At 47.7% G+C, this 70,322-nt stretch overlaps 5 protein-coding genes and 1 pseudogene across 8 annotated transcripts in view; 1 reads left to right on the plus strand and 5 right to left on the minus strand.

The window, feature by feature from the left end:
- Positions 1–30, minus strand: part of LOC103642056 (probable LRR receptor-like serine/threonine-protein kinase At1g56140) — an 8,308-nt gene extending 8,278 nt beyond the window's left edge. The window contains exon 1 of one of the 3 annotated variants that reach the window (XM_008665376.4): positions 1–30. This exon is cut by the window's left edge and continues 492 nt beyond it. The gene's annotated coding sequence lies outside the window, so the exon portion shown is untranslated. The other 2 variants (XM_008665372.4, XM_020545572.3) reach the window with 2 other exon arrangements.
- Positions 31–24,237: 24,207 nt separating this feature from the next.
- LOC109942946 (translation initiation factor IF-2) lies at positions 24,238–25,516 on the minus strand. The gene is made up of 3 exons (XM_020545528.3): positions 25,442–25,516; positions 24,852–25,369; positions 24,238–24,754 (listed from the first exon to the last, which is right to left on the minus strand). The coding sequence occupies exons 1-3, from the start codon at positions 25,514–25,516 to the stop codon at positions 24,466–24,468; spliced, it is 882 nt and encodes a 293-aa protein (XP_020401117.1). The 3' UTR covers positions 24,238–24,465.
- LOC100383789 (nuclear transcription factor Y subunit A-3 - tRNA synthase pseudogene) lies at positions 24,567–30,391 on the plus strand (annotated as a pseudogene). The gene is made up of 12 exons (NR_152535.1): positions 24,567–24,770; positions 24,859–25,313; positions 25,990–26,128; positions 26,229–26,376; positions 26,873–26,985; positions 27,068–27,142; positions 27,836–28,000; positions 28,335–28,615; positions 28,776–28,901; positions 29,074–29,115; positions 29,308–29,397; positions 29,987–30,391. The product of NR_152535.1 is annotated as a nuclear transcription factor Y subunit A-3 - tRNA synthase pseudogene (transcript).
- Positions 30,392–31,771: 1,380 nt separating this feature from the next.
- On the minus strand, positions 31,772–43,846 carry LOC103642057 (probable LRR receptor-like serine/threonine-protein kinase At1g56130). Its single transcript, XM_008665377.2, has 24 exons — positions 43,547–43,846; positions 42,722–42,911; positions 42,418–42,489; positions 38,977–39,048; positions 38,820–38,891; positions 38,532–38,603; positions 38,024–38,095; positions 37,875–37,946; positions 36,793–36,864; positions 36,634–36,705; positions 36,454–36,528; positions 36,252–36,323; positions 36,097–36,162; positions 35,947–36,012; positions 35,533–35,565; positions 35,366–35,430; positions 34,900–35,264; positions 34,608–34,806; positions 34,187–34,348; positions 33,978–34,096; positions 33,422–33,632; positions 33,100–33,331; positions 32,865–33,015; positions 31,772–32,399 (listed from the first exon to the last, which is right to left on the minus strand). The coding sequence occupies exons 1-24, from the start codon at positions 43,701–43,703 to the stop codon at positions 32,052–32,054; spliced, it is 3,087 nt and encodes a 1,028-aa protein (XP_008663599.1). The 5' UTR covers positions 43,704–43,846; the 3' UTR covers positions 31,772–32,051.
- A 20,556-nt stretch (positions 43,847–64,402) lies between these two features.
- Positions 64,403–67,867, minus strand: LOC100286015 (DAG protein). Its single transcript, NM_001398269.1, has 4 exons — positions 67,410–67,867; positions 65,208–65,305; positions 65,042–65,107; positions 64,403–64,850 (listed from the first exon to the last, which is right to left on the minus strand). Exons 1-4 carry the CDS (start codon positions 67,766–67,768, stop codon positions 64,633–64,635), a joined length of 741 nt encoding a protein of 246 aa, NP_001385198.1. The 5' UTR covers positions 67,769–67,867; the 3' UTR covers positions 64,403–64,632.
- Positions 67,868–69,644: 1,777 nt separating this feature from the next.
- Positions 69,645–70,322, minus strand: part of LOC103642058 (Auxin-responsive protein SAUR71) — a 1,312-nt gene continuing 634 nt past the window's right edge. The window contains exon 1 of the mRNA XM_008665378.4: positions 69,645–70,322. This exon is cut by the window's right edge and continues 634 nt beyond it. Coding sequence (XP_008663600.1) covers positions 69,847–70,221 — 375 coding nt within the window. The 5' untranslated portion in view covers positions 70,222–70,322 and the 3' untranslated portion in view covers positions 69,645–69,846.

The following is a 70,322-nucleotide window of genomic DNA, read 5'->3' on the forward strand; positions in this document are numbered from 1 at the left end:
CCAACGATCGACGATCAAACTATTACGATTTTTTGGGTGATGTGGATGGGCTCGTAGGAGCCATTTCCAACCGGCTTTAATAATAAGGAAATTGCATAGTTCGAACGTTTGACAAGACATATATGCAAGAATCCCGTATTTGAAACATACGGTAGTCACACATACATTTGTTTACTTATATCAGTTATGCTACCATTATTTAAGCTAACATACAGTCCCATATACATAGGGTAATGTCTAACATATCGAGGATATGTACCTCTATAGCTAGTTATTGACCTAGATCAATTATATAGTGATCTTTTGGTATATATACATTGTTGTACTAGCAAACCGCGAAGCACATGCAATGTATGGACACAATTTGAACGAGAAAATGAAATCCCAATTCTACATCTGCACATGAATTGGTAGATCAAATAACATCGATGGTGATGAATTAAAGTGTGTAGCAATTACCTGGCTGATGCAGCCACTGAGCTCCAGAGGTATTACTCCACGTGGTTCGACCCAAAAAAGCAGAAATGAGGAGAACCTAAAACACGTGGAGTACATAAACTCAGGTAACAGAATGCAAGTGTAAAAATGATCACTAATTATGTAAGGATAATGTAGAATTATAACCTATAGACAGTTTACATATTTACAAATAATAAAGATGAAAATTAGGCTAACAAAATGAAACCTCAACTATACAATTGTGTATTAATTGGTAGAACAAACAACATCGATGGATGACAGAATTAGTATAACAACCTGGAACATTAAAAGTTCATGCACATAAAAAAATGAAGTCTGTTGGTGTACCAACTGAATTGAATGGGTGGTTTAAAAAAAGGAAGGTCCATTTGCTTTCTTCTGTTATGATTGAAAAAAAGAATTACTGCTGCTACGATATTTTAACTATTAGACCATGCTCAAGTTAACAACTTAGATTTTTTGGTACCTAAACTGATCTAGCTTTAACAAACTAACCAGTATAAATTGTGGCTTGAACTTGGCTTCTCTGAATTACATCTGTTTTCAATTTGTACAAGAACGAAAAAAACAATATGCCTTTTACAAAATTTAGAATATTATCAGTTTATGAATTTGATTTTCTTGCATGTGATGTATCCATATCCTATTGCAAAAATTACTCCATTGTCTTTCTCTTTAAGGAAGTAGATATATAATCATTCATTAGTTTATTGCATGGCACAACAGCACTGCTGTCGTGCGTTCTTTTTGTTCTGAACATTTGCATGCGGCAACCCATCAGCACCCTAGCCAGATTAGACTTAGGTAATGAACATATTAATTGTTTGGGAGCAAAAACTAGGTAAAGAAAACCACAATACTACAATTTAAATACATTGTGTATCAACACGTATGGAATATAATATCTAGAACTCAGCTTTACATCGTGCTCCCAAAGTTCAGTTTGACATTGCGCGCAGGGTGTGCGACATGTACTAAATCAGGAGGAATGAGGGGACGACAAACCCTAAACCCTCTATGGGTGGTCGTATAAGTAGCTTGGTTTACATAAAGACAAATAGCAAGATACATAATTAACCATGCAATTTACCGATGGAGGTCGTACTCTGGCTATCAGGCTACCACGCAGAAGCTTTTGCATTGTGAATCAAGCACAACGTTGATGAAGCATATGAGTGAGCTGCAAAAAACACAATTAGTATCTACCTGCAACATTTAACATGTGGAGGCATATACAATAGGCAAGGTGTGTGGTGTAGTAATCGGCAATGCAATCTAATTCTGTTGATTTAACGGTTCAATGAACCAAGGCATGCAAATGTGTTAGCCAAAAAATATCTATTTGGGTATTCGATGGTGCAAGTAGCATGCAGGGTCCACATGAGTCTACCTTGATTTACAATCTAAATAGATCGGTTGCATTACATTTCCACTTAATCAATCAAGCTATGCAAATATGTTAGCCAAGAAAATTTGTTGGGATATTCGATCGAGCAACTTGTGTGTCTATTTTTTTTGCTTTTCAATGTGAATAAATGTGCCACGACATCATTTGCAGCAAGCAAGTTATGCGAATGTGATAACCAAGAAACCAAACAACACTTATCAAATCCCTAAACATAGATGAACTGCAAAAGAAGTTTCAGAGTTCAGTACACCAAGCTCCGGATACAGACTATGATGGATGATGGTTGTCCCCCTCTTCTTAAGTTTGAAAATCATCATGGACGATGATAGCTACTACTGACCTGCCCTGCATAACCTCCCTTCTAATTAGCAAACCAACAAATTCCCCTTTCATTTGCTTAAAAGCACTCTCCATGCTTTCTTCTAATTGATTGACTGACTGACTAGCTGCAAAGTTTTCTCTCTAGATCTGTCTCCCTCTGCTGCTGGTTTAGCTCTCCTTCTCACCTAGTACCTAACCTGCAAGCAACTGCAACTGCAATGCAGCAACCACTCTTATTCATCTATTTCTCCTGCCTCTCCTCTCACCCTCCTCTCTCTTTCTCTCTCTATACAAACAAAAAACATTCAGGGGAACCAATTAACCAATAGACAGAAAAGAAGAAAGGTAAAATAACACTAGCCCCTGATGAGAAAGAAGACCTAATGAACTAAAAGCGTCGGGATGCCCGACGATGGATTGGGATTGGATGGAGCAACCTGTGCGCATGAACCTTACAGGCCATCATTTCTTCCCATAACTATTAATGCAGATCCCCATGGTGAAGATCGCATGTCGCAACAATGCATCCGGCCTCACTAGAGCAGCATGAACCCTACCAATGGGAAGAGAGCTCTTCAGGAAGGGGAATGAGGAGGGGACGACGAACCCTAGCAAGGAAAACGATTGGGGGAGAAGGGGAAGAGCCGCCTCCGCTCATCTGAAGTCCGAAGCAGTGGCGGCCGTCACCGGAGTCGCGGGTGGGTGGGGGAGGGTGGGGGTGGAGAGAGCGGGGTGGAGGAAGGGGAGGGAGCGCGCTTACCTTGTCCTTTGGAGCGCTGGTGGAGGGAGCCGGAGTCCAAAGCGGCTGTCGTCGGAGCCCCGAGCGAGCGGGGGAGGGTGGGGTTTCGGGGGAGGAGGAGGGAGAGTGAGATGTGCAGGAAGGAGACACGAAGAGGAGAACCGTCAACTGGAAGCATATACACACAGGAGCACGGGAGAGGATGGGAACCAATGATCCATGATCGAATGGCCAAGAAAATTAGGCCGACGTGGACACATATGGTAGCAGATTTCCTTCCTGCTTTCATAATAAGGAAATATCACGGTTAAAAAATTATTTCGCGTTTTAGTTCAAAACTAAACTAACCGGACGAGTAGTATGTATTTAAAACCATCGTTTCACTAATTCTATGTTACTCCTTTTGGTCCAAAATATGATTCGTTTTAGGCTAGGCTAAATAGAGATATCCAAACGGGCCGCCTGGTCTGACATGGTCCGAACCCGTTGAAGCACTGTATGGTTAGGCCCGAATAATTATTTGGACTAGGCCAGGCTGTCCAACGGACTCAATTCTCTGAACGAGCCCGACATAGGATGGGCCCAACTGTACCGGGCCGACCCGAAAATAAACACCGTGCCGGCCCGAAGCCGCCAACGTATAAATTAAACTTAAAATTAGATTATCATAAAAAATTGAACATATTTATAAAGCATAATTGAAGAAGATAACTAAATACAATAATATATATTACAAATAATACACCTATCATAAAATAAATGATAGACAATAAATAAATGATAGAACAATTTTGCAATTTTTTCTTATTAAACAGGCCGAATCCGAGCCCATTTAGAAGCGGGTCGTGCCCGGGCTAGTCCAACGGGCCAAAAACGTTGAACGAGTCTGGCACGTCACCCGTGCCGAGCTAGGCCCGGGCTCGGATCAGGCCCAAATAGCGGGCTTCGTACCGGACTCGTGGTTACGGACTTGATGGCCATCTGTAAGGCTAAATGAGTGTTTAAATACACTAGAACTAAATATTTAGCTGATAAAATTAGCTAAAAATATTTAAACAATTTAGCTAATAGTTTAGTTATTAGCTTCTTTTAGTAAATTAATTAATAGTTTGCTAGCTAATTCTACTATCATTTTTAGTCAACTAACTATTTGTCGGGGACCATAATTAGGGGTACCCCTAAGACTCCTAATCTCAGCTGATAACCCCATCAGCACAAAGCTGCAAAGGCCTGATGGGCGCGATTAAGGTCAAGGCTGAGTCCACTCAAGGGACACGATCTCGCCTCGCCCGAGCCCAGCCTCGGGCAAAGGCAGTCGACCCCGGAGGATTCACTTCTCGCCCGAGGGCCCCCTCAAGGGACGGACACACCTTCGGCTCGCCCGAGGCCCAGTCTTCGCGGAGAAGCAACCTTGGCCAGATCGCCACGCCAACCGACCGCATCGCAGGAGCATTTAATGCAAGGATCGACTGACACCTTATCCTGACACGCGCTCCTCAGTCGACAGAGCCGAAGTGACCGCAGTCACTTCGCCGCTCCACTGACCGACCTGACAGGAAAACAGCGTCGCCTGCTCCGCTCCGACTGCTGTGCCACTCGACAGAGTGAGGCTGACAGCAGCTAAGTCCAGCCTCGGGCGCCATGGGAAGCTCCGCCTCGCCCGACCCAGGGCTCGGACCCAGCCTCGGCCTTGGAAGACGGCCCCCGCCTCGCCCGACCCAGGGCTCGGACCCAGCCTCGGCCTCGGAAGACGGTCTCCGCCTCGCCCGACCCAGGGCTCGAACTCAGCCTCGACCCCGGAAGATGGACCTGACCCCAGGGCTCGGACTCAGCCTCAGCCTCGGCCTCGGAAGATGGTCTCCGCCCCGCCCGACCCCGGGCTCGGACTCAGCCTCGACCCTGGAAGACGGACTCCGCCTCGCCCGACCCCAGGGCTCGGACTCAGCCTCGACATCGGAAGACGAACTCCGCCTCGCCCGACCCAGGGCCCAGACTCGACCTTAACCTCGGAGGAGCCTCCGCCTCGCCCGACCTTGGGCTCGGACCCGCCACGTCACCAGGAAGGCCATCATTACCCTACCCCTAGCTAGCTCAGGCTACGGGGAACAAGACCAGTGTCATCTGGCTCGCCCCGGTAAACAAGTAATGATGGCACCCCACGTGCTCCATGACAACAGCGGCTCTCAGCCCCTTACGGAAGCAAGGAGACGTCAGCAAGGATCCGACAGCCCCGACAGCTGTACTTCCACAAGGCTCAAGCACTCCTCCGACGGCCACGACATCACATGAACAGGGCGATAAAACCTCTCCGGCTGCCACGACGGCATATACTTAGGGCTCTAGCTCCTCTCTGCTAGACACGTTAGCACACTGCTACACCCCCATTGTACATCTGGGTCCTCTCCTTACGCCTATAAAAGGAAGGTTCAGGGCTCTCGTACGAGAAGGTTGGCCGCGCGGGAGAACGGGCTGGTGGACAGCCTCTCTCTCTCCCCCTCTCTCACTCTCCCTCGCGGACGCTTGTAACCCCCCTACTGCAAGCGCACCAGACCTAGGCGCAGGGCAACACGAAGGCTGCGGGCTTCCCCTTTTGCTGTTTCTCCCCCCTTCGTGCTCTGTCTCACGCCGACCCATCTGGGCTGGGACACGCGACGACAATTTACTCGTCGGTCCAGGGACCCCCCGGGGTCGAAACGCCGACAGTTGGCATGCCAGGTAGGGGCCTGCTGTGTGTTGACGAACAGCTTCCCGTCAAGCTCCAGATGGGTAGTCTCCAGCAACCTCTTCAACCCGGGACGATGCTCCGTTTCGGGAGTCTGGAGTTCATGTCCCTCGACGGCAGCTACGACATGATACTCCTTCCTCCGCCGCGCGACAACGACAATGGCGGTCGTCAGCCCGCCCGCCGGCGGCGGAATCGACGACGTCTTCCCCTCATGGCGGAAGAGCAACATCCGGGTCTGTCCCGTCACCTTCCCCGCCGACGGAGGAGGAGGCGGGGCAGGCATGGCCAAGCAGGAGGCGGCACTTCGTCGGCTGTCGAGCGAGTCGGCGGCGCCGGCGCCCCAGCGGGGGACACGTCGGGCGTCGACCTCGCGTCTGAGACGAAGACGAGCGCCGTTTCCCCGCAACACGCCAACTCTAAGCAGACGGACGACGCCAGCACGCTCGCGAAGACATGCTGGGCGTTAGCCTCGTACCTGAGACAACGGTGCAGTCCGCCCCTGACACGACTTCGTCACCACCCGTCGATCAAGAGGTACCGTTCGTCTCTCGTTCCATGCCTTTTAGATCCAGCTGCGACCCACCAAGCGACCCCGCTTCGGTGGACGCTTTCATAAAGGCATGCCCAAACCCTCTAAGGTATCATGTGCGGTCACCCTGGGACCGGCTAACGGTCGTCTCGACCTACGAGCCTCTAGGTTCCGAGGAAGATGGCGAGCCCGACTCTGGTTGGGATTTCTCCGGGCTCGATAACCCCAGTGCCATGAGGGACTTCATGACCGCATGTGACTACTGCCTCTCTGATTGCTCCGATAGCAGCCACAGCCTCGACGACGAGGACTGTGGCCCAAGTCGCGAATGCTTCCACGTCGATCTAGGGGGTCTTGACGAAGGCAACCATCTTGGTATGCCGGAGGACGGTGATCCCCCTAGGCCTGCGCCTCGCGTTGACATCCTTCGGGAGCTAGCTGTGGTCCCAGTCCCTGCGGGGGGGGGGGGGGGGGCAGGACGCACAGCTCGAGCAAATCCGTGAGGTACAGGCCAGGCTCGACGAGGAAGTAGGACAACTTGTGCAGCTTCGGCAAAATATCGGGCAGGAGTGGGCAGGCCGAGCACCGGCCGGAGAAGCGCGTCACCTGGCCCAGGACGTCCAGCACTGCATTGCCGACGATGCCAGGGCAAGGCTGCCTCCGGCTTCCAGTGGGGTCGGCCAGAACCTGGCTGCAGCAGCGATACTACTCCGAGCGATGTCGGAACCATCCACCACCGAGGGGCGGCGTATCCAGGGAGAGCTCAAGAATCTCTTGGAAGATGCCGCGGTCCGACGGGCCGAAAGCTCTGCCTCCCGAAGGCAGGGGTACCCCCAGAGCATCGTGCCGCGACTTCCCGATTCATGCGAGAAGCCTCGGTCCACACCGGGCGAATGCTTGGGATCTCCGAAGCTGCCGCCAGCAGCCGGGAGAATCCCTTCGGGACTACATCCGGCGATTTTCGAAGCAGCGCACCGAGCTGCCCAACATCACTGACTCGGATGTCATCGGCGCGTTCCTTGCCGGCATCACTTGCCGCGACCTGGTGAGCAAGCTGGGTCGCAAGACTCCCACCAGGGCGAGCGAGCTGATGGACATCGCCACCAAGTTCGCCTTTGGTCAGGAGGCGGTCGAGGCCATCTTCCGGAAGGACAAGCAGCCTCAGGGGCACCAGCCGGAAGACGTCCCCGAGGCATCCGCTCAGCGCAGCGCGAAGAAGAAGGACAAGAAGAAGTCGCAAGCAAAACACGACGTCGCCGACGCGGACCTTGTCGCCGCCGCCGAGCACAGGAACCCTCGGAAGCCTCCCGAAGGCGCCAACCTGCTCGACAAAATGCTCAAGGAGCCATGCCCCTATCATCAGGGTCCCGTCAAGCACACCCTTGAGGAATGCGTCATGCTTCGGCGCCACTTCCTCAGGGCCGGGCCACCGGCGGAAGGTGGCCGAGCCCACAACAACGACAAGAAGGAGGATCACAAGGCAGAGGAGTTCCCCGAGGTCCATGACTGCTTCATGATCTACGGTGGGCATGTGGCGAATGCCTCGGCTCGGCACCGCAAGCAAGAGCGCCGAGAGGTCTGCTCGGTAAAGGTGGCGGCTCCAGTCTACCTAGACTGGTCCGACAAGCCCATCACCTTCGACCAGGGCGACCACCCCGACCGCGTGCCGAGCCTAGGGAAGTACCCGCTCGTTGTCGATCCCGTCATCGGCAACATAAGGCTTACTAAGGTCCTCATGGACGGAGGCAGCAGCCTCAACATCATCTACGCTGAAACCCTCGGGCTCCTGCAGATCGGTTTGTCCTCGATCCGGGCCGGTGCGACGCCTTTTCACGGGATCATCCCCGGGAAACGCGTCTAACCCCTTGGGTAACTCAATCTGTCCGTCTGCTTCGGGACTCCCTCCAACTTCCGAAAGGAAACCCTCACGTTCGAGGTGGTCGGGTTCCGAGGAACCTACCACGCAGTGCTGGGGAGGCCATGCTACGCCAAGTTCATGGTCGTCCCCAACTACACCTACCTCAAGCTCAAGATGCCGGGCCCCAACGGGGTCATCACCGTCGGCTCCACGTACCGACACGCGTACGAATGCGACATGGAGTGCGTGGAGTACGCTGAGGCCCTCGCCGAATCCGAGGCCCTCATCGCCGACCTAGAAAGCCTCTCCAAGGAGGCGCCAGATGCGAAGCGCCACGCCGGCAACTTCGAGCCAGCTGAGACGGTCAAGTCCGTCCCTCTCGACCCCAGCAACGACGCCTCCAAGCAGATACGGATCGGCTCCGAGCTTGACCCCAAATAGGAAGCAGTGCTCGTCGACTTTCTCCGCGCGAACGTCGAAGTTTTTGCGTGGAGTCCCTCGGACATGCCTGCCATACCGAGGGATGTCGCCGAGCACTCGCTGGATATCCGAGCTGGAGCCCGACCCATGAAGCAGCCTCTGCGCCGATTCGACGAAGAAAAGCGCAGAGCCATAGGCGAGGAGATCCACAAGCTGATGGCCGCAGGGTTCATCAAAGAGGTATTCCATCCTGAATGGCTTGCCAACCCTGTGCTTATGAGAAAGAAAGGAGGGAAATGGCGGATGTGTGTAGACTACACTGGTCTAAACAAAGCATGTCTGAAGGTTCCCTACCCTCTGCCTCGCATCGATCAAATCGTGGATTCCACTGCTGGGTGCGAAACCCTGTCTTTCCTCGATGCCTACTCAGGGTATCACCAAATCAGGATGAAAGAGTCCGATCAGCTCGCAACTTCTTTCATCACACCCTTTGGCATGTACTGCTACGTTACTATGCCATTCGGTTTGAGGAATGCGGGTGCGACATACCAAAGGTGCATGAACCACGTGTTCGGAGAGCACATTGGTCGAACAGTCGAGGCTTACGTCGATGACATCGTAGTCAAGACGAGGAAAGCCTCCGACCTTCTCTCCGACCTTGAATCGACATTCCGGTGTCTCAAGGCGAAAGGCGTAAAACTCAATCCCGAGAAGTGTGTCTTCGGAGTCCCCCGAGGCATGCTCAGAGGGTTCATCGTCTCCGAGCGGGGCATCAAGGCCAACCCGGAGAAAATCGTGGCCATCACCAACATGGGCCCCATCAAGGACTTGAAAGGGGTACAGAGGGTCATGGGATGTCTTGTGGCCCTGAGCCGTTTCATCTCGCGCCTCGGCGAAAGAGGCCTACCTCTGTACCGCCTCTTGAGGAAGACCGAGCGCTTCACTTGGACCCCCGAGGCCGAGGAAGCCCTCGGGAACCTAAAAGCGCTCCTTACCAGCGCGCCCATCTTGGTGCCCCCCGCTGCCGGAGAAGCCCTCTTGATTTACGTCGCCGCTACCACTCAGGTGGTCAGCGCCGCGATCGTGGTCGAGAGACGAGAAGAGGGGCATGCATTGCCCGTCCAGAGGCCGGTCTACTTCATCAGTGAAGTACTGTCCGAGACCAAAATCTGCTACCCGCAAATCCAGAAGCTACTGTACGCGGTAATTCTGACGCGGCGAAAGTTGCGACACTACTTCGAGTCTCATCCGGTGACTGTGGTGTCATCCTTCCCCCTGGGGGAGATCATCCAGTGTCGAGAGGCCTCGGGTAGGATTGCAAAGTGGGCAGTGGAGATTATGGGCGAGACAATCTCGTTCGCCCCTCGGAAGGCCATCAAGTCCCAAGTCTTGGCGGACTTTGTGGCTGAATGGGTCGACACCCAGCTTCCAGCGGCTCCGATCCAGCCGGAACTCTGGACCATGTTTTTCGACGGGTCGCTGATGAAAACAGGAGCGGGCGCGGGCCTGCTCTTCATCTCACCCCTAGGGAAGCACCTCCGCTACGTGCTGCGCCTCCATTTCCCGGCGTCCAACAATGTGGTCGAGTACGAGGCTCTGGTTAACGGGTTGCGCATCGCCATCGAGCTAGGGGTCCGACGCATCGACGCTCGTGGCGACTTGCAGCTTGTCATCGACCAAGTCATGAAGAACTCCCATTGCCGCGACCCGAAGATGGAAGCCTACTGCGATGAGGTTCGACGCCTGGAGGACAAGTTCTACGGGCTCGAGCTCAACCACATCGCCCGACGATACAACAAGACTGTGGACGAGCTGGCTAAGATAGCTTCGGGGCGGACAACGGTTCCCCCGGACGTCTTCTCCCGAGACCTACATCAACCCTCAGTCAAGACCGTCGACACACCCGAGCCCGAGAAGGTCTCAGTCCTGCCCGAGGCGCCCTCGGCTCAGCCCGAGGCACCCTCGGCTCCCGAGGGTGAGGCATTGCGCGTCGAGGAAGAGCGGAGTGGGGTCCCGCCTAATCGAGACTGGCAGACCCCGTACCTGCAATATCTCCACCGAGGAGAGCTGCCCCTCGACCGAGCCGAAGCTCGGCGACTGGCACGGCGCGCCAAGTCGTTCGTCTTGCTGGGGGACGAGAAGGAGCTCTACCACCGCAGCCCCTCAGGCATCCTCCAGCGATGCATATCCATCGTCGAAGGTCAGGAGTTATTACAAGAAATACACTCGGGGGCTTGCGGTCACCACGCAGCACCTCGAGCCCTCGTTGGGAATGCCTTCCGATAGGTTTTTTACTGGCTGAAAGGGAATTAGGCTTACACCTATTTCCTAAATGATTTTGTTGGATGAATTGCCCAACACAAATAATTGGACTAACTAGTTTGCTCTAGTCTATAAGTTATTCAGGTGCCAAAGGTTCACACTAAGCCAATAAAAAGACCAAGAAACGGGTTCGAACAAAGAGAGCAAGGGATAACCGAAGGCACCCTGGTCTGGCGCACCGGACTGTCTGGTGTGCCACCGGACAGTGTCCGGTGCACCAGGGGACTCCAAGCTAAACTTCGCACCTTCGAGAATTCTCAGAGGCGCTTCGCTATAATTCACCGGACTGTCCGGTGTACCACCGGACAGTGTCTGGTGCCCTACGGGAGAGCGACTCTGAACTCGCCAGCTTCGGGAATCCGCTCAGCTAAAATTCACCGGACATGTCCGGTGCACACCGGACTGTCCGGTGAGCCAGCGAAGAAACGACTACTTCGCGCGCAATGGTCGACTGCAATGCATTAAATGCGCGCCTGCGCGCGCAGAAGAACAGAGCACGCGCGGGTGGCACACCGGACAGTCTACAGGACTTGTCCGGTGCGCCACCGGACAGCCAGGCGGGCCCACAAGACAGTGCTTCAACGGTCGGAACCCAACGGCCAGGTGACGTGGCTGGCGCACCGGACAGTGTCCGGTGGCGCACTGGACTGTCCGGTGCGCCCGTCGACAGCAGCCTTCACTAAACGGCTAGTTTGGTGGTTGAGGTTATAAATACCCCCAACCACCCCACATTCAAGTCATCCAAGTTTTCCACCTTCTAACTACTTACAAGAGCTAAGCATTCAATACAAGACACACCCAAGTGATCAAATCCTCTCCCAATTCCACACAAGGCTTTAGTGATTAGTGAGAGAGATTTGTTGTGTTCTTTTGAGCTCTTGCGCTTGGATTGCTTCTTTTCTTTCTCATTCTTTCTTGAAATCAAACTCACTTGTAATTGAGGCAAGAGACACCAATCGTGTGGTGGTCCTTGTGGGAACTTCGTGTTCCAATTGATTGAGAAGAGAAGCTCACTCGGTCTGAGGGACCGTTTGAGAGAGGGAAAGGGTTGAAAGAGACCCGGTCTTTGTGACCACCTCAACGGGGAGTAGGTTTGCAAAAACCGAACCTCGGTAAAACAAATCATCGTGTCTCGCTCTTTATTCGCTCACGATTTGTTTTGCACCCTCTCTCTCAGACTCATTATTATTTCTAACGCTAACCCGGCTTGTAGTTGTGATTAACTTTGTAAATTTCAGTTTCGCCCTATTCACCCCCCCTCTAGGCAACTTTCAATTGGTATCAGAGCCCGGTGCTTCATTAGAGCCTAACCGCTCGAAGTGATGTCGGGAGATCACGCCAAGAAGGAGATGGAGACCGGCGACAAGCCCACTACAAGCCACGGGAAGGCTTCATCGGAAGAGTCCCGCAACGAAGGGAAGGGGAAGGAGAAGAAATCCTCTTCCCACAAGTCGCATCGGAGTGGCGACAAGAAAAAGAAGATGAGGAAGGTGGTCTACTACGAGACCGATACTTCATCACCTTCCACCTCCGGCTCCGACGCGCCATCCATTACTTCTAAGCGCCATGAGCGCAAGAAGTTTAGTAAGATCCCCCTGCGCTATCCTCGCATTCCTAAACATACGCCTTTACTTTCCGTCCCATTAGGCAAACCACCAACGTTTGATGGTGAAGATTATGCTAGGTGGAGTGATTTGATGCGATTTCATCTAACCTCACTCCACAAAAGTATATGGGATGTTGTTGAGTTTGGTGTACAGGTACCATCCATAGGGGATGAAGATTATGATGAGGATGAAGTGGCCCAAATCCAACACTTTAACTCCCAAGCCTCAACTATACTCCTCGCCTCTCTAAGTCGAGAGGAGTTTAATAAGGTGCAAGGGTTGAAAGGTGCCAAGGACATTTGGGACACGCTAAAGACCGCGCACGAAGGAGACGAGGTGACCAAAATCACCAAGCGGGAAACAATCGAGGGGGAGCTCGGTCGCTTCCGACTTCGCCAAGGGGAGGAGCCACAAGACATGTACAACCGGCTCAAAACCTTGGTGAACCAAGTGCGCAACCTCGGGAGCAAAAAATGGGATGACCACGAAATGGTTAAGGTTATTCTAAGATCACTTGTTTTCCTTAACCCTACTCAAGTTCAATTAGTTCGTGGCAATCCTAGATATACACTAATGACTCCCGAGGAAGTAATCGGGAATTTTGTGAGCTTTGAATTGATGATCAAAGGCTCAAAGAAGATCAACGAGCTTGACGGCCCCTCCACGTCCGAAGCACAACCGGTCGCATTCAAGGCGACGGAAGAAAAGGAGGAATCTACTCCAAGTCGAACACCCATCGACGCCTCCTAGCTCGACAACGAGGAGATGGCGCTCATCATCAAGAGCTTCCGTCAAATCCTCAAGCAAAGGAGGGGGAAAGATTACAAGCCCCGCTCCAAGAAAGTTTTCTACAAGTGTGGTAAGCTCGGTCACTTTATAGCAAAATGTCCTATTTCTAGTGACAGTGACAGGGGCGACGACAAGAAGGGGAGAAGAAAGGAGAAGAAGAAGTACTACAAGAAGAAGGGCGGCGATGCCCATGTTTGCCGGGAGTGGGACTCCGACGAGAGCTCCACCGACTCCTCCTCCGACGAGGACGCCGCAAACATCACCGTCACCAAGGGTCTTCTCTTCCCAAACGTCGGCCACAAGTGCCTCATGGCAAAGGATGGCAAAAAGAAGAAGGTTAAATCCAAATCCTCCACTAAATATGAGTCCTCTAGTGATGATAATGCTAGTGATGAGGAGGATAATTTGCGTACCCTTTTTGCCAACCTAAACATGCAACAAAAAGAAAAGTTAAATGAATTAATTAGTGCCATCCATGAAAAGGATGACCTCTTGGATACCTTAGAAATGAAAATGCTAGTCTAATTGCTAAGGTTGATTCAAATGCTTGTAACATTTCAATTCCCAATCTTAAAGATGATAATGTCGATTTACTTGCTAAGATTGAAGAATTAAATGTTACTCTTGCTAGCCTTAGAAATGAAAATGAAAAATTGCTTGCTAAGGCTAAAGAACTAGATGTTTGCAATGTTACAATTTCCGATCTTAGAGATAAAAATGATATATTGTGTGCTAAGATTTGCAAACCCTCTACATCTACCACTGAGCATGTCACGATTTGCACTAGATGTAGAGATGTTGATGTTAATGCTATACATGATCACCTTTCCATGATTAAACAACAAAATGATCATATAGCTAAATTAGATGCTAAAATTGTCGAGCATGAACTAGAAAATGAAAAAAATTAAGTTTGCTCGTAGTATGCTTTATAATGGGAGATGCCCTGGCATTAAGGATGGCATTGGCTTCCAACAGGGAGGCAATGTCAAACTTAATGCACCTCCTAAGAAATTGTCCAACTTTGTTAAGGGCAAGGCTCCCATGCCTCAGGATAATGAGGGTTACATTTTATACCCTGTCGGTTATCCCGAGAGCAAAATTAGGAGAATTCATTCTAGGAAGTCTCACTCTAGCCCTAACCATGCTTTTATGTATAAGGGTGAGGCATCTAGTTCTAGGCAACCAACCCGTGCTAAGTTGCCTAAGAAGAAAACTCCTAGTGCATCAAATGAACATAACATTTCATTTAAAACTTTTGATGCATCTTATGTGTTAACTAACAAATCCGGCAAGGTAGTTGCCAAGTATGTTGGGGGCAAGCACAAGGGGTCAAAGATTTGTGTTTGGGTACCCAAAGTTCTTGTGTCTAATGCCAAAGGACCCAAAACCATTTGGGTACCTAAAGTCAAGAACTAAACTTGTTTTGTAGGTTTATGCATCCGGGGGCTCAAGTTGGATCATCGATAGCGGGTGCACAAACCACATGACAGGGGAGAAGAAGATGTTCTCCTCCTACGAGAAAAACCAAGATCCCCAAAGAGAGATCACATTCGGGGATGGAAACCAAGGTTTGGTCAAAGGATTGGGTAAAATTGCTATATCACCTGACCATTTCATTTCCAATGTTTTTCTTGTTGATTCATTAGACTACAATTTGCTTTCCGTATCTCAATTATGTCAAATGGGCTACAACTGTCTTTTTACTGATGTAGGTGTCACTATCTTTAGAAGAAGTGATGATTCAATAGCATTTAAGGGAGTGTTAGAGGGTCAGCTATACTTGGTAGATTTTGATAGAGCTGAACTCGACACTTGCTTAATTGCTAAGACTAACATGGGTTGGCTCTGGCACCGCCGACTAGCCCATGTTGGGATGAAGAATCTTCATAAGCTTCTAAAGCGAGAGCACATTTTAGGATTAACAAATGTTCATTTTGAGAAAGACAGGATTTGTAGCGCATGCCAAGCAGGAAAGCAAGTTGGTGCTCATCATCCACACAAGAATATCATGACGACTGACAGGCCGCTGGAGCTCCTACACATGGACCTATTCGACCCGATTGCTTACATAAGCATCGGCGGGAGTAAGTACTGTCTAGTTATTGTGGATGATTATTCTCGCTTCACTTGGGTATTCTTCTTGCAGGAAAAATCTCATACCCAAGAGACCCTAAAGGGATTCTTGAGACGGGCTCAAAATGAGTTTGGCTTAAGGATCAAGAAAATAAGAAGCGACAACGGAACGAAGTTCAAGAACTCTCAAATTGAAGGCTTCCTTGAGGAGGAGGGCATCAAGCATGAGTTCTCTTCTCCCTACACACCACAACAAAATGGTGTAGTGGAGAGGAAGAATATAACTCTATTGGACATGGCAAGAACCATGCTTGATGAGTACAAGACTTCGGATCGGTTTTGGGCCGAGGCGGTCAACACCGCCTGCTACGCCATCAACCGGTTGTATCTACACCGAATCCTCAAGAAGACATCATACGAACTCCTATCCGGTAAAAAGCCTAATATTTCATATTTTAGAGTCTTTGGTAGCAAATGCTTTATTCTTGTTAAAAGAGGTAGAAAATCTAAATTTGCTCCTAAGACTGTAGAAGGCTTTTTACTAGGATATGACTCAAACACAAGGGCATATAGAGTATTTAACAAGTCCTCACGACTCGTTGAAGTCTCTTGTGACGTCGTGTTTGATGAGACTAACGGCTCTCAAGTAGAGCAAGTTGATCTTGATGAGATAGGTGATGAAGAGGCTTCGTGCATCGCGTTAAGGAACATGTCCATTGGGGATGTGTGTCCTAAGGAATCCGAAGAGCCTCCAAATGCACAAGATCAACCATCCTCCTCCACGCAAGCATCTCCACCAACTCAAAATGAGGATGAGGCTCAAGTTGATGAAGGAGAAGATCAACAAGATGAGCCACCTCAAGATGACGGCAATGATCAAGGGGGAGATGCAAATGATCAAGACAAGGAGGATGAAGAACCAAGACCGCCACACCCAAGAGTCCACCAAGCAATCCAACGAGATCACCCCGTCGACACCATCCTTGGCGACATTCGTAAGGGGGTAACCACTAGATCTCGTGTTGCTCATTTTTGTGAACATTACTCTTTTGTTTCCTCTATTGAGCCACATAGGGTAGAGGAAGCACTTCAAGATTCGAATTGGGTGGTGGCGATGCAAGAGGAGCTCAACAACTTCACTAGGAACGAGGTATGGCATTTGGTTCCACGTCCTAATCAAAATGTTGTAGGAACCAAGTGGGTTTTCCGCAACAAGCAAGATGAGCATGGTGTGGTGACAAGGAACAAAGCCCGACTTGTGGCCAAAGGATACTCCCAAGTCGAAGGTTTGGATTTTGGTGAAACCTATGCACCCGTAGCTAGGCTTGAGTCAATTCGTATATTATTAGCCTATGCTACTTACCATGGCTTCAAGCTTTACCAAATGGACGTGAAGAGTGCCTTCCTCAATGGACCAATCAAGGAAGAGGTCTATGTTGAGCAACCTCCCGGCTTTGAAGATAGTGAGTATCCTAATCACGTATATAAACTCTCTAAGGCGCTTTATGGGCTCAAGCAAGCCCCAAGAGCATGGTATGAATGCCTAAGAAATTTTCTTATCACTAATGGCTTCAAAGTCGGAAAAGTCGATCCTACTCTATTCACTAAAACTCTTGACAAAGATTTGTTTATATGCCAAATTTATGTTGATGACATTATATTTGGGTCTACTAACGAATCTACTTGTGAGGAATTTAGTAGGATCATGACACAAAAATTCGAGATGTCGATGATGGGGGAGTTGAAGTACTTCTTAGGATTTCAAGTGAAGCAACTCCAAGAGGGCACCTTCATTAGCCAAACGAAGTATACTCAAGACATTCTAAACAAATTTGGGATGAAGGATGCCAAGCCCATCAAGACACCCATGGGAACCAATGGGCATCTCGACCTCGTCACGGAAGGTAAATCCGTAGATCAAAAGGTATATCGGTCGATGATATGTTCACTACTCTACTTATGTGCATCTCGACCGGATATTATGCTTTCCGTATGCATGTGTGCAAGATTCCAAGCCGACCCTAAGGAAGCTCATCTTACGACCGTAAAACGAATCTTGAGATATTTAGTTTATACTCTTAAGTTTGGGCTTTGGTACCCTAGGGGATCCACTTTTGATTTAATTGGTTATTCGGATGCCGATTGGGCGGGGTGTAAAATTAATAGAAAGAGCACATCGGGGACTTGCCAGTTCTTGGGAAGATCCTTGGTGTCTTGGGCTTCAAAGAAGCAAAATTCCATAGCTCTTTCTACCATCGAAGCCGAGTATATTGCCGCAGGCCATTGTTGCGCGCAATTACTTTGGATGAGGCAAACCCTTAGGGACTATGGTTACAAATTAACCAAAGTTCCTCTTCTATGTGACAATGAGAGTGCAATCCGCATGGCGGATAATCCCGTTGAGCATAGCCGCACTAAACACATAGCCATTCGGTATCACTTCTAAGGGATCACCAACAAAAGGGAGATATCTAGATTGCATATATCAATACTAAAGATCAATTAGCCGATATCTTTACCAAGCCATTAGATGAACAAACTTTTAACAAACTTAGGCATGAGCTAAATATTCTTGATTCTAGGAACTTCTTTTGATGTTGCACACATAGCTCATTCATATACCTTTGATCATATCTCTTTCATGTGCTATGACTAATGTGTTTTTCAAGTGAAAGTTCAAAACAAGTCATAGGTGTATTGAAAGGGAATTGGAGTCTTCGGCGAAGACAAAGGCTTCCACTCCATAACTCTTCCTTTGTCGTCGCTCCGGGCTACTCTCCGTCTTTGGTATAATCTTCACTCATGTTTTATTTGCCAAAGGGGAGAAAGTAGTTTTACAAAGGGCTTATATCTCACTCAAAGTATCCGTTTTTGGCGATTCATGCCAAAGGAGGAGAAAGTATTAGCCCAAAGCAAAAGGATCGCACCACCACCACCTAAGGAGGAGAATACAGTTCCCCGAGGATGAGGGCGTACGACGACCAAAGCAATCGAACCAACCAAGAAGACTCACTGGACCAGCTGGAAGAGGCTCGGGACATGGCCTTACTACACTCGGCGCGGTATCAGCAGTCCCTGCGACGCTACCACGCCCGAGGGGTTCGATCCCGAGACCTCCAGGTGGGCGACTTGGTGCTTCGGCTGCGACAAGACGCCCGAGGGCGCCACAAGCTCATGCCTCCCTGGGAAGGGCCATTCATCATCGCCAGGAACATACAAGCTGGCCAACAGTCAAGGCGAGGTCTACAACAACGCTTGGAACATCCGACAGCAACGTCGCTTCTACCCTTAAGATGTTTTCAAGTCGTTCATACACCTTGTTTACATACGCCAATAAAGTCTAACCATCAAGGAAGGGTCAGCCTTGCCTCAGCAAAGCCCGACCCTCCCTCGGGGGCTAGAAGGGGCGAACCCCCTCTGCGTCAAAATTTTCCTCGGAAAATTTCTTTCTGCCAGAACATCTTTCGTGCTTTTCGACTACTTCGAAAGTGGGATCCTGAAAACGACGGAGTACACGTAAGCAGGCAAGGCCGACTGAGCCGAGGGACTCCTACGCCTCCGGGATACGGATACCTCACTCATCACCTTCTACGATAAGTAACTCATGCTCGGATAAGCGATTCCGCTGACCGAACAAGTCTTAACGCTCGAAAACTTTTCTGCCGAAACGATTTTTCGTGCCTTCTCGACTATATCGATAACAGAATCCTACGGACGAGTAAGAGCACACGTAAGCGGCAAGGCCGACCGAGCCGAGGGACTCTTACGCCTCCGGGATACGGATACCTCACTCATCACCTTCCGCGAAAAGTAACTCTCGCTCGGACAAACAATTATATTACCGACAAATAAGTCCAGATACTCGAAACAAGGGGAAAAGAAACACACCTTTACAACACGACGACGATATGTTTGGGCCTCGGCGGCCGCAAAAAACATACGCACACTACAAGATAAACTGTTCCTGCAGGGTCAGACATCAGTGGGGGAGCAGCAGCACCCTCGGCGTTGACTCCACCTTCGGCGGAATCCGACCCGGCCTCGGACGGCAACACGGTCGGAGGATCTCCACCTCGAAGGAACCTGTTGGCACTACGCATGGGCCATCGCCGCTAGGGTCTCCTCCGGGAACCCGGCCCGAGCAGACGACTCGACCGGCCGCTCCGTAGCCTCAGCCAGCTGTCCCCCGAGGACATCAGCCCGGCTCGTGGCCTCGACAACCTGACTCCGGCGTCGGTCCCGCCAGTGGACGGCCCGACCAGGCTCCGGCCGACGAGGCTTGTTTTCGAGCCATCTCTGCCTCTGTCCGTGCTGGCATCGCTGCCTCCGGCTCCAGCTCATCGCAGAGCGGCCGAAGGTTCCTTTAACTAAGCAAGAGCAGCCTCGGGCGGCAAGGCCGACCGAGCCGAGGGACTCCTACGCCTCCGGGATACGGATACCTCACTCGTCACCTTCGCACGAGGCAACTCACACTTGGTTAAGCGGTTCAGCTAGCCGACAGGCGAGTCCTAGTGCTCGAAATAAGGACGAAACACGGCTTCACGCCAAAATACATACATGTTTAGGCCCCGACAGCCACAATGAACAGACACCGGCACTCAAGGTGCCATTACAAACGGAACTCCGGTTCCGCCCCCGCGGGTACGAACAACCTCCACATCGGAGAGCCTGCGGGGCGACAAACTCCTGGTGACTCGCCGGCGACCTCTGCAGCAGCAGCGATGGTCCCAGGACGGACGCTGCTGCCGGAAGGATCTCGTTCACGTCCCCACTCAAGGGACGAGAACCGGATATTAAAGCCAAAGAGCCGAAGGTCGGTCCGCAGGTGGCGCTGACGGTCTAGACGGTGGGGAAGCTTTCTCCAGCTGCCACCACGTCAGCACCGCAGGCGGCGACCACCTGCCCACCAACACCGCACCAGCGAGCGCCAGCCACCCCAAAGCGCGCCGGCAGGTCCTCACTCCCGTCCTCGCCACGAGAGCGAGGACAGAGGATGGAATGTTGCACCCTGGCTGGGCAGCAACAGTTCGCCTTCCCCGGCATGGCTGGAGGGCGCCTCCTCCGCAGAGCTGGAGGATGGTTTCCACCCCCAGGAGCTAGAAGAAGAGGTGGTCAGCCGACCCGTGCAGGAGGTAGAGCTCCGGCTCGCCTCGCTCTCCGCCCCAGCAAGGATGATGAAGATCCTTGAAGCTGAGGGCGGGGCACAGGTCGTAGCCCGGTTTGCTTCTCCCCACCATCGAACTGGTGGTCACCGTCTTGGGTGACCACCGGCAAGGGGATGCAGTCGGGCTGCCTAATGAAAATCCTTGAAGCCGAGCGATGGCTGAAAGGTACCAACTTCCGCGAAGTTGCGTTCCTCCAACGACAGCAAGACGAAAGCGACGCGAGCGCTCCCCATCCAGGGGCTCGGAAGGTGGAAGGACGCGATGCATAAAGGGAGTGCGAAGACATGGTTGCCATCCAAGGGGTCACCCTCCTTTTAAAGGCAACTCTCCCCACTTGCGTCCTCAGCCATCGCGGGCTGAGTCTTCACCAACACGCTCCAAGACCCTCCCCCTACGACACGGGGGCTGGGTCCCACACGTCATGCAAGCAGGCCCAGGACAGAAGGAGCCAAACCGCCGCGCGCGGAGCGTACAACTGCCCAGCGGTTACAAGCACTCCTCCACTTTCGCCTAGACCAGTGGGTGAAAGGGCGGACCGCCATGCAGGCGGCATGCAACCACACCAAGGGGGCGCACCCTTTCGACTCCGACGCGTCCAGCATGGGGGCCCAGGCCCACACGTCATGTAACCGGCGCACCGGTTACTACGTGCGGGAAAACTACACCGCCACTTGCGCCAATACCGCGCCTTCTCGACTGCGGAACCAGTGCCGCGACTCGAGGCGACCCTGCGCATGACCCAACAGTGCCAACCGAGCACATCGATCACGGGTCAGTCAGCCGCGGGAGAAGGCGAGACGGTCAATATGGCCAAAAGTGGGCCGGCAGTAATGGCGGCGGCAGACGGGCGGAAGCAGCGGTCAAGTCGTCTGCAGGCTCACGTCCCCTCCTGGGACAGCGAGAGAGCCCTCTCCCATGGCGTGAAGACGACGCGCCCGTGTTCCGTTCCTCGAACGGCTCGCACACGCACAACGGCAGCCCCACGAACCACTCGTCTCGTCGCATTAACTCTGCGGTAGGACAGGTGACACCTTTGGCAGGCGAAGCAGGCGACGCTTCACCTCCGCCATGATGACCGCGTCAAAAAGGTACGCCACATCGTTCAAATTCATATCCCCTTTTCTCTTCCCCTTTCTCTCTCTTGCTACAGGGACCGGGAAAGGGGATACTCCGAAAGGGATCCTTCTCTGCGAAGGAAGCGGGCCCCGAGCCCTCCTACTGATTAGAGGTTCAAAGGATGGCCCCTCGGAAGGGTTCGACAGCCGCCTCAGAGCACTCAGGCTCCGCGCCTACTACTGATCAGAGGTTCGAAGGCTGGCCCCTCGGAAGGGTTCGACAGCCACCTTAGAGCACTCGGGCTCTGTGCCCACTACTGGTCAGAGGTTCGAAGGCTGACCCCTCGGAGGGGTTCGACAGCCGCCTCAAGCCACTCGGGCTCCACGCCCAGTACTGATCAGGGGTTCATAGGCTGGCCCCCGAAGGGTTCGACAGTCGCCTCAGAGCACGCAGAGCGAGGGATGACTCTGGGTACGTTCGATACATGGCCGAGGCTCGGGCTACGCTCCCGAGGTACCCTAGGACATTTCCGAGACCAGCAGGAGCGATTCTGTAACGGAATCCCATCAGAGGGAGGCATCGAGCCCTCGAACCCTATCAAACGGGACCGGGTCCGACAAATCACCTGCAGGTACTTTTGGAGCGCGCCTCTGGGCCACTAGCCGACCCTTATCGAACGGGGCACGGGCGTCCACTCGGATCACCCGCTAGCAACTCACCGGAGACACCATGTTCGGTGCCCTCCGAGGGCAACATGGCGCTTCCCCCCCCTCCTCCTCCTTGTGGAAAGGCGACGCAGGGGCGTATGAAAAAAGCCGAGTCTGTCCTTGACCGCCCTCTCGCTCTGTGCGGAGGCTCGGGGGCTGCTCTCGCAAACCCGGCTCCGGCCAAACCGTTGACAGCGTCAACATACCAGCCCGAGAACTTGGAACCTGACTATGCACCCGGGCTACGGCCAGTTCGCATGAGGGAACAACCAGACCGGCCGAAGCATCACGAAACGCGCTAAGACCTCGAAGGAGTCAAACCACTCCTCCGAGGCCTCGGGGGCTACACCCGGCGGGTGCGCTCGCGCACACCCACCGGAACGAAACGCAACCAAGAAAGGTCGGTCCCCTTGCAAAAAAGTGCGACAAAAGCCTCCAAGCGAGTATCAACACTCCCTTCGAGGCTCAGGGGCTACTGTCGGGGACCATAATTAGGGGTACCCCCAAGACTCCTAATCTCAGCTGGTAACCCCCATCAGCACAAAGCTGCAAAGGCCTGATGGGCGCGATTAAGGTCAAGGCTCAGTCCACTCAAGGGACATGATCTCGCCTCGCCCGAGCTCAGCCTCGGGCAAAGGCAGCCGACCCCGGAGGATTCACGTCTCGCCCGAGGGCCCCTCAAGCGACGGACACACCTTCGGCTCGCCCGAGGCCCAGTCTTCGCGAAGAAGCAACCTTGGCCAGATCGCCACGCCAATCGACCGTATCGCAGGAGCATTTAATGCAAGGATCGACTGACACCTTATCCTGACACGCGCTCCTCAGTCGACAGAGCCGAAGTGACCGCAGTCACTTCGCCGCTCCACTAACCGACCTGACAGGAAAACAGCGTCGCCTGCTTCGCTCTGACTGCTGTGCCACTCGACAGAGTGAGGCTGACAGCAGCTAAGTCTAGCCTCGGGCGCCATGGGAAGCTCTGCCTCGCCCGACCCAGGGCTCGGACCCAGCCTCGGCCTCGGAAGACGGCCTCTGCCTCGCCCGACCCAGGGCTCGGACCCAGCCTCGGCCTCGGAAGACGGTCTCCGCCTCGCCCGACCCAGGGCTCGGACTCAGCCTCGACCCCGGAAGACGGACTCCGCCTCGCCCGACCCTAGGGCTCGGACTCAGCCTCGGCCTCGGAAGATGGTCTCCGCCTCGCCTGACCCCGAGCTCGGACTCAGCCTCGACCCCGGAAGACGGACTCCGCCTCGCCCGACCCTAGGGCTGGACTCAGCCTCGACATCGGAAGACGAACTCCGCCTCGCCCGACCTAGGGCCCAGACTCGACCTCGACCTCGGAGGAGCCTCCGCCTCGCCCGACCTCGGGCTCGGACCTGCCACGTCACCAGGAAGGCCATCATTACCCTACCCCTAGCTAGCTCAGGCTACGGGGAACAAGACCGGCGTCCCATCTGGCTCGCCCCGGTAAACAAGTAATGATGGCACCCCGCGTGCTCCTTGACGACGGCAGCTGTCAGCCCCTTACGGAAGCAAGGAGACGTCAGCAAGGATCCGACAGCCCCGACAGCTGTACTTCCACAAGGCTCAAGCACTCCTCCGACGGCCACGACATCACATGAACATGGCGCCAAAACCTCTCCGGCTGCCACGACGGCATGTACTTAGGGCTCTAGCTCCTCTCTGCTAGACACGTTAGCACACTGCTACACCCCCATTGTACACCTGGGCCCTCTCCTTACGCCTATAAAAGGAAGGTCCAGGGCTCTCGTACGAGGAGGTTGGCCGCGCGGGAGAACGGGCTGGCGGACAGCCTCTCTCTCTCTCCCTCTCTCACTCTCCCTCGCGGACGCTTGTAACCCCCCTACTGCAAGCGCACCCGACCTGAGCGCAGGGCAACATGAAGGCTGCGGGCTTCCCCTTTTGCTGTTTCTCCCCCCTTCGTGCTCCGTCTCGCGCCGACCCATCTGGGCTGGGACACGCGGCGACAATTTACTCGTCGATCCAGGGACCCCCCGGGGTCGAAACGCCGACACTATCAAAAATTCGACTGTAGCAGGAACGTTTATTAATACCACTAACTGATTACACGAGTTGACTGCTTTCTCTGTAGCAGGCACGTTTATAAGTTGCTACCGTACTGTTTTGTTGGCCGATATGGTACCATTTATTTGCGCCGCGGTAGAGAACATGTGTTGAATTTATTTGGCTGGCCGATATGAGGCCCATCTATCAATTCAATTGTATACCGCTAAGGCCCAATCACTCAGTCAGCTCCACTCCCGCGGCATCCCTCATCACGGCCTCCACTTCTCCGCCTTCTCCGAGTCAGTTCCCCTCCGCGCCCACAACCCCCGCCGCGCCCACCCCCACTCCCGATGCGTCCGCCCCAACGCCGATAGTCCTCGCCCCTCCCCTCCCCGTTGCGCCCACCCATGCCCCCTCCGCGCCCGCGCCTCCCCTCAACCACCGCACCGAGATCGCCGCCGATCTGAGCTCCCCTCCCCGTTGCGCCCACCCATGGTCGCTGCTTCGACTTGCTGTTGCTGCTGCTCCTGCACGACGACCAATGTCAGCTACTTGCTTCTGTTTCGTAGCTTCGTAGTTTTTGAAGTTGTGATACAGCAACAGGCAATTCCTATTATTTCCTACCTTGAAGGAAGGGAACAACGTGGTCTGCGCGGGCATGGTGGGCGCGTGGAAGGAGAAGTCGTTGAAGGCGCCGCCGACCGCAGCTCGGCTGTCGTCTTGCTGTCGTCTTGCTGAGACTGAGACGCGATCAGGTCGGCGGCCTGCTTCCAGTCGAACCTCTGCGCCGGGATGGCGCCGGTGGTGGGCGACGCGAAGAAGTTCGAGGAAGAGTGGAGCGGGACGGGCGAGTCCAGCAGCTCGGCGGGGCTGAGCCCGGGCGGGATGGAGAAGTAGGAGGAGGGCGACATCGGCGGCGGCGAGATGGGCAGGCTGGGCGGCTGCACGGACTTGAACTTGGGCACGCCTACGCCGCCGCCCCTGGTGGCGCCGCGGTGGAACAGCCCCCTCGGTGATGGTGGCCAACCCCAAGATCTATGTGGCCAAGGCCGTCGATGCCTTTGTGGAGTTGGCGGAGGCGAGCAGGTAAACAGATATGCATATATCAGGGTCCATGATTTTTTGCATGGCGTAGCTGATACCTGGGAACAAAGCCCTGGAGTCTGGAGAACGTGAACTGCGTGACATGAGGCACCGTTAATTTATCATCTTACCTTTTTTTGACTGCCTGTTTGGTGGGTGAACGTGGTCGTCGGATCGGATGCGATGTTTGCTGGGGCCGCGATCATGCGTCACCCAGTGATTATTCCAGGCAGGCACTTGGCAAGATTGCCTATTTCTTCTCTGGACCACGATTTATGGTGGCCATAATTGTTCTCAAAACGTTGCTGCCACACCAGATCCGCTTGGATTTCTGGACACCCCCAATAAATGATTACTGTTAATCCAGTGGATCAGAAAATGACGTCTCTCTTGTTTTCTTTGTTTTTCTCCTTTGTCCGTCTGCTTTTTGCTCTTGTTCTGCTGCTCTAATCAGGTGGCTTCCATCCTAATCCGAGTGTACTCAACAAGGTTGAGGGAGAGACTTTGGATACCCATTACTGTTAGGGAGTCGGTCTAGCTACATTCGTGATAGGCCAATAAGTTGGAGTTTAATACGTAATTCAGATGTCTATATCTTTAGGAATCTCTTAGTTTCTGCCTAAGATGTGGGAATCTATCAGGAATTCAGCTAATTCAATGCGGGCTACTTGCCACAAAGGTTAATTTTTAGGTACCAGATCATCTGATTTCTCAGAAGCAAAATGTTGTTTGGAGCTCAGTGACACCATCTTGTAATGCCTGTGATTTTACGGGAAATGGAGGATCATTCTGTCCATCCCATGTCTAAGTCTAACCATGTAAGTGTTGGTATTTATGCTGTCAAGACCTTAAACCCTAAACCTTTGTCTGTTTGCCATACCACAGATAGTTAGCTCATTAGCTAGCCTATATGTGTAGGGCTCCTTGTCAGGAAATGGTTATGAGATGAAACATTCAGGCCATAAAGTTTGCGATTGGGATTCATCATCGAAGTCTGATCGGTCTCACCAAGAAGCATCAGCAGCAAGTGAAAGCAGTCCAAATGAACACACATCGACTCAATCAGGTACTTCTTTATCTCCAACCACATTATCAGTTATATATATTTTTACACCGTTGGCATTGGGACACAACTTCATTTTAAGTTTACTTCACAAGAAATGTTATGAACTGATGAATTCTGAGTTGAATCTGTTCAGATACCTTTATTTATTTGCCCTGTTATGCTGTAGTGCCAGTATCCATAAGTTCTACTACGCATGCAGTTTTACATGGACATTTTCATATTCTTGTATTGCTCCTTGAGTGATAGTCAGATAATATTCATATGGACTCAAATTAGAAATGGGTATATCGAAATTTAGTCACTTTGTTGTAGATGTTCCTGCCTTTTTTGCATAAAAGAATCCTTTGCTCCTATTACCAACTTCACCAACCCCTTGTCTTTTGAGAAATCTCCAATTATCTTGGCCTTTGAAACAATGTTCCCCTGTCCAAGACTAATATCTAATAAGGTTTATTGATACATAACCACCATCATGAAAGTGTATTTTTGTCTTCAGACAATGATGAAGATCATGGGAAAGATAATCAGGACACAATGAAGCCAGTATTGTCCTTGGGGAAGGAAGGCTCTGCCTTTTTGGCCCCAAAATTACATTACAGCCCATCTTTTGTAAGTTCCATTTGATTGGGAGAAGTGTTGCTTTCTTAAATATTATGTGCTGCCTTGAGCTAACTTCCTACATTTGTTCCAGGCTTGTATTCCTTATACTGTTGATGCTTATTATAGTGGGGTTGGGGTCTTGACAGGATATGCTCCACATGCCATTGTATGTTCACTCTTAATTTTTCAGTTTCTGTCTTCCTGGCCACATTCTGTAAGTAAATATCAAACATTTAGAGTTACAAAATCATATAATGATTTCTCTATGATACATTTGCAGTTATTTTAATTTTAGAGAGAGATCATCATTGATTCCTTTATATTAGGTGTTACAAAGGCTCCTTGTGAAACTCATTCTTTCTGCTTCCTTATTTGTGAATTTATTATTTTTCAAAGCAACAGAAATGGTAAATCATGCTTTCACTTGAAGTTTGACGATGCACAAGAAATTTTGTTGCACCATTTTTGGTTTAATGCTCTTCTTTTTTATAATTTGCACAGAGCTTAATGGAAGTTATTTATGATATCTCCAGATAAAAAAAGGCAGTTGGTGCATGTGCGCATCTGGGGAAGGGTCAGACCCAACCTGGACCTGCATAAGCGGGAGCACATGCACCAGACTGCCTTTTTTGTCTGGAGATATTATAAATAGCTTGCATTAAATTCTGTGAAAATTATATAAAAATAAGAGTGTTGATAAAAAACTAAGAACGTTGATAAAAGGCTATTTATGATCTCTAGATAAAAGATCTAAGGAGTACAAAACCATAATGCATAGGCTCCTTCAAATCCAAAAACATTTTTGTTGCCAAACAAATGAGCCTGCATTAATACCGTCATTCCTGTAATGTGCATTTAGGTCCATCCCCAGCAAAATGATACAACGAACACTCCGGGTATGTTACCTGTGGAACCTGCAGAAGAACCAATATATGTTAATGCAAAACAATACCATGCAATCCTTAGGAGGAGGCAAACACGTGCTAAATTGGAGGCCCAAAACAAGATGGTGAAAAATCGGAAGGTAATACATAGTAATTTTCCAATTCCTGATGCTGATTTGGTAAGATGACTTTCATTGTTCTTCAGCATTTGCTGCATACAGAGCTTTGATTATCAATACAGTAGATTTTTCTTGGGTCTTGACCATATTCAGAGGGAGGTCACAAAAGACCCTCTGGCTACAATTTCAGTGGGTTTGTCATAGGCTTATTTTTTTTATTAGCAAATTGTTCTGGACTTGTGTCACCAAGCATTTTTGTAAGGGTAAGACTAATAATTATTTTGTAATTAGCTAACATCAAGCATTTTCTTGGCTTCTTCAACATTTTTCTTATCCTTCATTAACCATGTTTCAGGCTGCAAAGGAGGGCGAGCCTTTTTGGGATAGCCCTTGGGGCCGTGGAAGACCGGGATGGCATATTGAATGCAGCGCAATGAGTGCTCACTATTTAGGACATGTATTCGATATTCATGGTGGGGGGAAAGATTTGATTTTTCCTCATCATGAGAATGAGCTTGCACAAAGCCAAGCTGCTTATCCTGAGAGTGAGGTGAAGTGCTGGATGCATAATGGCTTTGTTAACAAGGATGATAAAAAAATGGCAAAATCAGATAATAACTTTTCACGATTAGAGATGTAAGTGGTGAATACATGGCTCCTTTTTGTTTAGTCATCATGACTGGTTTCTACCTTTAGTTTTCCCTTCAGATCTCAAACTATTGCTTTCTTTAGTTCTTTGCATGGGGTTTGAACTTTTAAGGTTTCTCTTGAGGTCATAATAGTTGTTTTTGTCCAGATCACTGCTCTTTACCATCCATTGGCTTTAAGATTTTTCTTGATGCGCACTCATTATAGATCAGATGTGAACCATTCTGATCAAGCACTTGAGATTGCATCTGATCGTGTCTATTACATTTATCAGGTACTTGACTTACTTTAGGTTCAAATTATAGTCATTTTGTGACTTATTGGATTTAAATTTGAGCTGAGCAGATAACAAGCGACTTGGGGTATTGATATTTATTTTTCTGTCTTGTTTAATCTATTTGTTCAACTAATTTCAAAACAGTTAGTGCTTCTGCATCTCATCACAGATCCTGAATACTTCCTTTGTCAAAGCTTTCACTTGTCTGAAGGTAATGATTCTTTGATTATGCACTAATCTTATATGTGTTTCTACATTGCATTCATTTACCAAATCTGTAAGATGCATTCTACCATTTCATGATGTCCCTTATTTACATGTGTAAAATGATCCACATCAATAAAAATTGTCCCTTCGTATTCTGAAGCAAAATAACAAGCTTACATGATATTACTGACTCCAGGAAGACGTCGGCCTTCTGCTTCTCCATCACCATCGTTATCATGCAACCTGCTGGAATGCCACAGCGGGACAGGAGCATGGGGATGAGCAGGTAAGCCTCCCTTACTTTTTTTGCAACTGATATATTCCTCTTATTGTGTCTAAATAATACATTTTTTGTGTCATAGTAAAACACAAATATAAATTTAGTAGCTTTAATTTAGAGAACTTCGTTCACGCGGACAAACATGTTAAGATCCTATAAAGATTCATTTTTTGGTGCAGCGCTCGATAGTTCCACTTCAGCGCAGCAGCATGGTAAGGAGAAAAATATGTGCTACTTATTAATATATGTTGTAAAAAATTATAAAACTAGAATAGATCTGCTAAGTTTTGGGACCCTCAATTTTTGGAGCTCCTATGCGAGCGCACGACTCGCGCATGCCTAGGTCCGGCCTTGAGCATGTCCTTGCTAACAGAGAAACAAGCCATGGTAGTTGGAAATGATATGATCGTCTTATATAGGAGTAGTTATCTACTGTGAATCTGAGAGACATACTAAGCTCTTAATCGTGTTCATTTTCTTTTGAAACAAGCACGTATGTGTCATACATGCACATACTGTCTTTCTTGCTTCCAAGACTGGCTTCCAAGCTTTCACCAGAGGAGTAAGCTCTGTTTCGTTTCGTTTTTTCTGACAGGCGCAAGATGATAGCAAGTGGCGCCGGATCCCGACGTTCGACGACTGGAACCTGCGGGACGACATGCCCGTCACCCAATACTTGCAAGCAGGGACTTCTTCATCATTGTGCCGCCGACAGAGAAGGACGACGACGAGGATCTGTTCAAGGTGCCCCTGTGTTCCCTGCCAAGCCCTACAACTACAAGAAGGTGAAACAAAATAGGACGCTGCATTAGTTTCTCTCGCCAATTAATTACACTCAGGGGGAAAAAGTTTTCTTTCACCAGCTCTGAAGATAGTATCAGTTAACATTGTTTCATATCTCCATTTCCATATACATTATACCCAGTCGGCACTAGCGAGCGATGAGAAAGATACTGAACAATTCTATGATCCAAGCATGGAATTATAATCATTGAAACTCTGTTGCTACTGTTACTTGGTTCATAGGCTGATATATACATCCAAGCTCGCCCGCACCGCCACCTCCACAGTTTATCATGGTGCTTTTGACCCTGCTTGACAGAACCAGCAGTGATGTATATATAGGTCATTTTGCCTAATTTGCATGAATATGACAATGTTTAGTTGTAAGGTTGTATAAATGGTCGATTGGGGCTGTTGGTTTATGATTGTGATGAAAACTAAGAACTCATGAATTTGTTTTAGTTCTAGGAGCTAACTCAGGCTTACGAGGTCCTCAGTGATCTTGAAAATCAAGAGATCTATGATGGTAGTGTTCTTAATCACTTTTATGCTTTTTCTTAGTGATGAAATGAAGTTTTTAATCTTTGCACATGTCTTTCCCAGACAGAGACAACATAATCCTACACCTGTTTCATTATTGGAGTAATGCGGTGCTACATGTATGGTTCTCTTCTTAAAGCTGTAAGACTAAGGATCACCTTTTCCTCTTCGAACAAGGTGACAAGTCATTATGAGTTTATCACAGTGATTTGCTTGTTTTCTGCACAACACATGTCCATACATATGTTATAGTTGCACTATTTTTACCCTGTTGCAACGCACGAGTATTTACCTAGTATATATATATATTAATTAACTGTTAACTGACGAATGTAATATATATATATATATATATATATATATATATATATATATATATATATATATATATATATATATGACAAAAAAGATAACTATACATAACTATATTTTACTATAGAGGAAGTATTTTTAGGGCTAGTTTGGGATTTGGGAACCACAAATTTTCAAGTGATTTTTATTTTCTATGAGAAATTATTTCATTTTCTCGTAGAAAAATAGAAATTACTTGAAAAATTGAGGTTTCCAAACTAGTCCTTAAGGTCTTAAAAACTTTGATTTAGATCAAAGCCTTTCACTGGCGCGTTGTTATATTTTCGCCCTTTCTCCTCTCCCTCCTACATTTGCAACCAAAAGAAAACGAATGATGAAACGGACTTATCGATTACCTTCGGTTGGATCTGTCCTCTTGGTTGATACTTGCTGAGCCCCGGCGGTTGCGAATGCGACTAGTACAAGAAACAACAGCAGCGGCATGGACGTCGACACAGCAGCGCCATGGACGCAGCAAGAGCACCTCGTCATCGTCATCATCTCTCTCTATCTTCCGCTTCCACCCTCCTAGTCCTACCTCAGTACCTCACTCAGCTCGACCGTTCAAATAAAGCTGATCTTCAGTCTGTCGGTCGGTCAGTTGTGTGTTGTCCATCCACACACAAAAAAAAATATGTAACGCGCATTTTAACTGTATAAATTGGGATTTTCCCGCTAACTACAGTATGAATACTATGCGTGACCGAAAATTAATATAACAACAATATCTAATTGTGACTTAGTTCTTGCAGATCACATCATATATATACACACACACCTCAAAACATCCAAAATTACAAATAGACTTAACCATCCAATATCATCATTTGCATACAAATTCCAACTGCACAAATCGAAATCAAACCGAAAATTTTCAAAAGGAAAACGAAAAAGGTCAAAACCAGATAATCCGAGAGCCTTTTGTAACGTGCGTGCGTTTAATTACAAGGAACAGTCCGTCGCTTGAGAAAACTTGCTACTCATCATCACCGGCCTTCTTCGATGACAGAGCCCAGGAACTGCGACGAGGCGTGCGAGGCCGACCTCGGCGCCACGCCCGACTGCCCACTGACGTTGCTGCTCATGAAGCTGCTGGTGTTGCCGCCCTTGATCTGCCACTCGGTGATGTAGCTGGGTTTGTTCGCCACCTGGCCCACCTCCACGTCTCCCGCCAGAATCGACACGGCCCGTGACATGGACGGGCGCTGGTGCGGCGAGCCCTGGGTGCAGAGGAGGGCCACGTGGATGGCACGGAGCACCTCGTCGCTGTTGAATTCTGCGAGCTTCGGGTCGAGCATGTCCAGAGGGTGGTTTTCTTCGTACAGTTGCCAGACCTGAAAGCGCACAAGATTAGCTAGAAATTACAACCTGACACGCTGGAGCGACTTCGTTTCTTCAGTTATGTATTACGGTACAGATTCAGATCTATATTATGTTTGTAATTCAGAACAATAATATGTTTGTTACGCTAGCCAAAATCAAAATGGAAAAGAAGAAAAATGCAATCAACCTATTATGCAGCAATGAGATCCCAATTCATGCTGCCATAGTAAAACTTGGCACCCTTTGTTCAAGAATCATAAACCTATAGGCATTACTACAGCTACCACTTTATTTACAGTTTGGCAATTACACAAAAAATATATCTGAAACTATGTGATACAAGAGGTTTCTATGAAGGCATGCGAGTTTGATATTGTAAATTCCTAGCATCAATTTTGATGAAGATCATACTAACAGTACAGAAACCAGACTGCAACACTGCCCAGCTTTGAGCATGGAGTTCAGAGTCAACATACCCATTCTAAAATGTAAACCTTGTCTTCATCAAGCGTATTGTCAAAGTTTGGCCTTCCAGCTAGAGTCTCCAATATGACCACTCCAAATGCAAACACATCAACTTTCTCGGTCATATGACCCCTCATGGCGTACTCGGGTGCAAGATAACCACTTCACAGAAGAGTAAGAAATTGACACCAGCTCACATTTGAAAATAACTTGGGTGTAGAGGAGGCAATATGGAAATGCACTTACAATGTACCCGCAACTTTGGTGCTGACATGAGTCTTCTTGTCATCGTAAAGTTTGGCGAGCCCGAAATCCGAGATCTTAGGGTTGAGATTTGCATCAAGCAAGACATTGCTAGCCTTTATGTCCCTATGCACAACACGGATGCTAGACTCTTCATGGAGATAAGCGAGGCCTCTTGCAATGCCTAAGCATATCTCAAAGCGTGTTGGCCAGTCTAGGTTCAGTTTCCCGTTTCCTGCAAATATAAATGTTTAAGTTTTACTGTTTATATAAGAAACCTGAACTCCTAGAGTTACTGTTGTATCAAACTGAAATGAGCTTGTACCAAACAATGCTTTATCAAGGCTTCCATTCTCTAGGTACTCATAAACTAACAGTGGTTTATTTCCTTCAAGACAGCAACCATACAACTTCACAAGATTACGGTGTTGCACTCGAGAAATAGTTTCTATTTCGGCTGCAAATTGCTGTTTTCCCTGATGAGATGTTTCAGATAACTGTTTTACAGCCACCACCCTTCCATCAGCTAATTTACCCTGCAAGCAGGTGTCATTTTCAACAATGTAAGTTTGAATAGAAAAAAAAGTAGCACTCACATTTTACCAAACCTGTGTAGAAACTATAATAGCAACTAGAAACAATAGGAAAGGAAAACAATAGTGAATGTAGCTAGTGCGCATACATTGATATACGTGAAAATAATTGAAACAAAGTATTTTACATCACCCAAAAATGGAAATGAGCTAAACATAAAAAACTTACAATTTCTAGCATACGATTAAAAAAACATGGGTATACCCTTTTGCTATGAACAACTTAGGAAAATTACTTTCAGAGGCTTCATACAAATTCACATCCATGAGCACAATAGATAAACTAACCTTATAAACTGACCCATATCCTCCTTCACCAAGAAGGTTATTGGAACTAAAATTTTCAGTAGCGGTCCTTAGCTCACCATAAACAAATACATTGGGTCTTCCAACAATACTGTAAAGCTCTGAAAACATCACAAAAGATAAGTTTATAAACACAATATCTAAGCTTGATTCATAATATATTGTACTTGTGATCATGGTATCTCATTTACCTTGTTGCTCCAATAATAGTTTTCTCCTTTTCTGCCTCCACATACAGATTCCAGCAAGTGCTAGTACTCCTAAAACTGCTGCACCAATCACAACCCCAACAATTACACCTGTTTTACTACTGTTCTTCTTCTGTGCAGAATTACGCACTGTAGGGGTAAAATCTGTGAGAAAGTTCACTTGTTAGAAAAATACGATGTTATAGCAGAAGCAGTATTTGGATTATTAGATGTTTCTGAATTGTCACTCATTTTTACTGAAAGTGCACATAGAACAGTTCAAAATGGATACGCACTACTACTATAAAGGCATGCATTGTTTCAACCATAAGTGCTTCTCAAAGTAGAAACCATATATGCATTAATTTACCCAAAGGAAATTATCTAAAAAATGTTAAATGATGATTGTATCTAAGGGGAGTACTTGGAGTTGCACTCAAAGCTGAGATTGCAGGCCCGTAGTAGCCTTGAGCAGGAATGCAACAAGTGCCCTTGCCAGCCCAGAAAAGATGAATCTCAAGAAAGTTTCTAGTGACAGGAACAATATACTGCTTCTCGACAGCAGTGTAAGATTTCCCCCCTGATGCCTTCCTTATGTCAAAGTTCTTCTCCTTACGCTCGCCCTGTGCCGAACACAAGAAAAAATAATACAAAATATTAACCAGCTCATAAGCTCAAACCCCAAAATGTAGGTGATCAGATCAACAAGAACCAACCTGGAGATAGATATCGAAAACCCTTCTCCCAACACTCTTCCAAGTTTGTGAATCTTCAAAGTCAAACTCTGCAAATTGAAGTGTGACTGTGTAGTTTCCATTCTCGAGTCCAATACCGTAGTATCTCAAAGATGATGGCGACATCCTTGCTGTCTGGAATAGTTCTGAATCTAGAGTGTTCTGAAATTGGTGTAAGCTGTAAATTATGTAACTTCCATTTGATGCTTCCATGAACTTGCCTACATTGCTAACACCCCACGTTTGTGCTCCTGTAACATAATAGGATGCAGCACCAAGACTGGCAGCATCAGGTTGATACCCAGATATAGATCTACTGCTCCCACAGTCCACAGCAAGAGAGGCAGCTGCAAGCAAGTCAATTTTTTACATTGGTGTTAATTTAGTACATCTGTCTAGTATTTCTCAAGTAGGGTCATGCTTTAAATTTAAATGGGGGCAGTCTCACATTGTGGAGAGCCAAGAAAACAGGGTGTGTCTCTCTGAAGACACGACAGCCCTGAAGGTAATACACTGCAGATGCAAAACATTGACATTATGAATCCAATCTATATGCTGCGAGAACATAATGAATGTACTTGAGAACTTGAGGTGATATCAGAATATGAGCTTAACCTATTCGTCTCGAAATTGTTTGCCACCAAGTTCCTATGAAGAATGAAACACAGGAAAAAATAATTAGAAGGCATCATTGTAACTTCGATAGCATATTGAGTGTTTGTCTGGTTTAAGCATAAATCAACATAAGTAGGGACAAATAATTGAATCAGTTTATTGTGCGGTGTAAGGTTAAGCACGTTCGTTTCTATAATAAAGATTCTTAGTCATATGAATGATTAGAATTGTGTGTGTGTGCGCACGCGCGTGCGTGTGTGTAATAACGATGCACAAAAAACAGCATTTCAAATGTACCATCAATGCTTGTTCAATGCATGTATATAAACTAGGTTGGGTTGAGTACTTGAGTTGACCTAATTGGGTTGGATATGGTTCAGGTGGTCATTTGAAGTTTCAGAAATCAATACTCACAGTTGCAAATTGTTCTGAGTAGTCCAAGAAGGAAAGTTGCCTGACAGCTGGTTGTAAGAAAAATCTCTACAGAAAGATAAAAGGGAAATGTTATAGATAAATGCCTCCCTGCTTTTATTGCACAAACAAAATTGGACTTCAATGACATACAAATTTTTAAGAGAAGTTCCTATAGAGCTCGGCAGGCTTCCTGAAAGACTATTATTACCGAGAAATCTGGTAGGAACAAATTTGCTTGCATTAGCAACATGAAAAATGAATATCTTCAAAACAAAGGAATAAGCTGAATACAGTAAAGACTATACAAGAAGCTGAGTGAATTCAATTTCACAAGGGCTTCTGGAACTTGGCCTGTGATATTGTTAAAACTCAAATCCCTGTAACAGGAAAACAGAGAACAAGAGGGAAGTCAGTAATTAAACAGAGCATAATCCATAGCAGTTCGTTAAAAAGCATCTTTGCACAAATCACACTTGACTGGAGTTTGGAACAAACAAAATGCCTTACAATAAGTTTAACTTTGCAAACTGTGAAAAGTTCACTGATGCCAGGCTATCAGATATCCTGCAATTCCTCAAAATTCTGCAATGAAGCATGCCAAGAGTATTTGACTTAATACCTTGATTGCACTATATAAAATATCAAGACATAGTTTGAGTCATTGATTGATGACAAAGTTATCCATACAATGTGTTCAAAGATGTCATGTTACTGATGAATATCATTGAAGAACTTCCATTTACAATGTCACCTATTCGTCTGCACCACAGAAATAGGTACTTCACACTTCCAGAAAGTAACATTACAACTAGAGAATAATACTTAGTTATTCTAGCCATTACTTACAAGCTTGTTAGTTGGACGAGATTAGAAAGAGTGGCTGGAAGTGGACCTTGAAATGAATTGCCTTGAAACCGCCTACAAAATTGTAATTCATGTTACTATCTAAAGCATCATTTCTTTACAGATGCATTTACTGACTACCTAGTCAAGGGAGGAGGAGGAAGACATTTCTTTAGTGAAAGTAAATAAATTTATGTAGCCAAAAATCTGACTTATTTTTAAACGTCACAGGAGAGTTGCGTGCTTTTGTATTAAAGAAAGAAAACCTTGATCAGTTCCAATACCTAGCATTTTGCCTCACAATCTCATATTTTCAAAAAAAAAAGTGGAAAATATAAGCACAAAAGGAAGTTACTCAAAAATTACTAATGCTAATAGGAAATTCAACAGAATAAAAATCATATATAAAAAACATTTTTATTGAAGTAAGCAAGAAGCAGCGGTGCCTCTTAATAATAATGATATGTAGCTCTCCTGCATGTTCCAGGAAAAAAAAACAGTGGTGCAGTGGACGGTCAAGTCTGGCAAGGTCTCAATTCCATAATCATCCTAGGGGCATGGTCTCTATGGGATCTTCACAATTGATGTGTTTTCGATGGAGTCTCACCAAGCCTGGTAAACACTCTCCTGTTGGCCAGCAAGGAGATTAAGCTGTGGGCCTTTGCGGGGGGCAAAGATATTATAAATCTGATTGCCTCACAGATAGGTGGTTTAGTGTCTTTCTCTGGTCATGTAGTTATATCTTGTAGCACAAGTGCAAATGTAATCTGTGAAACAAAGGATTCGGGGTGTATTGTAAGGGTTCTCTTGCCCCTTTTAATTTCTTCTTGATATAAAGATGCGCATCTCTCCCAAGTGCTAGCAGAAAAAGTGAAATATGTCTAAATTGAATGTCTGACCTACTAACTTAAGTTCTGCTAAGAGTAAGGATCAACTTGTGGATAATTGTAGCATGTTATACAAATTCTCTTTGGAGCAAACAGAATCAAAGTAATATGAAAAACATAAGAACACATCCAATTTGTCTGTACTATTTTCCTTTCAAAAGTAATTACAAACAATGAAGGTTAGTAAAAAAATCTTACAGTTCTGTTAAATTAGTCCAGCTCCCAATATAATCTGGTATTTCCCCAGTAAAATCATTATCTGATGCCCACCTAAACACCAGAAAATAAAATATAAGTTTGAATTGCATGGAACAACATTTTCAACAAAACAACTTTTATAGGCATACAGTGTCTTCATTCTTGTTAGTCTAGAAAACGATGACGGTAGGGGACCACTTAGGCCGGCACTGTCAATATACCTGCAATTAAGAGATATGGATATGAAAAAATATAAGTCATGGCGCCTACTATTCCAAGAGAAGAATGAAAGAGAAAAGTTCACTTTACAGCTAAATAGTATTTGAATTTTAAAAACTTATGCATGGCTTTAAATTTTTGAAACCATCTAAATAAGTTTTTATAAGTAAAATAAAGTGTAACAGTACAACAAAACAAATACTATTTAAAGTAAACTAACCCTTTCCACAATGTCAATCCAACAAAACTGCATTCCATATCAAACTGTTTTAGGTTCTAAACAATCTTACGTGCAACTACCTTTTCCTATTAAAAAATGTATGGAGTGCAACAATCCTAGACTAAGCCCATCGTTGACAGATGAAAATTTGATTTTTCTCAAAATGAAAATAAGAAAATGTATGGAATGCCCCAAATCAGTAAAGATTCTAGACGCACAATTGCTCAAGTTTTGCCAGGTTTCCCAACTCCGAAGGAAGGGAACCATTTAAGTAGTTCGAGCCAATGCCTCTGCAAAATTAGCAAAACAATGAAGGTTAGTCAAAAAGGAATTGACAACTGAAATATCTATTCTTGGAAGCATGATCTGTAGCTTCTTTTCCAAACAGAAGATAATTACTAGAATGAACGAAGACATGAAACATATATTTCTAGTTTTATGATTCCAAATTTAGAGGTGATTTCTAATGGAATAGTGTCATGGTATCAACAAAATATTTTCCTTACAGAGATACAAGATTCACAAGGTTCCCAAGCTCCTTTGGAACAGATCCAGACAATGCATTGATGCCCAAACTCCTTGTAATTTGAAAGAGAAAAGTTTAAGATTTGATGTTAAGTAAAAAACATGTAACAGGGTAATATTTTATGTTGTAAATCTCACATGTACTGCATAGCAGTCAAATTCCCGAGGAAAGATGGCAAAGGCCCGGTTAAGTAATTTTGTGCTAAATTCCTGAAACAACATCAGATCAGACAGTCATGAAAAGAGACCGGATCATTCCTTCATTAGGTATTATATATACATAGAATATCAGAATATGGGAGTAACATTGTGTAGAATAGTGAAAGTGGTTGTTGTATTGCATAGAGGAGTGGGGTACATATATATAGAGACTTAACCCTAACCCTAATGGGCCGGCAGACCAACAGTGGTGCCGGCACACACACACTCACACACACACAGTCTAACATCCCTCCGCAGTCGCAACGGGGGCACCACACACGATGAGAGTGGAGTAGAGGCCGAAGGTAGAAGCCGACGGGTTGAAATCCCCCCGCAGTCGCAGCGTCATGAGGGTGCGAATGTTGTGGCTGGAGAAGAGACCGGTGTGGACTCCAAGAAGACGATAGCCCCTAGATGCCAAGCTAGCCGAAGTCGAGGTGGTCGCGGTCGGGAGACACACAGCAGAAGCCTGATCTTCGGGAGGGGTCGACGTTCGAGCGTCAACGATCGGCAGGGCAACACAACAAAAGGGCACCGGCAGGCCGACCTTCCTGCTTCTTCGATCGTCCAGACGTCAAGGAGCCCTGCCAGGGAGGCCGACAGCAGCGCACGCGTCTGCGCCGGTCATAGAGTCCGCGCCCGCGGCAAAATAGAAGGGGAACGACGGATCCGGCCGGGAAGGCCACGGCAGCGACGGATCCAGCCGGGAAGACGTGATCCGGCCAAAGGGACGGCGGATCGAGCCGGGAAGGTCGCAGCAACGTGGATCCGGCCAGGAAGGCTGCGGCAGCGACGAATCCAACGAAGGCGATGAAGGGGGTGGGCGGCGGGGTGGGTCCAGCCAGGCAGGGGCCTGCGCCGGACCCGGCAAGGGGTGTTGACGACACCGGTGGCAGGAGAAGCTCGAAGGGTGACGTGCTGCTGGGCATCAGCGCGGGCAGTTAGGAGGTGGCCAGCGCGATGAGGAGAGGCGTCACGTGCAAAGGTGCCGGCGGAGGACGCAGCGGAGAGGGAGTCGGCGGTGGTGGGCAGAGGCCCAGCGCAGCGGTGGGCAGAGGCGAGCAGGGCGCGCAGGAAGACCGGGAAGGGCGCTGCCCGTGGGGGCAGCGGCGCGCAGGGCGCGCAGGAAGTCCAGGGAGGGCGCTGCGCGTGGGGGCGTAGGCGCCAGGGAGGGCGCTGCGCGCAGGGGCGGCGGTGCGCAGGAAGGTCGCGGACGTCGAGTCCGGGCGCGGGACGGCGGCAGTCGGTGAACAGGGGGTAATAGGGTGTGGACACCGAGAAGGGGGCTGCGCAGGGGAGGCGCGGACGACGATGAGGGGCCATCGGGCGCAACCGGGAGTAGACGGGAGTGACCGCCGAGGGAAGGCGGCGGGAGCGGCCGCCGCAGAGGAAGGGGCGCGACCGGCCCGAGATCCGTCGGCGTGGGCAGCTACGGGGGCGACGACCAGCCAGGGGAGAGGGTTCGCCGCAAGGGAGCCGGGAGGAGAAGGGGATGGGGATGGAGGCGGGCTGACGATGGCGCGGGAGGTGCGCCGGGCCGTTGCCCGCGCCGGGGCCGGCGTGGCCGCGCCCGCGCAAGGGGCCACGCGTAGGGACGAAAACAGTTTCGGAATTTTTCGGTCATCCGGAAACCGATTTCGAAATTTTTCGATTGGATTCACTGGTAACGGTATTTTTCGAAAACGGAATCGGTTTTCGGAATTTTCTATCGAAATCGGTATCAGAATCGGTGTGGTGTTTTACCGACCATTTCCTTCGGTTACCGGTTTTTGTCGGAAATTACTGGATTTGTGTCTCGAAATTTTTCGAAATTTTTCAGCATGTGATTTTTTTGCATCGCCTGTACGTCTCTGGATAAGGATTACTTATTTTTGTATTTTTTCGGACGCGTTAAGATTTTTTTGGGATACATGGTGTTGGAAGGCAGTTGGGATTAACGATTTGATCTCTCGAACGAATCCACCATTTTCTATGCACATGTTATATATTAGTAATATATAATGATAGAGAGCCGACAGTCTGTCTTTTCCACACTCTAGATTTTAGAGTTTTCCTGTGAGGCTGTGAAGAAACTCTTTATGTGAGGAAAAAATATTTCATGAGTAAGCATGCCATGTCAGCTAGATCGATTGGATGTTGTGAATTGTGAACTTTGAGTCTAACTTGTGGTCTTTATGAACTTGTTATACTATGAACTTATTATATTGTGAACTTGTGATCTTTGTAAACTTTTTATATTATAAATTTGTGATCCTTGTGAGTTGTGAACTTGTTATATCATGAATTGTGAACTTGTGGTCTTTGTGATCTTTTGTCAACTTTGTTGTATTGGGAAGTTTGATATGTTTACCGGTTGTATTTTAGATTTCGACCGTTACCGGTGTATTTTCCGCACCAAATTTTCGTTTCCGATGTTTCCAAAATACAGATATCGTTTCCGTTTCTGGAGTTACCATTTTCGATTTTGTTTCCGATAAAAAATATGAAAACGGTAATGGTTTTAGTGTTTACCGATCGTTTTCATCCCTAGCCACGCGCACCCGCGCCGCCATGGACGGACCGCCGCGTCCGCGCTGCCAGAGGGCCGCACCTCGCGCCGTCGGGGCCAGGGGCTGCCGCGCCGAGGCCGGGCGAACGTCTCCATGCGCGGGTTGCGGATCAGCGGGGTGAAGGACGCCGACGACAGGCCGACGGAGCCCACCCCGAAGCTGACGATGGAGGACCGGGAGCCCGGCGCGGCGCCGGAGGAGGTGCGATCGATGAGGCAGTAGGAGAAGCTCCGGATGGGGGCGCCGACGGCGGTGGGGCAGGGGCCGACGGCTGGGGGAGGGGAGAGGGCAGAGGGATGGTCGGCGGCTGGGAAGGGAGCCGCCCCGGGAGGGAGGGATGAGCCTCCCGGGGCAACGACTGTAGAGGTTGGAGGCGGCCGGCGGCTGCTGCGGGAGGAAGGAGCCGCCGGCGGCTGCAGTGGGAGGCCCTAAACCTAATCCTCTGAGTATGTATATATAGAGACTTAACCCTAACCCTAATGGGCCGGCAGACCAACAGTGGTGCCGGCCCACACACACTCACACACATAGTCTAACACATTGGACCACTGTGAATGAAGTTAAAAATGTCATCTCAAATTACTGCCAAAGCTTATGAGAAAAAGCACAATAACAGTTAATGGCAATCGCTAGATGAAGTCTGTACAATTTTCTACCACTACCATAATGCAAAACAAAAAAAAAATGGGAGGATAAAACTGAGCAATATGCATCAGGAAAATAACATAAACCCCCAGTTAATCACAAGTGAACAGTTTTAGGAATATGACGCTTGAGATTTTAGCTGCTTCCAGATAATTTCTCGTGCAAGAAAGTTGAGAGCACATACAGATTGGTCAAGCGCGTGAGGTTCTGCAGTTCCTGTGGTATGGGGCCAAATGCATTGAGTGCGTATATCTTCCTGCATCGGTAAAAAAGAAAGTACGCATCAGGTCATGCCATCTCAAGCCAGCCATGAGCGCAGCGAGACGCACGAAGCACCGTCGAACCCTCCAACAAGCATTTGGGTTTTGCAGTGATCGGTGCTGATTGGCACAGCTACGTGCATTCACGCACAGACACAGCAGGGCTCAGGCAGTCAGGCGGGCGTTTCGTCGAGCGCCTGACGCACGCCCGCGTAGAGAAGCACTTACAGCTTGGTGACGTGGCAGACGGTGCGGTTGTTCTGGACGGAGCACTCGCACTTGATGGCCGGGTTGAAAGTGGGGTCGTTGTCGATGTTCGTGCCGTCCGTGGCGGCGCCTGTGCAGGGGTCGCCACTGATGTTCCATGCCGACGTAGCCGCCTGGCCGAGCTTGGCGAACACCGCGTTCACCGCCGCCGCTGCAAACCGAAAGAGGGGGTTCACATTTGCGCTAGCAGCCGAAATGGTCCCTGCTGCCTGCCAGTGCCAGAGACCAGGGTGGCGCCGCGGTGATCGGACGGCCAGGAATCGGCACCCGCGCGCTGACACCGCGGAACCGGCCAAAGCCAAGATACGTGTTGGGCCGTGGGCGGTGGTGGTGCGTGGATTTTTTGTGTGCGCGCGGCGCGGTCAAAAGGGAAAAAATATGTGATATCCGTAAGGAAGGCTGGCGCGGTTGACCTTCCAACCGAGACATTTGGAAAACAGAGCAGAGTAGGTGGTGGTGATCGCCAGAGGTAGCAGAGGAAGAGATCATGTTTTCAACTAGTAAAAGTAGCGGGGAGATGGATGGGGTGGACGGGAATGATGACTTGCACTTGCACGGCATGGAATCAAAACGCATGCCTAAATCGATCGCCATGGAAAATCCACGAGCTTCGTTCGGATCGGAGCACGAGAAGGCGGCTGACAGAGCAGCAAACACGCAGAATGAGGAGACGGCGCAAGCAAGGAGGCGGCGGCGGCGGATGGTTGGATCAGGCCCAGGCGAGCTGCATGGTTCGGAAGCAGCCTTATTACAGGGAAGAAGAACTGGAGAGACACTACTACTCACCTTCGACTGGATCGGTCTTCATCCTTGACGTTTGCTGAGCTTGCGCGGACGATGCAGCCAGAAGAAGAAGAAGCAGCAGCAGCAGCGTTGGGAGCGCGGCGGCGGAGCCATGGATGCACCGGCGCGAAGATGGTCCGGGGGTCGATCCAGGCCTCATCGTCTCCTTGCGTTTGCGTCCCTGTCTGCTCGAGCAGCGGCTCGACTCGGTGCCTTGCGGCCTCTCCCTTTGAATACGACGTGTCTCAGCTCGGTGCGCAGCGCAGACACGAGTATCCGTACTCGCTCGCTCAACCACCGAACGTTGCAATTGCAAGTGGTACCACCACCTCTATTTTTCTATCTACAATGCTGTTCGGTCAACGAGGCATGCGCCATATTCGCTGCGAATTGTTGTGGTTTTAATCTAATTATGGCTATGACTTATACAGTATTTTGTTTCTATAGATTGTATTGCAACAATCCGCGCTGATGGTTGGTTGGAGGGCTTGGCCGACTTGGGCACTTCCCTTTCCCGTGTTGGCTTGGCTTGGCCGTTGCGCTTGCGCATGCGAAGAATGGTCGTCTATACGAAACTCTGGCATACGCTAGCTCGTGCTGCAGCCTGCTTGGTTGACGCCGCTCGCGGGTAGGTAGTAGACATGCATGGCGGTGGATTGTTAGGAAGCATATTCAAAGTCTAAAAAAGAAAAAAAAATCTACACGGAGATGCATGGCGAAGGCGAACGACTATATATTCGACGGTTACGCACATGATACAGGCAAGTGGCGCCACTGCTGTCCCCATTCAGAGGACGAAGCAACAGGAAGCCACCAACTGAGACGGCTGACCAGTCGTGGCGTGACCTGGTCGATGATGACTACCTCCTGTACCCAAAAGAAATAAAAGGTTTTGTTTTTCGCATGATATTTGTAACGTGATGTATAACTCTCTAACTAATAACAGTAAACTATGTTTGTTTAAATCTAACTGATGCAATCAGATATCAATATCATAGTATAAACTGATACTGACCTACTCAAACTTAAGGTAATCGAGAGTGAATCATTGCCGTTTTTATTTATGTTACATTTCGTGAACCAAACATCACTTAAATATACAGGTAGAAGTCCATTTTACTTCCTCCACCTATTGAGGTTGTTTGGATTTTTTTTATAATGGAAATAAGTTCCAGCCTTTTGCACTTTCATGCATACAGCCTTACAAGTAATGACTCACAACTTCGTGAACAACTAAGAAAGGATAAAACATTCAAATGTTTGGAACCATAAACAAGTTAATGTCAGCGTCAAACCCCCGGCCCAGTCCACACTCGACAGCTTCGGGTGTTCATGCGCTCGTGGGCCGGCCCAGCCAAGAGAGTCCATCACTCACATCCCAAAAGTCAGGCTGATGAGAGGAGGGGACTCTCCCTTTTAAGCTGCCCTCGGCCCCATTGGCTAGCCGATGTGGGACTAAAGCCGGGGCGCTGACTACCGGCCCCTGACATCCCACCCCCCTTGGGAAGCCCCCCAAGGCAGGCATGGGCCAATCGGGCTCCGATACAGCAGTCGAGGGTGCTGACAGTTAAGTAGCTTCAATTCTAGCATATGATCGTCATCCATGATTTGCGAAAATATCCGTAGCCACCACCTCCAAGGATTGACATACATTGAGGATTTCTTGGTGTGATTCTTCCTTCTGCACCAGTCTCCAAAACCGGAACCAATATGTTCCCCGGAAATAACATGCAAAATTGACATTATGGGTTTATGATTAAAAACCACATAATTGTGGCGCTAAATGGACCAAAATATTGTTGCCACTCTAATTAAAAGCTTTTTTTATGTGCAGTCCCTTTGTTGGATTACAAGTCCTCCATAATATGATTAACAATAGAAGGGTTGTCTATGTGTGTCGGTGCTTGTGACCGGACTGCGCACCACAGGGTTAATCACGTGATATTTTTGGGTGGGACGGCGTCGTTGACTGCGGCTCGATGGTATGTGTAGGAGCACGTCGATCTTGTATAAAGTTTTATACAGGTTTGGCCTGCTTTAAAAAAATGTCTCTAAATTCATCAGAACAAAGACCAGTTCGGATACCGCAGTTTCCTCAAGTGACACCTTTGACGGTTCATTTTAATATTTGTTATGAGCTTCATTCCTTAGGAAGCGGCATGGCAACAGATATCTTAGCACTCTGCAGTAATCTCAAACACCTTCGCATATGCTGCTCCTTTTACATGCATGGTTAGTACCTGCTCCGGCTACTTATTTCTGTCAAGGCTAGGATTAATCGCATCAAATCAAGCTGATTAATGGTATCCCCTATGAACCCATGCAGGTCGAGGATTTCGAACCACCTTTCTTTTGCGACCATCTGGACGATTGGGCACGACCCCAGGTGGTCTATCACCTAGCTCACCTCAAGGAAGTAGAATTCGTGGGGTTGGCGGCAACTGAATGTGAACTTTGGCTCATGCGCCCAAGCAACACTGCACAACTTCATAAGGTGTCTATCAGTTTTGAGCCGAGGTCCAGCCTAGAGAATAGGATGCATGCTTTCCAGCGTATTACACAACTACAGGGACACCGAGAACACTATCTATCCTTGGAGTGCAAGCCTGCTCATTCAGCGTAGAGTGTGTACTAGCTTGTGTTGTAATATTAGAGAAATAAGTGACATGCTTTCAACATATTTAAATATATTAACTATTATAATTCTGAATAAAACAGACATATAACTCAGATAAATGTCATATGTAATTATTGTTAGGATTTATGGACTTGGCCCAATTAAGATATTCAAATAAATCCCAGAAAATCTCAAAAGCCCATACAAGAGGATGGCTAGAGGATAGGTGGAACCATTAGCACATATTGCTAGCTCTAGTGGAGTAGAGCTAGCTTAAATATGGAAGCCACATTCACTCACCAAGTCATGGATGAGAGGAGAGAGTGTGGAGAGCCACACGCGCGCGCTCGCTCGCCTCGCCGGGCCGGGCCGGGGCGAAGGGCGCACGACATGCGCGTGAATGGTCCGCCGAAATCCGGCCCCTCGCCTTGCGGGGGCGCGGCTACCTTTTGCCGTTCGATTTTTTGGTTTCTTGGCTGTTACGTCTATCCTAACCGATCGCTATAAAATCTCAACTGATTGCGAGATTTTCGTGGGCGGATAAGACCAGGGGTCGCGGACTCGGCCCTATAAAAGGAGCCCGGCAGCCAGCCTCCAAATCATCCCAATTCGTTTTCACCTCTCTTCACAGCTGAGCCGCCTTCCAGTTCTCTTCATCCCGATCGTAGAGGTGCATCTGCGATTAGGAGAGCAGGTCTCTGGAACCCTTCGCCTTCTAGATCCTGCACCAGGAGAGGCCGAATAAGGTTTTTGGGAAGCGTCTTCACGCGACTGCTCGTGATCTGATTGACCTCGTCGACCCTGCTGATTTCGCTACTTCAACATCGTCGACCCTGCTGATTCCGGCGCGTGCCATCTATCAGTAAGTCTAATCAGTACGCATCATCTGATTTGGCTTGTTATTTCAGTGCTTGTGATTTTGTCATGATTTATATTCGGAATTTAAACTGGAATTTGTCTAATTATTCAACAATCCAAAAACCTTATTGTAGACAATTTCCTAGTTTTTATATGGCTGCTGTTGCCGATGCGCTCAAGCCAGAAAAGTTCAATGGTATGCACTTTAAGAGATGGCAAGTCAAGGCCACGCTCTGCCTTACTGCTATGAATGTCTTCCATGTTAGTAAAGGCAGACCTGAGGGTCCACTAACTCCTGAACAGGAGAAAGAGTACGCCCATGCCAATACTATGTTCACGGGAGCCGTTCTTAGCGCCCTTGTTGACCGTCTGGTTGATGCGAATATGCAGTACACAGACGGGAAAGAGTTGTGGGATGCACTTACTACTAAGTATGGTGCATCAGATGCTGGCAGTGACCTGTATATCATGGAGAGCTTTCATGATTATAAGATGGTTGATAATCACTCTATTGTAGAGCAAGCTCATGAAATACAGTGTATAGCCAAGGAGCTCGACCACCTTAAGATAGTCCTTCCTGACCGATTTGTGGCTGGGTGCATTATTGCAAAGTTGCCTTCTACATGGAGGAACTTCGCCACATCTCTGAAACATAAGAGACAGGAGATATCAGTTGAAAATCTGATAGCGTCTCTGGATGTTGAGGAGAAAGCTCGGGCTAAGGACACGGGATCTAAAGGAGGCGAGGGCCACTCCAGCGCCAACATGGTTCAGAAGAACCACAACAAGGGCAAAGGAAAGCCAAAATCTAACAAGCCCAACAAAACTACCAACTTCAAGAAGAAGAAGAACAAGGCTGAATTGACATGTTTCGCATGTGGCGAGGCGAGTCATTTTGCCAAGGATTGTCCTGATCGAGCGGATCGCCGTGGCAAAAAGGGCAATGTCAACACAGTGGTCGCTAGCAATGAGGAAGACAAAGGGTATGGTAATTTACCTTCTATCTTCTCAGTATTTCAATCACCTAGCTGGTGGCTTGATACTGGTGCTAATGTTCATGTGTGTTCTGACATTAACTTGTTCTCTTCTTATCAGGGCGCCCGGGATTCTTCCGTGCTAATGGGGAATGGGTCACATGCTTCTGTTCATGGCACTGACACGGTGGATCTGAAGTTTACTTCGGGAAAGATCGTGCAGCTGAAGAACGTGCATCATGTCCCTTCTATACACAAGAATCTCGTTAGCGGAACCCTTCTATGTAGAGATGGTTTCAAGGTAGTTTTGGAGTCCAATAAATTAGTTGTGTCCAAGTCTGGACAATTTATTGGTAAAGGCTATGATTGCGGAGGCTTGTTCCGCTTTTCTTTGTTAGATTTCAATAATAAGTCTGTGAACCATATTTGTGCTAATGTTGATGATCTTGCGAGTATTTGGCATTCTCGTTTGTGTCATATTAATTTTGGCTCTATGTCTCGGCTTGCAACCATGAGTTTAATTCTGAATATCACCATAGTCAAAGGTTCTAAGTGCCATAGTTGTGTGCAGTTGAAGCAACCTCGAAAGCCTCATAAGGCTGCTGAGGAGAGACACCTGGCACCGCTAGAACTCATACATTCTGATCTTTGTGAGATGAATGGTGTGTTGACAAAAGGTGGTAAGAGATACTTCATGACATTGATTGATGATGCGTCTAGATTTTGCTATGTATACTTGCTAAAAACTAAAGATGAGGCTTTAGACTACTTTAAAATCTATAAGGCTGAGGTTGAAAACCAACTAGAGAGAAAGATCAAACGTCTTAGATCAGATCGTGGTGGCGAGTTCTTTCCCAAAGTCTTTGATGATTTCTGTGCAGAACATGGCATTATTCATGAGAGGACTCCTCCCTATTCACCCGAGTCAAACGGGATTGCTGAAAGGAAAAACCGTACGTTGACTGACCTGGTGAATGCCATGTTAGACACTTGTGGTTTATCTAAGGCATGGTGGGGGGAGGCAGTCCTGACTTCATGTCATGTTCTGAATAGAATTCCTATGGGCAAAGAAGAGAAAACCCCTTATGAGAAGTGGGTTGGGAGAAAACCATCACTTTCATACTTGCGCACTTGGGGGTGCATGGCGAAAGTCAATGTACCAATTAATAAAAAGCGCAAGCTTGGTCCAAGGACAGTGGATTGTGTCTTTCTTGGATATGCTTCGTGTAGCATAGCATATAGATTTTTAGTAGTTAAATCTGAAGTTCCTGATGTATATGTTGATACTATTATGGAATCACGTGATGCTACTTTCTTTGAACATATATTTCCAATGAAAGGCATTCATAGCAATTCTAGATACTCTTCTGAGATAACTCCTGAACATAGTACACCTATTGAGAGTTTTGAACAGCCACATGAAATTGTCCTAGAGGAGGATGACAATGATGCTCCTAAAAGAAGCAAGAGACAAAGGGTTGAAAAATCCTTTGGTGATGATTTCATTGTGTACCTTGTGGACGATACTCCTACTACCATTGCAGAAGCATTTGCATCTCCAGATGCAGATGATTGGAAAGAAGCAGTTCATAATGAGATGGACTCCATTCTTTCAAATGGTACGTGGGAAGTCACTGATCGACCCTATGGATGCAAACCTGTGGGTTGTAAGTGGGTGTTTAAAAAGAAGCTCAAGCCTGATGGTACAATTGAAAAGTACAAGGCTAAGCTTGTGGCTAAAGGCTATACTCAGAAAGAAGGAGAAGACTTCTTTGATACTTACTCACCTGTTGCTAGAATGACCACTATTCGAGTACTACTTTCTTTGGCTGCCTCGTATGGTCTCCTTGTTCATCAGATGGATGTAAAGACAACTTTTCTTAATGGAGAGCTGGACGAGGAAATCTATATGGAACAGCCTGATGGATTTGTAGTAAAGGGTCAAGAAAGCAAGGTGTGCAAGTTATTGAAATCTTTGTATGGTCTGAAGCAAGCACCAAAGCAGTGGCATGAGAAGTTTGACACGACTCTAACGTCTGCAGGCTTTGCCATTAATGAGGCAGACAGGTGTGTATATTATCGCTGTGGTGGGGGCGAAGGAGTTATATTGTGCTTATATGTTGATGATATATTGATATTTGGCACAAACATTGATGTGATCAATGAAGTCAAGTCTTTTCTATCAAAGAGTTTTGATATGAAAGATCTGGGAGAAGCTGATGTGATTCTAAACATCAAGCTGATTAAGGCAGATGGTGGGATTACTCTCTCGCAATCTCACTATGTTGAAAAGGTTTTGAAGCGATTTGGCTTCTCTGAGTGCAAACCTTCTCCAACACCTTATGATCCCAGTGTGACACTGCGAAAGAACAAGAGAATTGGTTTAGACCAATTGAGATACTCTCAGATTGTCGGTTCACTCATGTATCTTGCTGGTGCAACAAGGCCCGATATCTCGTTTGCTGTGAGCAAATTGAGCAGGTTCATGTCAAACCCCGGGACTGATCATTGGCATGCACTTAAGCGGGTTATGCGCTACCTGCAAGGTACAATGAGTTATGGAATTCACTATTCTGGTCAGCATGCAGTACTTGAAGGATATAGTGATTCGAACTGGATATCTGATGCAGACGAGCTTTATGCCACCAGTGGTTATGTCTTTACTATTGGTGGAGGTGCGGTATCATGGAGGTCATGCAAGCAGACCATTTTGACGAGGTCAACCATGGAAGCCGAGCTAGCTGCACTTGACACAGCAACCGTTGAGGCAGAATGGTTGCGTGAACTCTTGATGGACTTGCCGGTGGTTGAGAAACCAATACCAGCTATCCTTATGAACTGTGACAATCAGACAGTGATTGCTAAAGTGACAAGTTCTAAGGATAATGGAAAGTCATCAAGACATGTCAAAAGACGATTGAAGTCTGTCAGAAAGTTGAGAAACTCCGGAGTTATAAGTGTGACTTATATTTCAACAGATAAAAATCTGGCAGATCCTTTTACCAAGGGACTACCACGTAATGTGATAGAAATCGCATCGAGAGAGATGGGTATGAGACCCGAATAAAGTTGCCATGGTGGAAACCCAGTCTATGTGATCGGAGATCCCGTGAATTAGGTCCTGGGAAGAACAAGCCATTGGTGAACTAAGGAGAGTAGCCTTTGACCCTCTCTAAGTAAAGATGCAATACTCTCAAATGCTGTAAGGCAGGTTGGCTTTGTGCCTTAATGTGTTCTGTTGGCTTGTATTAGCGAAGATGTTGTCCTGCAGAACATTCTTTGAAAGAACACACCTATATGAGTTAGACTGTCTAACGTCGCAGTCTATGAGATCTGGGTGATCTCTAGTAAACTCATGAAGAGACCTTGGAGTACGACTGAAAGGGAATTAGGCTTACACCTAGTTCCTATATAATTTTGGTGGTTGAATTGCCCAACACAAATCTTTGGACTAACTAGTTTGTTCTAGTGTATAAGTTATACAGGTGCAAAAGGTTCACACTTAGCCAATAAAAAGACCAAGTATTGAGTTCAACAAAAGAGCAAAGGAGCAACCGAAGGCTCCTCTGGTCTGGCGCACCGGACAGTGTCCGGTGCACCAGAGGACTCCAACTCCAACTCGTCGCCTTCGGGAAAATCTAGAGCCAGCGCGCTATAATTCACTGGACTGTCCGGTGCACACCGGACAGTGTCCGGTGCTCCAACGGGACGCGGCTCTAGAACTCGCCAGCCTCGGTATTTCGCGAAGGATGCTCCGCTATAATTCACCGGACATGTCCGGTGTGCACCGGACTGTCCGGTGCATCCTCGGAGCAACGTCTCCTTCGCGCCAACGGCTACCTGCAACGCATTAAATGCGCGCGCAGCGCGCGCAGAAGGCAGGCGCGCCCATACCGGCGCACCGGACACTGAACAGTTCATGTCCGGTGCGCCACCGGACATCGAGGCGGGCCCAGAAGTCAGAACTCCAACGGTCAGATTCCAACGGCACTGGTGACGTGGCTGGGGCACCGGACATGTCCGGTGTGCACCGGACTGTCCGGTGCGCCATCGACAGACAGCCTCCACCAACGGTCAAGTTTGGTGGTTGGGGCTATAAATACCCCAACCACCCCCACATTCATAGCATCCAAGTTTTCCAGCTTCCAACCACTATACAAGAGCTAGCATTCATTGCAAAGCACACCAAAAGAGATCAAATCCTCTCCCAACTCCACACAAAGCATTAGTGATTAGAGAGAGTGATTTGTAGTGTTCATTTGAGCTCTTGCGCTTGGATCGCTTCTTTTCTTTCGCATTCTTTCTTGTGATCAAACTCTCACTTGTAATTGAGGCAAGAGGCACCAATCGTGTGGTGGCCCTTGTGGGAAGTTTGATTCCCAAGTGATTTGAGAAGAGAAGCTCACTCGGTCCAAGGGACCGTTTGAGAGAGGGAAGGGTTGAAAGAGACCCGGCCTTTGTGGCCTCCTCAACGGGGAGTAGGTTTGAGAGAACCGAACCTCGGTAAAACAAATCCGCGTGTCTCACTTCATTATTAGCTTGCGATTTGTTTTGCGCCCTCTCTCGCGGACTCGATTATATTTCTAACGCTAACCCGGCTTGTAGTTGTGATTATTTTTGAGAATTTCAGTTTCGCCCTATTCACCCCCCCCCTCTAGGTGACTTTCAATTGGTATCAGAGCCCGGTGCTTCATTAGAGCCTAATCGCTCGAAGTGATGTCGGGAGATCACGCCAAGAAGGAGATGGAGACCGGCGAAAAGCCCACTACAAGCCACGGGAGCACTTCATTGGAAGAATCCCGCACCAAGAGGAAGGAGAAGAAGAAGAGCTCCTCCAACAAAGGGAAGGAGAAGAAATCTTCTTCTCACCACAAAGAGAAGAAGGAGAGATCTTCCTCTCACAAGCCACATCGGAGTGGGGACAAGCACAAGAGGATGAGGAAAGTGGTCTACTACGAGACCGACACTTCATCAACATCGACCTCCGGCTCCGATGCGCCCTCCGTAACTTCTAAACGCCAAGAGCGTAAGAAGTTTAGTAAGATCCCCTTACACTATCCTCGTACATCTAGACATACTCCATTACTTTCCGTTCCATTAGGCAAACCGCCAACCTTTGACGGTGAAGATTATGCTAGGTGGAGTGATTTAATGAAATTTCATCTAACCTCACTCCACAAAAGTATATGGAATGTTGTTGAGTTTGGAGCACAGGTACCATCCGTAGGGGATGAGGATTATGATGAGGACGAGGTGGCCCAAATCGAGCACTTCAACTCTCAAGCTACAACCATACTCCTTGCTTCTCTAAGTAAGGAGGAATACAACAAGGTGCAAGGGTTGAAGAATGCGAAGGAGATTTGGGACCTCCTCAAGACCGCGCACGAGGGTGATGAACTAACAAAGATCACCAAGCGGGAAACGATCGAGGGGGAGCTCGGTCGCTTTCGACTTCGCCAAGGGGAAGAGCCACAAGACATGTACAACCGGCTCAAGACCTTGGTGAACCAAGTGCGCAACCTCGGGAGCAAGAAGTGGGACGACCACGAGGTGGTTAAGGTTATTTTAAGATCGCTCATTTTTCTTAACCCCACTCAAGTTCAATTAATTCGTGGTAATCCTAGATATACTCAAATGACCCCCGAGGAAGTTATCGGGAATTTTGTGAGCTTTGAATGTATGATCAAGGGCTCCAAGAAGATCAACGAGCTTGATGAACCCTCCACGTCCGAAGCACAACCGGTGGCATTTAAGGCGACGGAGGAGAAGAAGGAGGAGTCTACACCGAGTATACAACCAATTGATGCCTCCAAGCTCGACAATGAGGAAATGGCTTTAATCATCAAAAGCTTTCGCCAAATCCTCAAGCAACGGAAGGGGAAGGATTACAAATCTCGTTCCAAGAAGGTTTGCTACAAGTGTGGTAAGCCCGGTCACTTTATCGCTAAATGTCCATTATCAAGTGACAGTGACAGGGATAACGACAAGAAGGGAAAGAGGAAAGAAAAGAAGAGGTACCACAAGAAGAGGGGCGGCGATGCCCACGTGTGCCGCGAGTGGGACTCCGACGAGAGCTCCACCGACTCCTCCTCCGACGAGGACGCCGCCAACATCGCCGTCACCAAGGGACTCCTCTTCCCAAACGTCGGCCACAAGTGCCTCATGGCAAAGGACGGCAAAAGGAAGAAGGTAAAATCAAGATCCTCCACTAAATATGAAACCTCTAGTGATGAGGATGATGCTAGCAATGAGGAGGATAACTTGCGCGTTCTTTTTGCCAACATTAACATGGAACAAAAAGAAAAACTAAATGAGCTAATTAGTGCCATCCATGAAAAGGATGACCTCTTGGACTCCCAAGAGGACTTCCTAATCAAGGAAAATAAAAAGCATGTTAAGGTTAAAAATGCTTATGCTCTAGAGGTAGAAAAATGTGAGAAATTATCTAGTGAGCTAAGTACTTGCCATGATACTATTACCAACCTTAGAAATGAAAATGCTAGTTTAAATGCTAAGGTTGACTCACATGTTTGTAATGTTTCAATTCCCAATCTTAGAAATGATAATGATGATTTGCTTGCTAAGATTGAAGAATTAAACATTTCTCTTGCTAGCCTTAGAGTAGAAAATGAAAATTTAATTGCTAAGGCTAAAGAACTAGATGTTTGCAATGTTACAATTTCCGATCTTAGAGATAATAATGATATCTTGCGTGCTAAGATCGTTGAACTTAATTCATGCAAACCCTCTACTTCTAGTGTTGAGCATGTTTCCATTTATACTAGATGTAGAGATGTTGATATTAATGCTATTCATGATCACATGACTTTGATTAAACAACAAAATGATCATATAGCAATATTAGATGCAAAAATTGCCGAGCATAACTTAGAAAATGAAAAGTTTAAATTTGCTAGAAGTATGCTCTATAATGGGAGACACCCTGGCATTAAGGATGGCATTGGCTACCAAAGGGGAGACAATGTCAAACTTAGTGCCCCTCCTAAAAGATTGTCAAATTTTGTTAAGGGCAAGGCTCCCATGCCTCAGGATAACGAGGGTTACATTTTATACCCTGCCGGTTATCCTGAGAGCAAAATTAGGAAAATTCACTCTAGGAAGTCTCACTCTGGCCCTAACCATGCTTTTATGTATAAGGGTGAGACATCTAGCTCTAGGCAACCAACCCGTGCTAAGTTGCCTAAGAAGAAAACTCCTAGTGCATCAAATGAGCATGACATTTCTTTTAAAACTTTTGATGCATCATATGTTTTAACTAACAAATTCGGCAAGGTAGTTGCCAAGTTTGTTGGGGGCAAACACAAGGGCTCCAAGACTTGTGTTTGCGTACCCAAAGTTCTTGTTTCTAATGCCAAAGGACCCAAAACCGTTTGGGTACCTAAAGTCAAGAACTAAAATTGTTTTGTAGGTTTATGCATCCGGGGGCTCAAGTTGGATACTCGACAGCGGGTGCACAAACCATATGACAGGGGAGAAAAAGATGTTCTCCTCATATGAGAAAAGCTAAGATCCCCAACGAGCTATCACATTCGGGGATGGAAATCAAGGTTTGGTCAAAGGATTGGGTAAAATTGCTATATCACCTGACCATACTATTTCCAATGTTTTTCTTGTAGATTCTTTAGATTACAATTTGCTTTCCGTTTCGCAATTATGTCAAATGGGCTACAACTGTCTATTTACTGATATAGGTGTCACTGTCTTTAGAAGAAGTGATGATTCAATAGCTTTTAAGGGAGTGTTAGAGGGTCAGCTATACTTGGTGGATTTTGATAGAGCTGAACTCGACACTTGCTTAATAGCTAAGACTAACTTGGGTTGGCTCTGGCACCGCCGACTAGCCCATGTTGGAATGAAGAATCTTCATAAGCTTCTAAAGGGAGAACACATTCTAGGACTAACAAATGTTCATTTTGAGAAAGACAGGATTTGTAGTGCATGCCAAGCCGGGAAGCAAGTTGGCACTCATCATCCACACAAGAACATCATGACAAGTGACAGGCCACTGGAGCTCCTACACATGGATTTATTCGGCCCGATCGCTTACATAAGCATCGGCGGGAGTAAGTACTGTCTAGTTATTGTGGATGATTATTCTCGCTTCACTTGGATGTTCTTTTTGCAACAAAAATCTCATACCCAAGAGACCTTAAAAAGATTCTTGAGACGGGCTCAAAATGAGTTCGGCTTAAGGATCAAGAAAATTAGAAGCGACAATGGGACGGAGTTCAAGAACTCACAAATTGAAGGCTTCCTTGAGGAGGAGGGCATCAAGCATGAGTTCTCCTCTCCCTACACGCCACAACAAAATGGTGTAGTGGAGAGGAAGAATAGAACTCTATTGGACATGGCAAGAACCATGCTTGATGAGTACAAGACTTCGGATCGGTTTTGGGCCGAGGCGGTCAACACCGCCTGCTACGCCATCAACCGGTTATATCTACACCGAATCCTCAAGAAGACATCCTATGAACTCCTAACCGGTAAAAAGCCCAACATTTCATATTTTAGAGTTTTTGGTAGCAAATGCTTTATTCTTGTTAAGAGAGGTAGAAAATCTAAATTTGCTCCTAAAACTGTAGAAGGCTTTTTACTAGGATATGATTCAAACACAAGGGCATATAGAGTCTTTAACAAGTCCTCAGGACTAGTTGAAGTTTCTTGTGACGTTGTGTTTGATGAAACTAACGGCTCTCAAGTAGAGCAAGTTGATCTTGATGAGATAGGTGAAGAACAGGCTCCATGCATCGTGCTAAGGAACATGTCCATTGGGGATGTGTGTCCTAAGGAATCCGAAGAGCCTCCACATGCACAAGATCAACCATCCTCCTCCACGCAAGCATATCCACCGACTCAAAATGAGGTTGAAGCTCAAATTGATGAAGTAAAAGATCAAGCAAATGAGCCACCTCAAGATAATGGCAATGATCAAGGGGGAGATGCAAATGATCAAGAAAAGGAGGATGAGCAAGAACCAAGGCCGCCACACCCAAGAGTCCACCAAGCAATCCAACGAGATCACCCCGTCGACACCATCCTCGGCGACATTCATAAGGGGGTAACTACTAGATCTCGTGTTGCACATTTTTGTGAACATTACTCGTTTGTTTCCTCTATTGAGCCACACAGGGTAGAGGAAGCACTACAAGATTCGGATTGGGTGGTGGCGATGCAAGAGGAGCTCAACAACTTCACTAGAAATGAGGTATGGCATTTAGTTCCACGTCCTAATCAAAATGTTGTAGGAACCAAATGGGTTTTCCGCAACAAGCAAGATGAGCATGGTGTGGTGACAAGGAACAAAACACGACTTGTGGCCAAGGGATACTCCCAAGTCGAAGGTTTGGATTTCGGTGAAACCTATGCGCCCGTAGCTAGGCTTGAGGCAATTCGCATATTATTGGCCTATGCTACTTACCATGGCTTTAAGCTTTATCAAATGGATGTGAAAAGTGCTTTCCTCAATGGACCAATCAAGGAAGAGGTCTATGTTGAGCAACCTCCCGGCTTTGAAGATAGTGAGTACCCTAACCATGTCTATAAGCTCTCTAAGGCGCTTTATGGGCTCAAGCAAGCCCCAAGAGCATGGTATGAATGCCTTAGAGATTTCCTTATTGCTAATGGCTTCAAAGTCGGAAAGGCCGATCCTACGCTATTTACCAAAACACTTGAGAATGATTTGTTTGTATGCCAAATTTATGTTGATGATATTATATTTGGGTCTACTAACGAATCTACATGTGAAGAGTTTAGTAGGATCATGACACAAAAGTTCGAGATGTCTATGATGGGGGAGTTGAAGTACTTCTTAGGATTTCAAGTGAAGCAACTCCAAGAGGGCTCCTTCATTAGCCAAACAAAGTATACTCAAGACATTCTAAACAAGTTTGGAATGAAGGATGCCAAGCCCATCAAGACACCCATGGGAACTAATGGGCATCTCGATCTCGACACGGGAGGTAAGTCCGTGGATCAAAAGGTATACCGGTCGATGATAGGTTCTTTACTCTATTTATGTGCATCTCGACCGGATATTATGCTTTCCGTTTGCATGTGTGCAAGGTTCCAATCCGACCCTAAGGAATCCCACCTTACGGCCGTAAAACGAATCTTGAGATATTTGGCTTATACTCCTAAGTTTGGGCTTTGGTACCCTCGGGGATCCACATTTGATTTGATTGGTTATTCGGATGCCGACTGGGCGGGGTGTAAGATTAATAGAAAGAGCACATCGGGGACTTGCCAGTTCTTGGGAAGATCCTTGGTGTCTTGGGCTTCAAAGAAGCAAAATTCGGTCGCTCTTTCAACCGTCGAAGCCGAGTACATTGCCGCAGGTCATTGTTGCGCGCAATTGCTTTGGATGAGGCAAACCCTGCGGGACTATGGTTACAAATTAACCAAAGTCCCTTTGCTATGTGATAATGAGAGTGCAATCAAAATGGCCGACAATCCCGTCGAGCATAGCCGCACTAAGCACATAGCCATTCGGTATCATTTTCTTAGGGATCACCAACAAAAGGGGGATATCGAGATTTCATACATTAACACTAAAGATCAATTAGCCGATATCTTTACCAAGCCTCTTGATGAACAAACTTTTACCAAACTTAGGCATGAGCTCAATATTCTTGATTCTAGGAACTTCTTTTGTTAATTTGCACACATAGCTCATAAGTATACCTTTGATCATGTCTCTTTTATATATATGCTATGACTAATGTGTTTTCAAGTGTATTTCAAACCAAGTCATAGGTATATTGAAAGGAAATTGGAGTCTTCGGCGGAGACAAAGGCTTCCACTCCACTCTACTACTCATCCTTCGCCGACGCTCCGCATCATCTCTCCATCTTTGGTATAATCTTCACTCATTTATTTATGACAAAAAAGGAGAGAGTAGTTCTAAAGGGCTCTAATGACTCCGTTTTTTGGCGATTCATGCCAAAGGGGGAGAAAGTATTAGCCCAAAGCAAAAGGACCGCACCACCACCAATTTCAAAAGCTTAGTGTTTTCCAAGAGTATTTTTCAATTGGTATCTTATTGAGTTCAAAAGGGGGAGAAAGTAGTATTTCAATTTGAATCATCCAAACCCTCTTGAACACTAAGAGGATGATTTCATTTAGGGGGAGTTTTGTTTAGTCAAAGGAAAAGCATTTGAAACAGGGGGAGAAAATTTCAAAACTTGAAAATGCTTTGCAAACTCTTATTCATTTACCCTTGACTATTTGCAAAAGAACTTTGAAAAGATTTACAAAAGATTTTTGCAAAAACAAAACATGTGGTGCAAGCGTGGTCCAAAATGTTAAAAATGAAGAAACAATCCATGCATATCTTGTAAGTATTTATATTGGCTTAATTCCAAGCAACCTTTGCACTTATATTATGCAAACTAGTTCAATTATGCACTTCTATATTTGCTTTGGTTTGTGTTGGCATCAATCACCAAAAAGGGGGAGATTGAAAGGGAATTAGGCTTACACCTAGTTCCTATATAATTTTGGTGGTTGAATTGCCCAACACAAATCTTTGGACTAACTAGTTTGTTCTAGTGTATAAGTTATACAGGTGTAAAAGGTTCACACTTAGCCAATAAAAAGACCAAGTATTGAGTTCAACAAAAGAGCAAAGGAGCAACCGAAGGCTCCTCTGGTCTGGCGCACCGAACTGTCCGGTGTGCCACCGGACAGTGTCCGGTGCACCACCGGACAGTGTCCGGTGCACCAGAGGACTCCAACTCCAACTCGTCACCTTCGGGAAAATCTAGAGCCAGCGCGCTATAATTCACCGGACTGTCCGGTGCACACCGGACAGTGTCCGGTGCTCCAACGGGACGCGGCTCTAGAACTCGCCAGCCTCGGTATTTCGCGAAGGATGCTCCGCTATAATTCACCGGACATGTCCGGTGTGCACCGGACTGTCCGGTGCATCCTCGGAGCAACGTCTCCTTCGCGCCAACGGCTACCTGCAACGCATTAAATGCGCGCGCAGCGCGCGCAGAAGGCAGGCGCGCCCATACCGGCGCACCGGACACTGAACAGTTCATGTCCGGTGCGCCACCGGACATCGAGGCGGGCCCAGAAGTCAGAACTCCAACGGTCAGATTTCAACGGCACTGGTGACGTGGCTGGGGCACCGGACATGTCCGGTGTGCACCGGACTGTCCGGTGCGCCATCGACAGACAGCCTCCACCAACGGTCAAGTTTGGTGGTTGGGGCTATAAATACCCCAACCACCCCCACATTCATAGCATCCAAGTTTTCCAGCTTCCAACCACTATACAAGAGCTAGCATTCATTGCAAAGCACACCAAAAGAGATCAAATCCTCTCCCAACTCCACACAGAGCATTAGTGATTAGAGAGAGTGATTTGTAGTGTTCATTTGAGCTCTTGCGCTTGGATCGCTTCTTTTCTTTCGCATTCTTTCTTGTGATCAAACTCTCACTTGTAATTGAGGCAAGAGGCACCAATCGTGTGGTGGCCCTTGCGGGAAGTTTGATTCCCAAGTGATTTGAGAAGAGAAGCTCACTCGGTCCAAGGGACCGTTTGAGAGAGGGAAGGGTTGAAAGAGACCCGGCCTTTGTGGCCTCCTCAACGGGGAGTAGGTTTGAGAGAACCGAACCTCGGTAAAACAAATCCGCGTGTCTCACTTCATTATTAGCTTGCGATTTGTTTTGCGCCCTCTCTCGCGGACTCGATTATATTTCTAACGCTAACCCGGCTTGTAGTTGTGATTATTTTTGAGAATTTCAGTTTCGCCCTATTCACCCCCCCCTCTAGGCGACTTTCAACGGCGTATATGCTCCACCCGAGAAGGGGACTACTGGTAGCCAAGTACTGGTCATGACTTCAAGTGAAACCCATTCACGCAAAACTTGCAATTCAAGGCATAGTCCATTGTCCAAGTTGTGGGTTGGTGTAGCTTGCAGTTCTAGGCGGAAGTTCAACTTAACAGTCTCTGCTGAAAAAACTAGTATATTAAACAGTAGTGAACAGTGGCGAAAACTGCAGATGGGCATTTGAGATCTGGTGGGGGATTGTTAGGATTTATGGGCTTGGCCCAATTAAGATATTCAAATAAATCCCAGAAAATCTCAAAAGCCCATACAAGAGGATGGCTAGAGGATAGGTGGAACCATTAGCACCATATTGCTAGCTCTAGTGGAGTAGAGCTAGCTTAAATATGGAAGCCACACTCACTCACCAAGTCATGGATGAGAGGAGAGAGTGTGGAGAGCCACACGCGCGCGCGCTCGCTCGCCTCGCCGGGCCGGGCCGGGGTGGGGCGGGGTGGGACGAAGGGCGCACGACATGCGCGTGAATGGTCCGTCGAAATCCGGCCCCTCGCCTTGCGGGGGCGCGACTACCTTTTGCCGTTCGATTTTTTGGTTTCTTGGCTGTTACGTTTATCCTAACTGATCGTTATAAAATCTCAACTGATTGCGAGATTTTCGTGGGCGGATAAGACCAGGGGTCGCGGACTCGGCCCTATAAAAGGAGCCCGGCAGCCAGCCTCCAAATCATCCCATTTCGCTTTCGCCTCTCTTCACAGCTGAGCCGCCTTCCAGTTCTCTTCATCCCGATCGTAGAGGTGCATCTGCGATTAGGAGAGCAGGTCTCCGGAACCCTTCGCCTTCTAGATCCTGCACCAGGAGAGGCCGAATAAGGTTTTTGGGAAGCGTCTTCACGCGACTGCTCGTGATCTGATTGACCTCGTCGACCCTGCTGATTTCGCTACTTCAACATCGTCGACCCTGCTGATTCCGGCGCGTGCCATCTATCAGTAAGTCTAATCAGTACGCATCATCTGATTTGGCTTGTTATTTCAGTGCTTGTGATTTTGTCATGATTTATATTCGGAATTTAAACTGGAATTTGTCTAATTATTCAACAATTATAACAGTAATGAACAGTAGCAATTCCAGTACATGAAAACATGAAACATAGCTACTCAAGTCCATTTCAGAATTAAACATGGCTAGTAGATGAAGAAGGCAGATTAAACACATAAACATGATTGTTTAACTTAAGGTATAGCTCTCAGAATAGCGGGTTGCTACACTAGACAGCCCTCCAACGCTAAAGGGTGATCAAAGATCCTCGACTAATGTGACAGTCCTATCTTACTAAATCAGGGTTTTAGATCAAATATTATGAGCCTAGAAATCAAGCATGAATACCAAGATCAAAACAGTGTGCACAGGTACTAAGGAACAATAATGAACTTAAGTAATCAGCCTGCACAATAGTAAGAAATAACTAGGCACAAATAATATCAATACTGAAAATAATAACACACTAAAACCCAGACTGTCACGTTGTCTCACTACACCGCTATCATCATCGAGCAATCAAATCCGCCCACAAATTGTGCAATCGCACCCAAGTAAATAATACTAGCAGATTGCACAAAATTATTCAATAAATAATGCGAGGCAACGGGAAACTCACATCACGTAGATTGTCTACGTGGGAAGATCAGCTCAGCGAACACAAGGTTGTCCCAGAAAACCAATTCCGTCGCCCACGTCCGGATCTGCACGACGGGAGGTTGACGGAGATACTAGAGCCGCTGCCGGAGCCGAGGGAGACGTCCACGGCACCAGCCCGAGAAGAGGAACACCGTGCAGCAGGGAGCCCAAGCACCAGGCCGCGGTGGGCAGAGACCAGAGAATCAACGAGCAGCACCAAGGCACGACATCAACAACACCACACCACCACCGAGAACAACAGACAGCCGACGAAACGGACGAGACCAAGACACCCGGAATCGAGCAGATCGAAGGATTTCTCGCCGGAACAGTGGATTGGATGAAACCGTAGAGCTCTTTGTCTCTGTGTTTCCTTGAGAGAGAGAGAGTACAGGGAAGGGGATCCACTTAAGAAGCCGGATGAGAGTCTGTTACCGAGAAGAGGGGAGCGATCTGCGGTCGTGGAACGAGGAAGCCGGAGAGAACGGAGCAGCGGTTGCCGCCGCCGCCCAGCCGTTCGCTCGGCCTCCTGCTCGCTTCCCTTTTGCCGTCTCGGGCAGAGGCACCGAAGTGCCCAGGCCACCTCTCAGCCGGCTGGGCCGCTCGGCCTCCGAGCTTTGTAGTGGTCCAGTTGGCTGGCCACATATTTCTTTTTTTAAGAAAATAAAGGGAAAACCCCTCAAATGAACAGCAGCTTGCTTGTCTAGTGTGATTGCAAATAATAGACACTAGCTAGGAGAGTTTAGTTGCATTGTCAGCATAATAATGGGACATGGTTGGGCTTATATGATATTTATGCACTTATTGATGCAAATTAATGGTCGGTTTTTAAAGGATGGTTGAGAAGGTTAAGGGTTTTTAAAGGATGGTTGAGAAGGTTAAGGATTAGTTACTTCTAAGTGTCAATAGAGTTATTGCTATTTGGACATTTAGATTAGTGATAGACCTTATTTTCCTTTTAAGTCATACATGTCTAGCTAGGTCGTTGTCGCTACCTCACCGGCCCTAAGTTGAGATTTCATCGCCCTAATGACATATTCAGCAAACCCCAAAGGTAGAATCCTTTGTGTTCTATGCATCTAGTAGCTAGGAAACTGAAGGATTAAATAGGCAACCAGAGGAGGATAAATTGAGGGCCAATAAAATTTGTTCACACTTAAGCAATCTCGGCTTAGTTGACAAAATCTCAATCCAAACCTCTAAAACACCAAGGCTCTGCAAAAGGCACAAATCAGGAACACCTCAACCAATTTACGGTTAGATGCCTTGAACAAGTTTTTGAAATGAATATCTAATTAGCAAAACAATCGGAATGCAAAATAGATACTAAAAAGTTCTAGAAGAAGAAAATAAAGAATTTTCCCTAACACTATCTGTCCTTTGGCCGATAATGCCGAGACACGGCAGCACGGCTCACCCTGGTTACTCCAATGAACGGTCACCGTTGAAAAATGAAACTGATCACAATTCATTTGGAAAAAATATACTAGTTCAGTTTCGACACCCAGAATAGATATTGCATGCACAAGGCAGCAGTCTGTCGACGATCATACAGTAGATTGGAGCTGCCAAATAAAATAGCTATCTAATTTTGTAAATTTGAGTAGCATATTTCGGATGAGCGCGTCCCTCCGTCCAAAAATTATGTACGGGAAAACCCAAGAAAGCAAAAGGACTGGCCAGGTGGTGGTGCAGCAGCCTCACACACCAGCAGAGCAGAATTTGTTCTGTTCTGTATGAGGACAGCAACAAGATCAAGCGGCGCATTTGCAAGCGAAGAGGAATCTTCCATACTTCGCCGAAATTTCAGGACAGCAATGATTCAGTCAGCAATGCTGAAACACAGCTTACATGTCAACCTCAACCTACACGCTCCAGACCCAAGAGGACATGTATAGTCACGAGATTTAGCTCAGATAGTTCTGAACCAACTTAGGGCCCGTTCGTTTGTCTAGTATTGGACCAGGATTCATTCCAACTTATCAAAACTTACATAAATTAGAGAAACAATCCGGCTAGGAACCGTTCCGGGCCTCCAATCCGTAAAAAACGAACAGGGCCTTAGTTTATATATAAATAAGCAACTGCCGGCAAAAACCATACAAGTCTTCCCATATTGATGCCGCTTTCCTACTCCTGCCAGCATGGTTTCAGTGCTGCTCCTGATTCTGTGTAGCGGCCTCCTGTGGACATGGCGGCCTCTGTTGCTGCGTCGTCGAAGGGCCTCTTTGCATCGTCTCCCTCGGCTCCACTTGGGCAATCTCGCGTCGTCTGTCGTAACGAGGACGAGGCCTGCTCCTTACCTGCTGCCTCTCATTGAATCGGAACTGAGGTCTGTGTATGACCTTACCATCTACGAATAGATCACCTGCCAAGTAGCAAACGTGGTCTCAGTGCAAGCAAATACCAAACCATACAATATAGACAAGGGCACAAGGCTGACACCTCGCTTGTAAGATGAATATTGAGCAACAAAGTAAAATCATAGAGAATTATGGTCAGGCTGGATCCAGACTGACCAGTGAAATTTCACTCAAGGAAGAAACAACAGGTACCTACCTCCGTAGTCCTTGTTAGGAACATCCAGATACGAATCAGGTAACACCCATAGAACTCCCGGCAATCCTTCAAGAAGTGAAGGCAACATTAAAAAAAAAGTTAAATTCAGTTAAAACTTCAGGGTACAAAAGAACGTTAGCCAAGATTAGACCAACGGAAATTCAACCTTTAACTTTGTATGATAACTCCTCTGAAATTAATGCACCAAATCCTGTGTATGTTGAAGTGCACACTGAGTAGATCTTCTTCTTTGCTTCCTCCTCACTGCACGAGAGAATCACAATCAGAAGTTCAATTCTCAAATGACAAGATTAGGGGTATACAATATACATATATCTTCTGGGTACATTGTCTACAAAATTTGGTTTGTTATCAGAACATGGTAGGATGCTGACAAGAATTGTACATAAACCATGAAGAGTGAGTCAGAATTACTCTTGCAACTATTCAATAACACCTATCATGCAAATGATAACAAGCCACAATTCATTAAACAAGAATTCACATTAACAAGAACGCATATTCGACAGCCTATATGCAAGAAAGTCCCCGAAGCTGGGCTCCAACAATCCGGAACATCGCTGAAAAGAACTGGACCTCCAGAACCTAGTAGGTTTTTGGCTGTGCTTTGGCTGCCAGGTGGCAAATAAGACTAGGAATTAGGATGTACTTTAAGGTGTATGTAAGTCAATAAGTCAAGATCATAAGGCACATAAGGATCCATTCTTGACTACTTACAATAAAGTCGTGCAAAAAAAATATGGTTCCTGGATAAAATATGGCAATCAAGATTCACTGCATCTTTAATAGTTTGGATGTCAATGCGACAATGCCAGGTAAATCAATAATCTTGAATCTGTACTGAACTTCTATTAATAGAAGCCAACATAGAAAGTGCTCCTGTGGTTATACTCGTTGTGGCATTCAAGACGTTGAAGAACTCATAGCCAAGTGAAGATGAAACCTTGTTTGGGACTTTGGGAATGGTAGTGCAGTCAAATGCCCAAGAGCCGGCATGCCTAGGGCCATCCATTTCAGTCAAATGCACATAAACCAGCATGCCTAGGACCGTCCATTGCAGTTAAATACACATGCGGCTGAGCTGCATGCATAGGTCCCTCCATATCACTATATCAGTCCGTCCATTCCAGTGCAGTCTAATGCAAATGTAGCTAACAGGCAAGAAACTACATAGCTGACAAGGCGGTGTGCCTACGGCCAAAGGCGAGTCAAATGCTTTTAACAGCAAGACACAGTGTGTTGCCACAAGATTGCAGGCACGAACCTCACATCATGAGAGTATAGAACGGAGAAATAGAGACGAAGCAAACCAATAACATCTCAATATGCAAAAAAACAGATGAGACAGCATAACCTCTGAGTGCCTAACAATATAACGAATTACTAGCACATCCAATTAATATAGGGTTTTTATCCTATATCTAGGAACAAAGCCTGCTTTGAGAACAAACTGATCAAGAATCCTCTAGAAATTATGTGTCATGACTCATGTGTGTGCTCTAATGAATTATTGGACAGGTTTGTATTCACCAGAGACTCGGGAGAAGCTTATTGAAGGCGTTAACATCATGGTTCAGGTGGAGACAAAGCTACTTGCTGAGAAATGCTCCAGCTTGAGGATAGTAGGGACTGGGATGCTGATGGAGATGAAGCCTGAAGTCATGTTGTTTGTCTGCTATGTTGCACTTAAGATGGAGATGGATGTGCCTGGTGATGGCGTTTTATTCCTTTGCCTTATGTAGCTACTATGTATCGGCATCAGCTTAAGGAGGTGTTTGGTTTCTAGGGACTGTCCTTCCATTTTATTCCATTTTAGGGCTATTTTGGGAACCCCTCCTAAGGGATTTCTATTTTTCGAAGGGAAATTAGTTCATTTTCAGTATCTAAATTGTCAAATACGGAAACTAAAACTATATTTCAGTTTCCGTATTTGGCAATTTATGGACTAAAATGGAATAAAATGGAGGGATTAAAAATTAGTTCCTACAAACCAAACACCCCCTTAGTTGGCAATCTGAATATCTGTTCTGTGACTAGGTTTTGTCCATCTTTGTCAGTGGGCGAGAGTCTGAATCAGACTTCTCTTTACCGTTTTCTAGTTCTCGTCAGTTTTTCTGTTTCTCTCTCTTGATCGTATCTGTATCTAAACTGTGGTATTTCCGTTGATGCAATGGAAATGGGTCTCCCTCGGTTCGAAAAAAAAATAGGGTATCTATCCGCCTAATGTATTGGTCAGATGACGAATAATTACAACAAATACACATTTACGGATTCAATGCCCAATAGTGAATTCAATCGTGGTTGCTCCAGCAAGACCGCAACAAATCCGCATAGACACGGCGCATACCTTCCGAGGACGGCCGCGAGGGTCTTGACGTAGGCCGCGACCATCTCCTCCTCCGACGGCTTGGGGTCGGTGGGGAACTCCATGACGATGAGCCAGTGCTCGTAGTCACAGCCGTCGAGAAGGATCGTCTCCTTGGGCGGCCGGTTGCTCCAGTTCGGGGACGGGTCGTTCAGCGGGGAGTGCCCGGACCCGCCGGACGACGCGGTCCTGGCCCCGCGCGGCGCGAGAAGGGGCCACGGGGCGACGTGCGGTGAGGCGGCCGCGGCGGCGAGGGGGCCCAGGCGGCGGCGGAGCGCGCGGGAGGAAGGGGAGAGGAGGAGAGAGGAGAGGCCGCGGCGCGTCGCTGATGCGGCTGCCATGGTTCGGGGCAGTCGGTAGGGAGCTCCGATGGAGACAGCGGCGGGGCGCGGCGGGGCGCTGGGAGTTGGAGCCGGCGGCGGCGGGGGGTGAGAGATGGTGGTAGCCGGAGTGTGAAGGATGCGGAAGGAAATACAAATGGGTTGTGTGCCTACTGGTCGGCACACTACTGCGGTCGACCCGGAAGATACTGGGCCTAATGTAACTAGTGACAAGACGCAGATCGGCCCAAACCTTGTTTGTCGGGCCTGGTAATCGGCTACGAGCCAGCCCAACACGTCCAGAGCCCGCCATGCCTGTGGAATCTCTCTCCCGGGCGGTCGTGCCTTGCAGACGCGGTGGCGAGGCTACCCTAACGGCGGGGAACCGGAGGCTGTCAAGGTCTCAAGGACATGATGGCGGTGCCGGTGGCCCCAGGCGGCGATGCCAAGCATTGCATACCGCGCGCCCCAGTAGTCGCACATGAGTTCCTGACGACACTGACTAGGCTGCCTCGTCTCGTACAGTCGTACCCAGCCGGTCATGGACTGCTGCACTGCATTGATCAGACCATCAACAGCGCAACGTTGATCCTGCAGACTGAGCGAAGCATTACTGTTCAGTTTCCTCTTTCTTCCCCTCCGTCTTCTGTCTGTAGCAGTACACACGGCTCATATTCTGTGCTGTCGTAGTACACAAATGACGAGAATGAGCAGCTAGCTGCTAGAACTTAAAAAAAAACGGCACCTGCCAGAACCGAACGAGTACCAAGTAGCAGCAGTTGTAGTGGTAATGGTAACACACAGCAGGAAGCTGGTGTCTTGAATTAATTAGCAAATAGCAGTGGCAAAGAACAAAAACTAGACCAAAGAGCCCTGCTGCGAATTATCAAACAGCAGTTGTACTTGCGATCCATATCCGAATTAATTAGCAAATAGCAGTTGAATTACTTTGGATGGCTGCCCGCTCAAAGATGCAGCATAACGGTGACATGGTTGCCGCAGCAGGAGCGATTAGTTGCAGTTTGGTTACAGATCACCGGCAGCGACGAGAGCCCAGTGTTGCTTCCTCTGATTCTGATAGTCATAATAGTCTGATACTCTGATTCCATTCCGGCCTCATCTCGTCCACACGCTGCCTTTTGCTAATTGCCTCGTTATTCTGTGCCCCCACGCTGTTGGGAAATCTGTATGCACAGCACGAGCACTGCACACCTGCAGTCCTGTTCTCCGAATTTTAGCTTGACGAGAGAGAGAGAGCAAAGAGCATCGAACTCCCTCGTACCAGCAGCCAGGAGGAGAGAAAGTGAAGAGAGGCTTGAGGTATTTTTCGGCCAAGAAAAAACAAACGTTGAAATTCTCTCTTTATTTCGTCCAGGGGGAGTAGTTGGGAGCATCATGACAGCTACTGTGTCAAATTGAAAGCCGTAGCTCACTCAAAATGTCTTCCTCCCGAGTAAAGGATATTTTTTGTTTCTTTTTATTTGTCGTTAGATAGTTAAATTTTGTATTATCCAACAATTACTAAAACGAAACGGAGGGAGTATTAAACATTGGTAATTAAGTTAAACTGAAGATTTGGCTGAACTTACCCCGTATGGCCGTTTGTACTTCGCACTACCTCCGTTCTTGAATTAGTTTTTTTAACTAAACCGTGACAAATAAAAAAACGGAGGAAGTAGTTTGTATAAAAATAGAGTGACTAGGGCACAGATTTGCAGCCGACGAAAGATGGTCTACCTATTCATGTGATCTCAGGTATTGGACTGCAATCCAGTGGCTGTCTAGCTGACACTCACAAAAAAAGCTAAATCCAAGATCTTCAGAGTAGCAGAGTGAATTACTCATCTGACAAAGCTGTATATGCAAGTATAGTCCGCTGAATGACTGAGAGGCAAAGTATACCGAATAATAAACGTCTCATCAATCTGAAAAAAATTACATATTTACATAGCACAAAGAGGGGAGGAGAAAAAGCAAAGGAGAGAAAGAAGAGTAGAAGGAACAGATGGAATCTAGAGAAGCAAGAACGCTGACAGCACAACGCACGCCTCAAGGAAGGAGGAACCCAACCCGCTACGCTAGCTAGGGGATCTCGTCGATCAGACGGCCACGGCGAAGTAAGCGAGCGTGAGCGCCCCGTCGGGTCCACCGGCGCCGCTCCCCGCGAGCGCGCCGAGGAGGAGGCGGAACGCGGCCACGGGGCAGGGGATGCGGAGCGGGCCCCGGCGCGCGTAGCCGTACTCCTGCGCGGCGTGGCGGAGGAGCTCGGCGATGGGCGGCCGGCCCAGCAGCTCGGCGGGGACGACGAACCGCTGCGTCTCCTCCCCTTCCGCGCCGACCTCCACCGGCACGTGCCCCGCCGGCACCTTCCCGCCGGTGGCCCCCGGCGACGCCGGCACCGGCTCCGCCACGGCGCCCGGCGCCACCCTGCACGCCCCCGTCGACACGCACCGGAGAAGGCCCCTCATCGTCATGGCCCAGGTCGCAGGTCTCCGCCGGTGCTGGTGTTACTGCTACCCCACGAGCGCGCGCGGCGGTGGAGATCGAGGCGGGGAGCGAGGAGGGCAGGAGGCTA

The sequence above is a fragment of the Zea mays genome, chromosome 10, assembly GCF_902167145.1.
Source record: "Zea mays cultivar B73 chromosome 10, Zm-B73-REFERENCE-NAM-5.0, whole genome shotgun sequence".
NCBI lineage: Eukaryota > Viridiplantae > Streptophyta > Magnoliopsida > Poales > Poaceae > Zea > Zea mays.

Bases quoted from the DNA above. Each gene is read 5' to 3' on its own strand.
- LOC109942946 (XM_020545528.3), bottom strand. From the start codon at position 25,516: ATGATCGCGGCCCCAGCAAACATCGCATCCGATCCGACGACCACGTTC. The intron at 25,370-25,441 runs GTAAGATGATAA...CTTTGTTCCCAG, and splicing joins AAACAGGCAGTCAAAAAAAG to GTATCAGCTACGCCATGCAA. The intron at 24,755-24,851 runs GTAGGAAATAAT...GTCGTCGTGCAG, and splicing joins CGTTGTTCCCTTCCTTCAAG to GAGCAGCAGCAACAGCAAGT.
- LOC103642057 (XM_008665377.2), bottom strand. From the start codon at position 43,703: ATGAGGCCTGGATCGACCCCCGGACCATCTTCGCGCCGGTGCATCCAT. The intron at 39,049-42,417 runs GTATGTGCTCTC...ATGTTGTTTCAG, and splicing joins CTCACGCGCTTGACCAATCT to GAATTTAGCACAAAATTACT. The intron at 36,706-36,792 runs GTAAGTAATGGC...TCTGTGGTGCAG, and splicing joins CTCGTCCAACTAACAAGCTT to ACGAATAGGTGACATTGTAA.
- LOC100286015 (NM_001398269.1), bottom strand. From the start codon at position 67,768: ATGGCAGCCGCATCAGCGACGCGCCGCGGCCTCTCCTCTCTCCTCCTC. The intron at 65,306-67,409 runs GTATGCGCCGTG...TCTCTCGTGCAG, and splicing joins CTCGCGGCCGTCCTCGGAAG to TGAGGAGGAAGCAAAGAAGA. The intron at 65,108-65,207 runs GTTGAATTTCCG...CACTTCTTGAAG, and splicing joins GTTATCATACAAAGTTAAAG to GATTGCCGGGAGTTCTATGG.